Here is a 62375-nt window from a genome sequence, read left to right as displayed (position 1 = left end):
CTACAAAGCAGGATCGCCCAATTTCATGGCTCTTACAAGAGCCGGATTTTCGTCGAGGTCAGCCTCTCACTAGAGAGGGGTGAGAGGCTGAATAATTTATTTTAATGTATTGTAACGTTGATTTGCATGGTATTAGCGAGTCTGGACCTGCTTGCCTTTATGGCCTCGCTGGGAGAGGTTCTCTCTGGCGAGGAAAATATCTGCTCCCCATGAATGGGTAACAGTCGTGTTGGCTTCGCCAGTAGAATCAGAGCCCATTGAGGCCCCCCCGGGGCAGCTGAGGGCAAGGTGCCTGACACCTTGGTAATGCCGACTGGGCAGTGCCATGGGGCGGGGCCAATGGGGGCAGGGCTTAGAGAGGGTGGGGCCTATGGAGGGAGGGCCTGATTCCGGTCCAATCAGGGAGGGACGGGCCACTGTGCAATCTGCCTGCAATTGGATTGGAGGAGGGGGGGGGGGGGTGCTGCCACTCTGCAGGCTATCGGTGGGAGAAGGGGGGCCCACACTGCATCGCGATCACTGGGGAAGTGCGTGATTGATTTGGGCAGCGGGGGGGGGGGGGGGGGGTGGGCTCATGATCGGCTGGGGGCACCCGCGATTGCGGGGGGGGGGGGGAGGGGGGGGATTTTGTTGAGGCTGCCTGCAGTAGCAGGGGTCTAGCAGCTCTCTCTCAGACCTCTGCTGCTGCTATTGCACATGTGCAGAATCAGAGATCCGCACATGTGCAATAGCTCCCTCTGCAGTTGCTGTTGAGCATGTGCAGACAGAGGTCTGTGCATGCACTATTGCTCCCTCTGCAAGCTGGCTGAATTAAGCCCAGCCCACTGTCTACAGCAGCTAGAAACAGTCTAGACCATCTTTCAATGCACTATGTGCACAAGATTGGGCGTGAAAACTCGCCTCAAAAAACGGATCTGCAACACTCCCATTTTCACACGAGCTGGACACTTACAATCATTCTCCTAAAATTCCACCCATTGTCTCCATTGTGAAGAACCAAGTTGCCCTTTATACAGCAACTGTTGAGGGGATTTTCCCCAAATGGCTCAGTGAGAAAATGCAAAATCTGAACCCAGCAGATCAGAGTTAACTGTTCTCTGCGATGGTGTGGTGTTGGTGAAAGACTTGGCATTCATTTCTCAAGTGAGTAACAATCAAAACCAGTCAGGATTCCTGTTCCTACCTGCTGACTGGTCTATATATAATGCCAGGAGGTAAGCTGCAGCTTAATGCTGCAAAGAACTTGGGGATTCAATTATATGTGTATCTGTGTGATTGTTTTGTCCTATCTTCACACTCCTTGCTTAGGGAATATACAAGCTAGTGAAAAGGTTCAAAGGGTGATTGCAGTTTGTTTCATTGCTAATGTGAACATTCCGGTGTTGGTTGATAATGTAGTTAGTCCTGTACAACGAAGGGATTTTATGGCTCCCTCAATGCTTCCTTAACTCGTAGAATAGGATAGGGGCATCCCACTCACCAAACATGGATATCTCCAAAAAAATTGAACCAGAGCTCCAGGCGAACTTGTCATAAGAACACAAAAAATAGGAGCAGGAGTAGGCCACCAGGCCCGTCAAACCTGCCCCGCCATTCAATACAATCATGGCTAATCTATGCTGGTTTCAACTCCTTTTCCGTGCCATTTCCCCAGAGCTCTCTATTCCTTGATCTATCAAATATTTATCCATCCCCACTTAGAAGAAGTATTCAAATAATCCAGCCGCCTTCACTCTTTTTGGGGCAGAGAATTCCAGAGATTCACCACCCTCTGCGAGAAGAGATTTCTATACACCTCCAGTTTTAAATGACTGGCCCTTTATCTTGTAGCTCTGTCCCCTTGTTTGAAACTCTCCCACTAGTGAAAACATTTCACCATCTACCATCTCAAACCCCCTCAGGATTTTGTATGTTTGAATAAGGTCACCCCTCTACTAAACTCCAAGGAATACAGACATAGACTATATAATCTCTCTTGGTAGGCATGTGGAACAATTTGAAGTAAACACAGCAAGAAGTCTCACAACACCAAGTTAAAGTCCAACAGGTTTATTTGGTAGCAAAAGCCACTGGCTTTCGGAGCACTGCTCCTTCATCAGGTAAGTGGGAATTCTGTTCACAAACAGTTCCCACTCACCTGACAAAGGAGCAGCACTCCGAAAGCTAGTGGCTTTTGCTACCAAATGAACCTGTTGGACTTTAACCTGGTGTTGTGAGACTTCTTACTGTGTTTACCCCAGTCCAACGCCGGCATCTCCACATCAGAACAATTTGAATCCAGCATCTTCTGACTCGGGTAGGAATGCTCCCACTAAGCCCATTCCAGGCTTCTGTTTTGAATATTCTTTGCTAATGTAAAGTATTTGAGAGTTATGACAAAGGCATACAAATTGAACCTCCATCAACTCTTACAAAATCTTCAGATTATAACAGGAAGGCCAGTCAATCCATCTTAGTTGGGCTTGTGTAATTCTGAATGGGTGAACTAATTACTGACAATCCCTCAGAGTTAGAAGGACACTTACCATGGAGTCCTAGAATAAAAAGAGGGAGAGAGGAAACAAAAGGCAGAGAGAGGCTATGAGTGATGGGGTGAAGTCAGTGTGAAGTAAATGGGATGGAAAGTGAAAGGGGAAAAACATTTTTTTAAATCCATCCTATAGTTTGAGGTTCCTCTTCTGACTCCACATTTTTAGTACCTGCAAAATTGTCATTCATCTTGACTTTGAATCTGCATCATTGATGTTTAATTAGTTTATTAGTGTCACAATTGGCTTACATTAACACTACAATGAAGTTACTGTGAAAATTCCCTAGTCGCCACACTGTGGTGCCTGTTCAGGTACACTGAGGGAGAATTTAGCATGGCCAATGCACCTAACCAGCATGTCTTTCGGACTGTAGGAGGAAACCGGAGCACCCAGAGGAAACCCACGCAGACACAGGGAAGAATGTGCAGACTCCACACAGACAGTGACCCGAGCCAGAATTGAACCCAGGTCCCTGGCGCTGTGGGGCAGCAGCGCTTGCCACTGTGCTGTCCGTAATGCAAGTTAGAAACTGGTGTTCCAATATCAATCACGAGGTCACTCTGTTCAAGACTGCTCTGCCGCAACACCACCCCCACAACCACTTCAATTGATATTTTGTTTTCCCTCCTTCGACTAATTTCCTTTTCATACCCAAGATTTGCCCCACACTAGCACAGCTTTGAGTTGATCTAAGCACCTTTCCTGTGAAACAGTGCTTACCCATGTCCAAGTTGGAGTGTCACTTTCTCATAGGAACTGAGGAATTTTCTACGTGAAATTGGCAGCCTCAAATTAGATGTTTTATTCTGAACATCATGCTCTTCAGTTAGATTGCGATTCTGCAATGTCATTTCACACACACTGCTGAATGGAGGAGCGAGGCCTGTTCCAAGAAGGCTACACGATATCCAAAACAAGATCAGAGGCAAGTGGCAGCAAAAATACCCAATGTGCTGTCAAAGCTCCCACGGTGGCTTCATTACATGAAGGACACATGCACAAGACATCCACATGGCTTATGACCCAACTTGAAGGAATAAATTGACTTTGAAATTAGGAATCTTGAGTTGATTATACAGAATAAAGCGTTTGCTGTATTTCATGATTGGATACAGTGTGGTTGTCATAATACACACAAAAATAAATACATTCTGGACCTTTTATTCGAGAGAAACCGTACTTTTAACAAAAAAAAAGTCAGTTCTGATGAGAGACACCTTTAACCCAGAATTGCAACCTGCTTTCAATTTATTTTAATAGGGGTTCTGTCTGGCATGGTTTAAAATTTCCATCAAACCCACGTAGGTTTCCTCAGCTGTTGGAATAATCTGATTGGCTGGTAGAATGAAGCCATAGCGACCAGTATCACGCAGTTCAAAGCAGAAAGCATACTTGATGCCTTGGTCATAAGCCCAGTCAATAGATGAACCGCTGCTTTGATCTAATGGTGGAAAGAAATAAATATAGACAATTAAATATTGTACAATTGTCCACTGTTCCAACACAACTCGCTTTTTACATTGTGATTTGCCATGCCTTTGGCTGTTGGGATTTGGATTTGAACCTTGAATACTCAATACTGAATTGGCAATCATATATGTACGGACAGTATTGGCATAGTGGTTAGCATAGTCCCTCGCAGTGCCAGGGACCCGGGTTCGGTTCCTGGCTTGGGTAATTGTGCAGAGTCTGCACGTTCTCCCTGTGTCTGCATGGGTTTCCTCTGGGTGCTCCGGTTTCCTCCCACAGTCCGAAAGACATGCTGGTTCAGTGCATTGGCCGTGCTAAATTCTCCCTCAGAATACCCAAACAGGCGCTGGAGTGTGGCGACTAGGGGATTTTCACAGTCACTTCATTGCAGTGTTAATGTAAGCCTACTTGTGACACTAATAAATAAACTTTAAATAAATAAACTGGCCCAATGCTTCCCCAAAGCTAAGTGGTGGTGGGTGGGGGAGATCTGGGAGGAGGGGGAAAGAGCAGGTTTGGATGGAGCAGGGTGGGGACTGTGGAATCGGAGGGAGAGTGCAGCCCTAGCTGGTATTGTGTTCTTCCCTTTGTTAAATAAAAAAAAGCACTGGATGCAGGTGACTAAACACCTGCCCTTGGCTGATAACAAAGCCATAAGAAAGACTTTGGAAAGGAGAGGGACTGTCTTACAATCCTTTCCCTCTATGGACTAATGTCTATAATTTGGCCCAACTGCTTGCCATGATGTGGAGATGCCGGTGTTGGACTCGGGTAGGCACAGTAAGTAATCTCACAACACCAGATTAAAGTCCTGGTGTTGTGAGACTACAACACCAGGACCTTAACCTAACTAGTTGCCAGGAGAACATTATTGCCTTAGAAAAGGTCTCGAGGTCAGCAACATAAATGATTGAGTATCTGGAACTTTAATTGTGAGACGGTTGACTTATTTTAGTAATGAAGATGCTGTATCTGCTTCTTTCAATTTTATTGAAAGAATAAAAAAGGATTCTTCCAGTCAAATTGATGAAAGTGTTAAGTTTACTGATGGTCTATTTCTGTCCACCTGCCTAATGTTTAAAGTTTATTTATTAGTGTCACAAGTAGGCTTACATTAACACTGCAATGAAGTTACTGTGAAAGTCCCCGAGTCATCACACTCCGGCGCTTGTTCAGGTACACCGAGAGAGAATTTAGCATGACCAATGCACCTAACCAGCACATCTTTTGGACTGTGGGAGGAAACCGGAGCACCCGGAGGAAGCCCATGCAGATATGGGGAGAATGTGCAGACTCCACACAGACAGTGACCCAAGCCAGGAATCGAACCCGGGTGCCTGGCGCTGTGAGGCAGCAGTGCTAACCACTGTGCCGCCCCACTAATGAACTAAAGTTGTTAGTTCATTAGTATCAAAAACTATTCATTCAGACCTGGGCATTTAGAAGTTTTCTCCCACCCTCAGTGTAGGATCGATCAGTGCCAATCGCTTTTATTGATTCCTTTGCCAGATTTATTCCAATTTCTCAGTGGGAAGTACTATTGCCTCTTTGTTTAGCCTGACGATAATCCATTCCAGTTATAATGCAGCCTTATCTGGGAGAATATTGTCTACCTACCCTTTGGGCTATGCAAAGCTGATGGTCCTGCAGGACTTGTATGTGATAATTGAGAGGAAAAATATAGAGGATTTTGTTGGCCTCAAAGAAAAGCAATACAAACAACTATCACTCAATGACTGTCTTTAATTCAAGTTTCAGATGACACTTGTACCTGCCTGGAATTATAAAAAGAATCACAAATTATATACCGCCCTCAAGAGTTGTATTTTGTAAGTCTAAAAAGCAGAAATGGTCAAATGGATTGTGATATTTTAACATCTGCGTTGGTAAAACATGAGGATACTGACTTGATGGTTGACACAATGGTGACATTACATCTCGAGACTGTGGGAGGAAACCGGAGCACCTGGAGGAAACCCACGCAGACATGGGGAGAACATGCAAACTCCACGCAGACAGTGACCCAAGCTAGGAATCGAACCTGCGTCCCTGGCGTTGTGAGGCAGCAGGGCTAACCTCTGTGCCAAAATGCCGCCCTTATAGGAATAGGGACAGGAGAGAGTTTTGGCAACTTTCTTCATGACTGAGCAGCTTTCTTTTGGATCCATTCTGTTCATCCCGCATGGGGAAAGGACGAAAAGGTGCCCTAAAAATAGTCTCTTCTGTCTGCAACTTGGTTGGAAAACTGCATCCAGAGGGCTCATCTACCCGTGGTCAGAAAAGCAAAGTGAAACTCCATTTCAGAATGGAATGTACGAACCCTCGTGGATAATGAGCAAAACAATCGACCAGAATGGAGAACCGCCCTTGTTGCCCGTGAACTCAGGCACTGACGTTGCTGCCTTGTGAGAGACTCAAAGAACAGGTAAAGGACAGCTGAGGAAGAAGGCAGTGGTTACACCTTCTTCTGGCAAGGACAACCTGAGGATCAGCCCAGGACACATGGAATTCAACTCACCACCAAGAATGAACTCAACAACTGACTCCTGGAGTTCTTTGCTGGCATCAACGAGCACCTCATGACCTTCCCTCCACAACTTGCCAAGAACCAGCAGGCAACATTCATGAGTGCCTATGCCCCAACCCTTGATGCTAATGACGACTCCAAAGAAGGTGTCCACATTCCACCATGGATACCACACTCTCCAATATTCCGAAGGAAGTTAAGATCATCCTCCTTGGGGACATCAATGCCAGGGTTGGAAAGGACTCCCAACTCTAGAAAGGAAGCATTGGAAAGGAAAGAGTTGGGAATTGCAACTTCAATGGGATTCTCCTGTTCCCAAATGGAACACCAGCATCACTAACAGTGTTCTACTAAAAAGGCTTCCTGGAAACATCACGATCAAAGCACTGATACATGATCGACTACATCATCATCCGATCCCGAGACTAAAAGGATTCCCTCATCACCAATGTGATGACCAATGCAGACCATCGGCTCATCCATTCCTCCATAGCCATCAAATTCCACCAGAAGCAGCGGAAAATGAAAAAACAGCTCAGAACAAAGATCAACGTTGAGCAGTTCCAAGAGCCAAGCATGCTAGCAAACTTCTAACAATGTCTTCATCAAAATCTCCAAAGCGTTCATTCTAATAGAGTGGAGGAAAACTGGAAAGAGCTGAAGACAGCCACCATCTCAAGCTGTGCAGAAACCATCTGCTACAGGACCAGGAAACACCAAGACTGGTTTGATGAGAATTACTCTTACTGTGTGCCATAAATGCTATTTATAACAGCAATCATGTCCCACTGAACTATATGATAAGCTATTTGGGACCGTAAGACAATATCTTATTTCGAAAGTTATTTTGGAGCAGTGTGAAGGAGCAGAAAGGACCACGGTGACTGACCCCCAGCATCAAAGAAATATTATTCTCTATATCTCCTAAGTATATCTAACTTTTCACCAGGTACTTAGCCAAGCCTTGAGATTCATAGCCATGTACACGATCAGAATCAAACATTAATAAGAAATGCAGTGCAAGGTTTATAATGGGTTCAAAATCTCTTTGAATGTAATTGCGTTGTTCTACACTGTGAGTAAAGACTTACAGATGGTGGTGAGGATAGGTCCATATCTGTACTTGGTTCCATGTATTGATGCCAGAGAAGTAATGGATTTCTTGCTGATTTCCATCTGCAAGAAAAGGGCAGTAAAACCAGATAAAAACATAAGGACATGATCATTTTTAAGAACAGGGAAAGTCAGTAAGCATATTCCTTTTCGAGGCCAATTGCAGTTAGCCACCTTCTCACTGCGTCTATTCCACTTGGGTGGGAAAGGCTTCATCTAACCAACTCTTAATTTGTGTCCCCTGATTCCATCACCATAGCTTACACAGATGAAAATTTAATATAACTTTGAAATCTCTTTTCTGAAGAAAATAAACCAAACATTCTCAACCTCTCCTCAAACTTGAAACTTTTGTTGATTGTCTCTGTATCCCTTCAATGGCAATAATATCCCTCTGGTTAGTGCGACCACTCCTGGTCTCTGTACATTAAAGGATTGTCCATTTAAAATGGAGATGTGACAAAATAAATTCTCAAGATTGTTGAGAGTCTTTGGAATTCTTTTCCTGTAAAGGCAGTGGAAGCAAAGTCTTTGAAAATTTTCGGGAGGAGGTGGGTAGATTCTTGGTAAGCTAGGCGGTGATGAAGCTTTAGACAAGATGTAGATCGGTGGGGTGGGGTGGGGGGGGGTGCAATCTGAGGTTACTATCAGATTGGCCATGATCTCATTAAATCCCAGAGCAGACTCAAGAGGCCGAATGGCCCACTCCTGCTCCTTGTCCATAGGTTTGTATTGTAAAATTAGCTGGAAGTTATATTTTGATCACAATTTTTAAGAAAATTCCAATTATAAATGTAACAACGACCACTGAATCTCTTTCCCTGACCAACATTCAATTACACATTACTTCTTTTGTTAGTTTCTCCTCACTTACCCACATTGAAATCTGCCACCTGTTGGTCCAATGCTTGTTTTTTTAAATCTGATTACTTTAATTCTCATTATTTACCCTTATATTTGTACCACTTGCAAACTTGAAGAATTTGCTAACAATTATTTTCTAAAGCATCATCGTAAGAAAGATGACCACCCATGTTTCCTTATTTTAAGCCGATTATGCAGCACAATATTTATTTCCTAATCTCCGCTCCTGTACATTCCTCATTAATTTATATTGTGCAACTTTGTCAAAAGCTTTCTGAATGCAGTCCCCATGTGTGTCCCTCTTCGCTTTAGTAATATATTCAAAATAAATCTTTGAGTATGTTAACCACTCTAAATTCATGTTATCGTTCTTTTACAATTAATCTTGTCTGTCTAGTTCTGTGAATTGCTCTAATAGAACTTCTCACTTGTTTTACGGGAATGAGGATAACTCTACCATCCATCTTGTCTTTAGTTAGAAAGTGAGAAAGGGACCAAATATCAACATCCCACAGCCCGGCCCAGAGGCAGATGGAGCAGCAAGTTGATGGAGGACTTGAGATCAATGGGTAGTTGACCAACCAAAAAGAGAAAAGCAGGTAAAATTGGAAAATTGGTCAATCTGGTCTTGTAAACCTTACTGGCACATCAGTAAAAGTGGGATATAAGAATGCTGGTCCGAACTGGTCTTGCATACCTTAAAATGGAACGCCAATAAAACTAGGTTATAAGAATACTGGTCTGAACTGGTCTTGTATACTTTAAAATGGCACACGAGTAAAACTGGGATATAAGAATGCTGATCCAAACTGTTTTCTGCTGTTGGGAACAGTTGCTCCTGAGTCCTGCTACACCTGATGCTGCTGCAGACCAAACCAAGACTTACCAGCTCGTCATAATCCTTTGGTTTAGTTGCAGTGTAACCGTAAGGAAACATTAAGAGTTGGGAATAGCTGTGAACATCAATGAAGACTTTAAAATTTCCATGATTTTTGACAAAGTCAACTATGGCTTTGACTTCCTTCTCAGAATTGACGTAAGGTCCATAGTAAGTTGATGAACAAGGATTGCGACTGGCACCGGGTCCTGTTAATCAAAAACAACAAATAGGATGTGATGATTGATGGCTTAATGTCAGAATACATACCTCTGCAAAGGAACCATCACATTTCCTCCATATGAGTGAATGAAATCCAAGTGGGATCTTTTACAGACATGCTTCCCACTTGCCTGATTTCCCAATATTCACTGCACCATGCAATCCAGCACCTCGACAGAGAGAATGAGGAACAACTTCCTCAAAAAGTCTTCCATCGTTATTGACTTTGGCCTTTTGCCATTTTATTTTCTTTAAAAATGGTTGGAATTAGAATGTATGTGATTAAAAGTGAAGCCAATCTTCATTTTCACACCTGTGCCCTTTAAGGGGAGTTGGTGGCGTTGTGGAATTGTGTTCTGACCTGGCTGGCTTTTCATACTGCCTGCACTTAGGTAGTCCAGTACACCTGGAATCAAATCCAGAAATTCCTCCTTCTAAAGTGTTGTGTTCAGTTTTTAGCCTCAGGAAGGATATATTGGCCTTGGCGAGGAGGAAGAGGATGCTATGCTAGATTTGCAACAATGAACAGGGGCTTAAAGAGTTAAATTATCAGGGCAGATTTGGACAAACCTGTCTTGTGTTCCCTTGAGTTTAACAGATTAAGGAGCAAATAGAAATCTTTAACACGATGAAGGAATTTAATAAGGTGGATAGAGAGGTACTGGTAAATGGTAATATCACTGAATTCATAATCCAGAGGCCCAGGCTAATGCTCTGGGGACACAGGTTCAAACCCCACCACAGGAGATGGTGGAATTTAAACTCAATTAATAAAATCTGGAATTGAAAGCAAGTCTCAGTAATGGTGACCATGAAACTATCATTGATTATCACAAAAATCTATCTGGCTCATACTAATATCCTTTAAGGAAGGAAATAGGAGCAGAGTATACCACATGGTCCTTTGAACCATAGCTAATCTTGGACATCAACTCCATTTTCCCCATAATCCCTTAATTCCCCGAGAGGCCAAATATCTGTCTATCCCAGCCTTAAACTTATTCAACGATGGAACATCCACAACCCTCTGGCATAGAGGCACAACACACTGGGTTACAGAAATCTGCCATCCTTATCCATAAGAACATAAGAACATAAGAAATAGGAGCAGGGGTAGGCCATCTAGCCCCTCGAGCCTGCCCCGCCATTCAATAAGATCATGGCTGATCTGACGTGGATCAGTACCACTTACCCGCCTGATCCCCATAACCCTTAATTCCCTTACCGATCAGGAATCCATCCATCCGCGCTTTAAACATATTCAGCGAGGTAGCCTCCACCACCTCAGTGGGCAGAGAATTCCAGAGATTCACCACCCTCTGGGAGAAGAAGTTCCTCCTCAACTCTGTCTTAAACCGACCCCCCTTTATTTTGAGGCTGTGTCCTCTAGTTTTAACTTCCTTACTAAGTGGAAAGAATCTCTCCGCCTCCACCCTATCCAGCCCCCGCATTATCTTATAAGTCTCCATAAGATCCCCCCTCATCCTTCTAAACTCCAACGAGTACAAACCCAATCTCCTCAGCCTCTCCTCATAATCCAAACCCCTCATCTCCGGTATCAACCTGGTGAACCTTCTCTGCACTCCCTCCAATGCCAATATATCCTTCCTCATATAAGGGGACCAATACTGCACACAGTATTCCAGCTGCGGCCTCACCAATGCCCTGTACAGGTGCATCAAGACATCCCTGCTTTTATATTCTATCCCCCTCGCAATATGGGCCAACATCCCATTTGCCTTCTTGATCACCTGTTGTACCTGCAGACTGGGCTTTTGCGTCTCATGCACAAGGACCCCCAGGTCCCTTTGCACGGTAGCATGTTTTAATTTGTTTCCATTGAGATAGTAATCCCATTTGTTATTATTTCCTCCAAAGTGTATAACCTCGCATTTATCAACGTTATACTCCATTTGCCATATCCTCGCCCACTCACTCAGCCTGTCCAAATCTCTCTGCAGATCTTCTCCGTCCACCACACGATTCACTTTTCCACTTATCTTTGTGTCGTCTGCAAACTTCGTTACCCTACACTCCGTCCCCTCCTCCAGATCATCTATATAAATGGTAAACAGTTGCGGCCCGAGTACTGATCCCTGCGGCACGCCACTAGTTACCTTCCTCCAACCGGAAAAACACCCATTTATTCCGACTCTTTGCTTCCTGTCGGATAGCCAGTCCCCAATCCACTTTAACACACTCCCCCGCAACTCCGTGTGCCCTAATCTTCTTCAGCCTGACTTATATGTGACTCCTTGACTCTTATCCGCCCTCCTGCTGTTGTATTCATGGGGCACTCTTTGCTGCTGCTCTATATTGTATTATGGGTTCTCTTAAATGTTTTTCACTGACAAGGTCTTGAGACTTGTATATTTAAACATAAACCATTAAGTGCTAGTCTGCAACTATTCACAGATCCAGGGTATGGTCAGGCATGGAGGTGTTTCACTGCGGGTAGGCTGCTTTCTTACAAAGTTCTGTTTCTCGACTGTTCTCTCAGAGTCTCTTACCATGCGATTCTATACATCAGGGGCGGCATGGTAGCACAGTGGTTAGCACTGCTGCTTCACAGCTCCAGGGACCTGGGTTCGCTTCCCGGCTTGGGTCACTGTCTGTGTGGAGTTTGCACATTCTCCTCGTGTCTGCGTGGGTTTCCTCCGGGTGCTCCGGTTTCCTCCCACAGTCCAAAGATGTGCGGGTTAGGTTGATTGGCCAGGTTAAAAATTGCCCCTTAGAGTCCTGAGATGCGTAGGTTAGAGGGATTAGCGGGTAAATATGTGGGGGTGGGGCCTGGGTGGGATTGTGGTCGGTGCAGACTCGATGGGCCGAATGGCCTCCTTCTGCACTGTAGGGTTTCTATGATTTCTATTCTATGATTTCTATGATCATTCTATGGGTGGTGCTATTCTCCAGTCCTATATTAACCCTTGCTCTGCCTAGCACCTTTACATTACAATGGCATGCAAGCATATATCACAACACCTGAAAGCCATTCAGTTCAAGGGCACTTAATGATGGGCAGCATATGCTGGCCTGCCAGCAATGCCCACATCCCATGAAAGAATATATTTTAAATATTATTTCCTCTGATGTGGGAGTCCAGAACGAGCAGCATAACCTTTAAATTAGAGATTGGCCTTTCAGGAGTGAAATCAGGAAGCACTTTTTCACACAACGGGTAATGGGAGTTTCTTCTTAATTACTTTTCTGAAGAACCTGTGGGTAGGACTGCTCCACCAGGCCATGCAAGGAGTCCATTGGCTTACCTAAGCCCTTGGCTTACCTCTCCCACCCAGTCTTGGCTTCGGCTGCCAAAGCCCCTGCACAGCACGAACTCTCTATATTCTGATGATATCTGCCTTTAAGAAATAGATTCATGTCATGTTTCTTGTGTGGGGTGTGTTTAAAATTCAGCTCTGCTTTACATGGTGCCGATTTGTCTGGGCACCAGGCAGCTCACATGCTGAGAATGCAGGCTGGTTAATTTTAGCTAAGGATGTGTTTGTTTTAATCTGAGGAAAACTGTCTCTCTCTCTCTCCAGAGATGTTCTGGACACTCAAGGACTGGCAACCCAAGCACAAGCACATAAGCCTGTGTGGTGCTAACTAATTTTGAAGAGGGGTTTAAGTCCAGAAGAGGAATATAGTTTGAATTGGAACTAATAGAGATAGATTAGTAGTTAAGAATCTTGTCATGTTTAAGTATTTCAGCTGGTAAAAATTAAGCTAATCCATTCATTATGGTTAAACTGTATTGTTAAATAAAATTTTGATAACAGTTTCCTAGTGTGAGACTAGAATCATCTTGGTGGGATTTTCCAGCCGCGCTCACCCCAAACCAGAAAATCCCGCCCAAGGTCAATAGACCTTTGCATGGTCCGCCCCTCATCCATTACAATTCCCGTGGCAGGCGGGACTGGAAAATTCCCCCCTTATCCTCACTCTAATACAAAAATAGATAAACTGTTGGGGTCTAGTTGGGCTTCATAACATACTTTGGGATTTCTGATCCATATCTTAACAATACCTAGGACTGTTTTGTTGGGTCATTGACAGAGAGTATGCCAACACAATTTTTGCTCCTTTTTCCCTGACTCTTGCTTTGATTTGGGGTGAGGGACTGTCTTGGATCATTTAAGTGAAGATGGGTAGTGACTTGGTGGAAACCATAGAAACCCTACAGTGCAGAAGGAGGGCATTCGGCCCATCGAATCTGCACCAAGAACAATCCCACCCAGACCCTATCCCCCTAACCTGACACATCCACCCTGCCAATCCCTCTAACCTATGTATCCCGGGACACTAAGGGGCAATTTACATAGCTAACGCACCTAACCCGCACATCTTTGGACTATGGGAAGAAACCGGAGCACCGGAGGAAACCCACGAGACATGGGGAGAACGTGCAGACTCCACACAGACAGTCACCCAAGCCGGGAATCGAACCTATGTCCCTGGAGCTGTGAGGCAGCAGTGCTAACCACTGTGTCACCTGGTGCCAGACATCTGCTCTCTACCTCATGGCCTGGTGTTGTGCTGGCTTCATGTATTGATAATAAGCCATGAGTCAGCTCTGCTTTCAGTTCCTCCTCATACTTCATCGTTCTACTAAAGTTCTCAAATATTTCCAAGTCTGTAAATCCTGGGTATTCCTTAATGAACTCCTTGATTAGATTCCAGCATGTAATTCACTCCCAGGTATTGATTCATTTACATTTATGCTCACCAGCCTCTCCTGTTAGTTAATGGAATAATGATTCCAGCCAGTAAATCACCTTGCTGAATTTGGCTAAGGACAATAACCCTTAGCGAGGATGGCCTTATATATACCACCATTTGTCTTCCTGCAATTTGGGGATTGCATTGTGACTGGATGCTCACAGTCCTGGTCCTGGATTTCTGCAGCATGAGTTAATTTATAATGAGATATAGCAGGTTGAGCATGACTCATTTTGTATCCCTGGTGGAACTGTAAGGATGGTGAGTGGTTGGCACTAACCACCCAGAGAGTTGGCCCTGACTTTCAAACACCCACTGCCATTTAACACTTACCTCAGTGTTGACTGGCAGTGGGCAGGACTTCCATCGCCCTTAAGGAAGCCCTACCCGTGAGAGCTGTCGGCCAATCAGATTGGCTGATAGCTTGCCAGCTCGGCCAGGCACAGCGCTGCAGTGGCCAGAGGCGGTATTGCAACACTGTGTCTGGAAATAGGCCCCAGGACTATTGGAAAGGTTAGTCCCAGGGGTGGGAGGCTTGCAGACACCCACAGGAATCATGAGGTAGGCCTCCATGGCCTACCCCGCCCCGATCGTGGTGTCGGGGTGGGGTAGGCCATGGAGGAGGAGATCCCGGAGCTCCAACGTCCCAGAGGAGAGGCTGCCGCAACTGTGAGGGGCCTTCAGAGAGAGGCCACCCTGCCCTAGATGGGGAAAAGTTTCTTTGTCACTTTCCCATCCTACCCACACATACCAGCCTAGAAACTGAGGCTGGGTGGGAAAAGACGTTAATTGGCCATTAAGTCTATACTTAAGGACCTTAATAAGTGAAAGGGCGTGATTGTGTCTGGGTTTGGGCAGGTGAGTTCCCGGGGGAAATCCCATCCATTCAGTTTTCAATTTTACACTCCCCCCACCTCAGGAGGAGTGTAAAATTCTACCCCACGTTACTCTCCCAACTACCTCTTAAAACTAAAATACACTAAAAACCTGCAAAAGTAGTAAGGATGTGATGAAGTATTAAACTTCACACCTGGATTTAACTGGACTTGCAATTTGATAATACACATTGACTTCAGCGTGCGGCGTATTCCTACCTCCAAAATTGGCATCAAAATTCCTGTTTGGGTCAACACCTGTACATGATGTCCCAGCATGTCTAGACCTGGTCTTACGCCACATGCGGTTCTGAAAAAGAAAGAACCAGAATCACTCTAGGGGCTGAGGAAAGTCCTCATCAAATGGACCTCAAAGTCCTCATCAAATCTGCCCCAGAAACAATTAATTCTCCCTCTCATTTTGTTTGTTCTTCTTTTGACTGTCTGGAAATACAGTTAATCAACTTTAAAAACTACTCGCCACTTTCAGTCTTTATCCCTGCTTCAATCTGCAGGCTTCAAGTGCCAAAATGGACTGTTAGATTTAATTTATTTCCCCTACTCCATTCACCCTTGTTAGTGTCCCACGATATAGACTTTGGAACTTCACCTTGGTTGGTCAATCCACAAAATAAAAAATTATCTTTTGTTTCAGTCACTTCCCTGCTCAGTTATTTCACCTTTCTGTTACCTTTGGGTTGCAAAAGCCCTGCCACTTCCCCCTCTGACTCTTTCTTTCCGCCTTTTTAGGTTGTTTCTCTGGCTTTTTTGTGCTCTATAAATCCTGTGTCAGCGCTCAGATAAAGCAAAATAAAAGGTTTGAATCTATATGAGACTTTGCAAACCTCAGGATGCCCAGAGGAGCCTTTTTGGAATGTGATCACTGCAATGCAGTAAATATGATGGCTCAATTCACACATGGCAAACTCCCACACACAGCAATGTGACAATGACCAGAATGTTACTTCAGTGAATAGTTGGTTTTCTTTCAGTTTATATAGTTTCTTATAGTCTTGAAAATGTTCTTTAAATCATTGCTTCCTCCCTTACAAGAATAACAAGCCCATCTTTTTCAAACTTCCACTTAATGGAAGCTCTTAATAAAATCATCCTTGTTGTAGCTCCCATCTCCATTGCCTAGCTCTGTGACCATCCTGCCCCTAGTCCCTGGCCATAACATCCTTTGCATGTACATAGAGTTCCAACTGATGTGTGAACAATACTTTATATCACAACAGAGCAACCACTTGAGGTTTTTACTCATTTCCTCCTAATGCAATTCAAGAACTTTTTTTGCTGTGCATCTATAATTGAACATCTTCCAACAATCTATTAGCTGACAGTGTAGTGCAGTCCTGAGGGAGTTGCTATCTTTTGGGTAAGGTGTTTAAATTGAGGTCCAGTCTGCTCTTTCAAGATAAACATAGAATATCCTATGGTGCTATTTTAAGGATGATGTCATTGCTGATTCCTCAACCAACATTGTTAAACCAGGTCATTACCACAGTGCTGATAGTGGGAGATTCCTGGGTGCAGATTTGCTGTCATGTTTCTTGTATTATAACACTGACTAAACGCCTAGAAGTAAAATGCTTGGGACACTAATGGAGTCGGTGGTAGCCATGATATGGAGTTGCCGGCGTTGGACTGGGGTCCAACACAGTAAGAAGTCTCACAACACCGGGTTAAAGTCCAACAGGTTTATTTGGTAGCACGAGCTTTCGGAGCGTTGCCCCTTCATCAGGTGAGGGAACTACCAAATAAACCTGTTGGATTTTAACCTGGTGTTGTGAGACTACTTACCGACACTAATGGAAGGCACGATAGAAATGTAAGTTCTTCCTTTTTCTTTCGGTACCATCAGGGGATTCTCCTGATTTCTGGGAGCCTGGATTGATCCCCCCCTCCCCGGTACCCGAAATGTGTGTATATGTGGAGAATTGTACAGGGAGGCTCCAGGGAGATCTGCACTTTGACTGAAATTTGATGGAGAATCCTTCAGGCACAACAAGTAACTGGATCCCAAGAAGAGAGAGTACAAAGTGGCAAATAAGCTGCTGATCTAACCAACAGCTAACAAGAACACACGAGCTGGGCTTTGCCTATTGACTGCCTGTCGGGGTTCTCCACAAGAAGAGTCCAGGACAACTTCAGTACAGTTCATAATGAGGGGGAAACCCCAGGCCCAAAACTGCCCTAATTTTGCTAAAATGGCATCAGATCAGTATTCTCTCAAAGGGGTCCTAGAATAGCTGGCATGGGAAGCGGAACTACGCACGTTGGTGCCATTCTGAGATTAGACAAAACAAAGGAAACCTTTCTCCACAGTTGTCTGTGCCATACCTGCCTTGGAAATCTTTGTACTGACACAGCAAGAAATTACATTTATTTAATGCCTTTATTGTAGAAAATAGTTCCAAGGTGATTGACAGGTTATAGAGATAGGAAGGGAAAGGCCATGAAGGAATTTCAACATAAGGATGAGAATTTTAAACATTAGGTGTTGGGTGACAGAGCGAATGCAGGCCTGTAGAGTTTTGGATGAGCAGTGGCTTATGTAAGATGGAGGGTGGGAGGCTAGCCTGGAGGGTTTTGCAGCAGTCCTGTCTAGAGGTAACAAGGACTGAGGGACAGTCAAAGATGAAAGATGCTACAGAGATGGTTGAAGATGCTCTTGATGTTGGGAGGGAAAATGGGGTTGAAAATAAGGAATGCATCAAATTGAACACCCAGATTGCAAATTCTCTTATGCAGTCTGAGGCAGAGGCAAGGCAGGAAGATAGAACATAACAAGAGTTAAAGAAGTGTTCCACTATCTAACCCTGAGATTGTTGCCATCAGAGCATGTTGGGTGGCAATCCCAAGGTCTTTTTGTTGAGAAAATAAGATTGACCTGATCTGAAATATCAACTCTGTTTTTCTCTCCACAGGTGCTGTCTGACTTGATGAGCTTTTCCAGCATTTTCTGTTTTTATTTCCGGTTTTTGACATCCTCAGTTTTTGCTATTGTATTTGTTGTACTTACATTTGTGTGGGTAAAACTGAAACCATCGGGGTTTGTAACAATCTCTAGGTAGACATCCATCGTGTTCAGCAGTGAAGTCACAGAGGAATCCTTGCCATATTCATTGATAAGCTAGGTAAGAGGCAAAAGAATCCATTGTATTGAGTGTTAGATGATTTCCTTATGTTCCATTCCTTCCTCATTTGACTTACCCTTCCTTTTCTACCCTCTCCTCCTGAAACCATTCTTCCTGTACCTTTCCAAATTGCCATTCTTCATGTGTGAGTATCAGCAAGCTATCCAGCTATGAGGATATTAAACCCAAGTCTAATCATGCCCTTACCCGATAATATACATCAACATTTCCCAGCAGAGTGCCACTGGCTTATAATCGAAAGCAGGCACCATGACTGTGGCTGGGATTCACCGATTTCACCCATGGCTGGGATTCTTCAATCCCACTGCTGTGAACGGAGATTTGGCTGAGCACCAAATTCTCCATTCTCATTGGTAGCGGTGGCAGAGCGTACAGCAACAGAGAATTCCGGCCTGATTTACTTCCCCACGGTGCCCAACATGAACATGACACCCAAAACAGAAATGCCAATCAGTATAGCCAAGGTTCACACCTTTTCAGTTGGGATGTTCTTCTGAGGTTAGGCTAATGGTGGTTTAGCTTGCCAACTCTGGTTAAATGTATTCCTGGAGCTTGCATTTGTTTCAATAAATCAAATTTCTCCTATATTTTTATAACTAATAAATAAAAATCTTCAAAGGAAATGAAAGCTTATTTTTATTGCTCCTGGGTTTGCTGCCAGCAATGTGCAGGAGATTAATCTTTATTTGCATGAGAATCCAGGACTAGCCTGGAATGTTTTCTTTAATATTTGATTATTCGATTATGGGCCAGTATTTGTTGCCCATCCCTAACTCCCCGTGAACTGAGCTAGGCGAAGCCATTTAAGCTATGGATCTGGAGTTGCATGTAGGCCATTTCCTTCCCTAAAGGGCACCAGTGAACCTTCAGGGTTCATCAGGGCTGTTTATGTCAATCGGCAACCGTTTCATGGTCTCACCATGGTTTCACCGCCTCCCCTAGGAATTCCTAATTATGTGGCCGAGTAAAGGAGGTGTGAAAGAAATGTGGCCTCCAGGGCTTGATTCTGACATTAGGTGTCACTCTTATCAACAAGAACATAGTGGTTGTTGAGGAGGGGGGATTTAAGAATACATGATAATGCACTGCAGCTGGTACGATGGTCACCTTGACCGGGAAGTGACTTTAAGGAGATACCAATATGTGGTGCTCCCATCTCAGGAATGATGAGATACTGTTGGAGTCAGAGGAGTAATGAGAGCATAGGTGAGCTCAAAATCCCATTTTCCCACTAATGATGGACTGGATTTTGCAGTCACTGGTGAAGGAATAGTGCCATTAGATTTACAAGTACTGAACCCTCACCGTTATTCCCACAAACACATTCAGCTAACCCTTACCTTATTCGCAAACCAGAGGGAAGTAGCGGGACTAATCCATTCACGTGCATGGATACCAAAATTAATCCAGATGGCAGGTCGGTTAATCCCACCAGTGCTGAACTGTAGGAGGACAGGTTTGGAAAATGATCAGAAATAGTTGGCTAAGGATAAAGTGTGTTACTGCAAACGAACCAGCATGACTAAATATTAATACAGCATCAGATCACCATGCAATAGCATTACACAGTTAAATCAATAGATCAGAATAGAAATAGTTTATGGCCATTGACAAATGTGTGGAGGCTGAAACTGAATGCAATGCTCTTACAGGGTCTGATCAAGTCTTTGTCCAACTGAAGTATAATAAATGTACTTGGAGAGAAGAGTGAGTTATTGTGATCTGGAATACACTACCTGAACGGGTGGTGGAAACGGATTGAATAGTAACTTTCAAAAGGGAATTGGATAAATATTTGAAAAGGAGACATTTGTAAGGTTATCATGAAAGAGTGCGGGGCTGAGTGGATAGTTCTATCGAAGAGCCGGCACAGTCACAATGGAACAAATGGCCTCCTTCTGTACAGCACAATTCTATAATAGTCACAATGTTAAGCCTCTTAGTTGCAGTCCAGTAATAAAAGATGATGCCAATCCAGCTTCTTCACAAACTCACTTTATTCTACTCTACATACACACACCCAACATGCAGTGCCACCTGTAGCCCCTTTATATATCTCAGTGAGTACTTTAAACTATTAACATACAAATTAGGGTCTAAGGTGGAAGGTTGCAATTAACCCATTCCTAACACACTGGGATCTGACTAATAGTCATAGAAATCATAGAAACCCTACAGTGCAGAAGGAGGCCATTCGGCCCATCGAGTCTGCACCGACCACAATCCCACCCAGGCTCGACCCCCACATATTTACCCACTAATCCCTCTAACCTACACATCCCAGGACTCTAAGGGGCAATTTTTAACCTGGCCAATCAACCTAACCCGCACATCTTTGGACTGTGGGAGGAAACCGGAGCACCCGGAGGAAACCCACGCAGACATGAGGAGAATGTGCAAACTCCACACAGACAGTGACCCGAGCCGGGAATCGAACCCGGGACCCTGGAGCTGTGAAGCAGCAGTGCTAACCACTGTGCTACCATGCCGCCTGTCTGTGAGTCTGTGTGACTCACAGAAAATTAGGCAATGGGAGTGAGTCACAGGCTGGAAAGTTTTTGGGGTGCTCAGGTCATTTATATTTTAAAAATAATGGATGCTTAAGCGCATGTTACCTGCGGAACCTAATTGACTGATTCACATAATTTCTACACCGCATAAGGGACACTCGGGAATAAGAGTTTTTCTTGAAAGTTATACCATTTTAAACACAGTGGCCCAATGGTAATTGTGTACATAATCTCCCTTTACAATGTCTCGGGGTGTGTGTTAATTCTAATACCTTTCCACTTTAAGATAAAAATGTCAATAGTTTCTTGCTGATCGCTCAGCTATAACTGAACTGCAATATCTCCTCTCTTACTGTCACATCATCACACATCCCAGATAAATAAGAATTTCAGGAGTGGGTATTTCTTTTACCCCATTTGCAGGCCTGAAATGGACCCCCATAAACAGACAAAGTTCAAGGTGAGCCTTTGACTGGGGGTAGGTCTTCATTGCCCTTATTCAGGCAGGTGTTTGTGATGGGGCAACACTTTACCTCACTGACAGTAACTCCTCGGTAATCCCCGGGACAGAGTTCTGGGGAGTGCAGGGTTAGTGAGTACTCTGGAGTTGGATGAACGCTGCTGTTCTTATGGCAATGATGTTTGCTCTATTAATACTTACATTCTGCTGCCAGCTATGGTCTCCACTGAAGAAATCTGAGCGGAACAGGCCCCCATGTCTGCACTCATCACACTCCAGTTTTGGTAAAGAGACCAAAATCAGACATGAGGCTCCTAAATTATGTGGTCACCAGAGATGGCTAAAGAATGGCCCAACCCACTGTCAGGTTGGCTGTTCCTGAGGCACTTTGGGCGAATTGTGTTGGTTCCCAAAATAATTCCTTATTGACCCCATTTTACAATGGAAAACAGGTGTAGCTAGGTCCAGGTTTTACCCCTCAGTCCATCAGTGGATGCAGATCAAGTTGCGCAGGGGATCTCCCTGCCAATCTCTATTTTATGATGTGGAGATGCCGGCGTTGGACTGGGGTAAACACAGTAAGAAGTCTCACAACAAAGATGCAAGAAAGCAGACAAGATACCGAAAGGACTACAGATCAAGAACCCACTCAGGTCAACCTGAGAGAGAGACTACGCTGAGAGACTTTGCCGTCGCACTTCTCTCACATTCCTCAACCACCTCATACACCAGCTCTACAGCAAACACCACGTCCTGGAAACCAAGATAGAGTCCATACTTTAACCTGGTGTTGTGAGACTTCTTACAATCTCTATTTTAATCAGGGCAGCATGTTCTCACCAGAGCTAATCACATTTATATTTCATAGAATCATCGAATCCTACAGTGCAGAAGGAGGCCATTTGGCCCATCGAGTCTGCACCGACCACAATCCCACCCAGTCCCTATCCACATAACGCCATGCATTTATCATAGCCAGTCCTCCTGACACTAAGGAGCAATTTAGCTTGGCCAATCCACCTAACTCGCACATCTTTGGACTGTGGGAGGAAACCGGAGCACCCGGAGGAAACCCACGCAGACACACGGAGAATGTGCAAACTCCACACAGACAGTGACCCAAGCCAGGAATCGAACCCGGGTCCCTGGTGCTGAGAGGCAGCAGTGCTAACCACTGTGCCATCGTGCCCATCCAGATGATGTCAGATGGTGCTACTCCTTGGAACAGCCTCTTACAGTTTGGAAGTTGCTTAGCTGAACAACGTGGAGATACTCCAGCTCCTAGTTTATACCCACCCTGAGGACGTAGATCGGACGATTCTCAGAAGTGGTACCAATCTGCAACTTGCTGACCAGACCTGAGCTTGAAGCTACGGACGTATCCATCCAAGTGTAGATCTGGAGAAGAAAGTGGAAATTCCAGTCAGTTTACTTTGTGCTTGGACAATGCAATTCCCTTGTGTTATCGTCCTGGGAGGTGGAGGGAGATGAAATTGTGCATCATTGATTGAAATGGAAAGTAACACCAGACACTACTGATTGTCTCTGAATCAATTTCACTCTACTGCTGCCAATTTCACCCCCATTGGCAATCAAGCCTGGTACCGTGGGAACATGGGAACAGGAGAAGGCCATTCGGCCTGTACTAGCAAATAATAATCTGAAAATTCCAGAGTTCCACCATCCTTGGTGAGCTTTAATTTTAAAATCGTGTCCCTTTCTTCTTGTCTTCCCCACCTGAGGAAATAGTTTCTCCTTTATCGACACAACAACATTTTAAATGCCCTGACCAGAACATGCTTCAGTCTTCCATACACAAGAGACTGTAAGCCAAGTTTATGGAACCTGTCATCCTAACTGAACCCTATAAGCCTCAATATCATCCTGGTGAATATGTACTTAACCCTGTCCAAGACCTTTCGAATGTGTGGAGCCCAAAACTGAATGCAGTACTCCACATCGGGTCTGATCAAGTCTTAGTCCAACTGAAGTGTAACACTTGGAGTTTAGGAGGAAAAAGGAAAGAAATATCAGAGCAGCACAGTTTAAATAGTTGTTTAAAAGCGAGAAATAGGAAATATTGAGAACGCTGGGCTGAGAAAAGGATCATCTGTCACTTAGAGTCTTTTCTTTTGTATCCTGTTCAGGAGTGAGATGTGAATCCCTCAGAATGATCACTTCCCTAAAGCCAATGTTTGCCATTTTTACCTGTGACTGTTCTATTTGCTTTCAGAATATTTATTCATAACTTGACCTTACCTCTTCCAATGTGTGGTAAGAAGCATAGTTGAATGTTTGGCTGTTGCGTCCCTTGTGTCGAGAAAGTATCATTTCCTTCTTCTCTTCGTCCAACAGTGCCTGAAAGGTTAACATCCAGTCATTAGCGGTTTGGCTGTAATGTTAACTGGCAGTGGTGAAGACTCCAGAGCCACTGCCCCAGCTTGGGGCAATGCAATATAAAGTATAAATCACTAAGAGGTCAGCGGAAGGAAAGTACCTGCAGATCTTCAATCAAGATGGAGTAACCAACACCACTGTATTCCAGGAAGGCTTTTACTGACTGAACATGTTCTCTGGGGACCTGGACATCAATGGGCAGTGAGGGCTTACTTGGTTCTAACCAGAAGTCAACCTAATGATAAGAAATATACAATTAATGGTTAGGATAGGGATTTGTGGCAAAAACAGAAAGCACCAATAAAAAGCAACTGAATGTTTCTGTGGTTTTGTACCTGGAGCAGAGAATATAAAAGCAAAGTGTAATGTTGAACTTGCACAAGACATTGCACAATCCAGGCTGACATACCCAGTACGGTACCGAGGGACTGCCACACTGCCGTATGTGCAACTTTCGCATGAGATGTTGAACCAAAACCCCATCTGTCCTCTCAGATGGACACAAAAGTTTGTTTGCCTGCAATTATCCCCCAACCAACATCACTAAAACATTATTTTCTGTCTCTTATCGCTGTGCCTTTCATGGGAGCTTTCTGTGCTCAAATTAGGTGCCTCATTTCTAACTTTCCACAGTGCTTCATTGGCGACAGCCCAAGGTTGCGAAGGGTGATAAATAAATGCAAGCTTTTTTCTCTGCTTAGGTTGCAATTCAATATTGGTTGGACAGCTGGTTAGTGATGCAAAGCGATGCCAGCAGCATAGGTTCAATTGTCGTACCGGCTGAGATTATTGATGAAGGCCCCCCCGCCTTCTGGACCTATCCCCCCACCTGAGGTGTGATGACCCTCGGGTTAAATCACCACCAGTCTGCTCTCCGCCTCAAAGGGGCGAGCAGCCTATGATCATCTGAGACTATGGTGACTTCACCTTCAGTTCCATATAGTGCAGGTATGGGCTACCTACAGGAAGACCATAAAAGGTAATGGGAAAGATGCTGTGTAAATTCACTCAGATGTCATCAGGCCGAAGGGTCAGAGCTATGAGGAGAAACTAGAGAAGTTGAGGTATTTTTTATTGGAGCTGAGATGGTGGCAGGGTGAACAGAAGAACATCTCCAAGATTATTAGGAATTAAGATATGACAAACAATGACAGATCGTTTCCAATGGTTGGAGGGACAGTAAAAGAAGGTGACAAATTTAAAATAATCACAAAGAATCTGTCAATATGTATGAGGGAGCAAGTAGAAGAGTGAAACTAAACTAGGTGACTCAAGGAGAGATGGCCTATCGCTGTCAATGTATCAGCAATTGCATCATTTGACTACTATATTGTTCAGACAATTGCATTGGTAAAAACAGGTGATAAGCATTCTCGCTGGCACAATGGTTAGCACTGCTGCCTCATAGCGCCAGGGGCCCGGGTTCGATTCCCAGCTTGGGTCACTGTCTGTGTGGAGTCTGCACGTTCTCTCTGTGTCTGCCTGGGTTTCCCCCGGATGCTCCGGTTTCCTCCCACAGTCTGAAAGATGTGCTGGTTAGGTGCATTGGCCATGCTAAATTCTCCCTCAGTGTACCCGAACAGGCGTGGTGACTAGGGGATTTTCACAGTAACTTCATTGCAGTGTTAATGTAAGCCTACTTGTGAAACGAATAAATAAAGTTTAAACTTATGTGTAAGATGCTGTGAAGAAGGAATGAGCGTGATGATCTTGCCCTGATTTCTTTAGTCTGTGTGTTTGAGGGATTTGCTATGACATGTTAATTAATGATTTCTGTTCAGTAATTACTTGTAATAAAAGATTGCCTGATATGGAAAGCATCTTTAATTTAGTGAGAAATCTACAGCTAGCATCAAATACCACAGTACAGACCACAACAATGATTGCTGAAGTTAATGTGACTCCAACTGCTCTTTTAAAATAAAAAAAATGTTTTTTCTTCTGCAAGCCTAGCTCCTCCCATTAACCTAATATCACATGACACTGTCAATCTAGTCTGAAATCCCAGGAGAACTAAAGTAAACAAAAGTGCATTAACTCTATAAAATAACATATTCCTAGCTAAAATGAGTTATTATCCTGCTTTTTCAACATCTGCTGCCGTCCCTCCAAACAAGCTGACTTCTTGTAAAAAAACACTGAATCTTAAATCAGTCCCCCTCAAACGTAAGATATATCAATAGCACAGAATCATCATACCACCTTCCCCTATCTCTAATCCGGTGCATTTACCCAGTGCAATCCACCTAACCTGCACATCTTTGGGCACTAAGGGGCAATTTATCATGGCCAATCCACCTAACCTGTACATCTATAGACAGTGGGAGGAAACCGGAGCACCCGAAGGAGACCATGCAAACTCCACACAGTCACCCAAGGCAAGATTAAACCCAGATCCCTGGTGCTGTGAGGCAGCAGTGCTAAGCACTCTTGAATTTACTTTCATTTAATTCCATTTATTTATATTCAAGTATACTAACTTACATTCAGATGCTCTTGTTCTTGGAGAGTCCTCACCAGGGCAAGCTGCTCTTCATTGCTGACAGTGATACGTAGAACTTGGTCACTATGGGATGTGGAAATGAAAGAAAGGGAATTGAAACTCTTCATGCAATATCTAAAAATCACAGGGCGTGAGACATATCAAACTGATAGATGTGATAGATCCTGATAGCTGTGTATCAAACATTACAAGATGAAGTTCTCCATCAATGACCTGCAGCCTGAGATTTGTCTTGCGTCACACACAGTGAAGGGACCTCCTTATTCAATCCCTTCTTGTTACAGAACCATACAATTTAACTTGATGTTTAAACAATCTCTGCCATCAGTTCAAAATGCTTGTTTTCCCTTATGTATTTTTATAGCAGAGGATGTTGAAAAGGAATTCTCCTCTCTTGAATCAGGTTAAGTATGGGCTCAATGCAAAGTTCTTATCCTTTTTACTCCATCAATGTGTCTTAATCGTAGAAGGTCACCCAACATGACACATCTCAATTTCAATCAATCTTCAGTGTCTCTGAGTGAGAAGGACTGAGGGGCAGTTTTAAACAAGAGTTTCGTATGATGGTTGAATTTCAGGTGGGGGTGGTGTACCCACATCTGTCTCACACTGGGAGTGTTTATTATCAGACTGTCAGCCCCCAACTTTCCATCCATTAAAGTTAATGAATGAACACCATAGCACAGAGTTATGGAGGATTGTGACTTTGACTAAAGACTGCCTTAAGCCACCACATTTTGTCAGTGTGTTTTTAATGGTGTCACAGAAAGCTGAGACCTTAATCCTGTCCACCCGGATTGAAAAGCTGGTATTGCGAACCCACACACACCGGCACTTTCCAAATTCATAGATCTCCAATATAAGCTGCATTAGGGATCAGAAACTATTCATTGGAGAATTAAACTCAATTCAATTTACTCAAGTAATTGCACAACAGAATTGCCAAAAAAAAAATTGTTTTTGACGTCAATACTGCATCTGCCAGGGGTTGGAGGATGGGGAAAGCGGCAGGCAGCAAACTTCATCCCTTGTAAGCAATGTTTCTGCGACCCAGTGTTTTAAACTTTCTTTTGTGTAATGCCCGTTACTCCCAGTCTATACATCCAGCTGGGTTTCCTCCCTCAATTGCCAAACGATTGGGTTCAATCACAGGCCATCATCACTTTCAATCAACCAGCAGGAAGCTGATGATGTGGGAGGGCTGCCTCCCAGTACCGCCCTAACTATTACCCCTCAGCACTGCCCACAGCAGTCAGAATGGCATGTGCCTCCATTGCTATACATTGGGGGTGGGGGGGAGGTTGAAATTGATGTCTCTAGCACAAAGGGAACCTTTGGCGAATTGTCAGCCTGTTTTACACCGCGCTCCATTCTCTGGAATAGAAAATGGTGGATGCTATCACTCGGGGACTGCACCCTCTGTGTAATGCCCCTCCGACTGTTTTTGTTTTTGAATTTGCAGAGTTCCTTTGCTTTCAGTTCAGCCTCTCTGCGTCCCCAAGTCGTCTGACCATGATTGAGAAACAAGCCGGGTAGGAATAAGAGGCAAAGCTGGTCAATTGTTGATCGCTCTTTCTCTCCGCTTTAGGCTCCAACCACCCTTGTTTCATTCTCTGTTTGCTAATACTATTTTCAGTTTAGCCCATTGCTTGTTCGCCCATTGCTTGTTCACCCACTCAAGCCCTATTCACCAGGCAGGTCACTGTGCAGTGATCAGGCCCCAGATGCTCAGTTCAGGGGTCAAAGAGAGAAAGAGGTTGATTGTAGGGTTGCCAACTCTCCATGATTACCCTGGAGTCTGCAGGAATTAAAGACCAGTGCATTGCAAGCAAAACCCAGGAGAAAAACCTAAAGGGAAATACAAAAGTTGTGCTTTTCAATTTTATTTAGAACCGTTTTTGTTTACTATATTGGAGAAGTCAGATAGCTTTCTGACTGATCTTGGGAAGGTCGTACAAAACACGTGGGACATGTCAAGTAGCCATTGGCAGCTTTGTGGGTGTGGGGAGGGTTGAAGGTGGGAGATCATGTGTTGAAACCTCCAGGAATAGGTCTAACCAGAGTTGGCAACAGTCAGGATGGGTGTGCGATGATTACCCTTTCTCCATTAGTTTCCATTTTGATGTTGTGTGGCATGGTGGCACAGTGGTTGGCACTGCTGCCACACAACACCAAGGACCTGGGTTCAATTCCTGGCTTGGGTGACTGTCTGTGTGGAGTCTGTACATCCTCCCTGTGTCTGCGTGGGTTTCCTCAGGATGCTCCGGTTTCTTCCCACAGTCTGAAAGACGTGCTGGTTAGGTGCATTGGCCATGCTAAATTCTCCCTCAGTGTACCCGAACAGGCGCTGAGTATGGCGACTAGGGGATTTTCACAGTAACTTCATTGCAGTATTAATGTAAGCCTACAATAAATAAAGTTAAACTTAAAACATGAACCTGCCTTAGCTTGAAACCTCATGGGGACTGGAGAGAGTTACTGAGGCACCTTAAGAAGAGCAATTATAATTCAGAATCTGTTATTGGTGTAGCTCCATAAAAGTCCTAGCTACGATCACACTACAGCTATCGCTATGTGTCCACAGTGTGCAGCGTTCCTGGTTCCAAATCCAGCTCTCAGGGTCGGGGGGACCACCCACTATAGCAACAGGTGCAGAAAGAGAAATCAGCGTAAGTTTGTAAATTAGCTCCAGGTTCCCTTTCCCTGGTTTGACTGTTCAATGGAACAATGGACATTGTGGATTCAAAACAGGTGATGTGGGAAGGCTGCCTCCCAGCGCCGCTCTAACTATTGCCCCTCAGCGCTGCTCACAGCAGTCAGGACAGCATGTGCTTCCATTGCTATACATTGAGATGGTGGGGTGGGTTAAAATTGGTCGATGTCTCTAGCACAAAGGGAACTTTTGGCGAATTGTCAGCCTGTTTTACATCGCGCTCCATTCTCTGGAATAGAAAATGGTGGATGCTAAAACTGACTTCCAATGCGCTAAGATCCCCTATCTCACTTTCGACATCAATCAAACTCAAACAACGTGCCTGTGGTAAACCACTGTTAGCTTATTACCTGTATGTGTGACATGCCTGGACACATCCCTGCCGGCCCTACCCGAGACTCCACCCCCCCTGGTCCAGGTATAAAGGCGACTGCTCCCCATCCCCCTGCCTCAGTCTGGACCAGTTCATCGGCATGGGTGTGCTCCAAGTCTTTTGCTAATAAAAGTCTATTTGTTCTTGCATACAAACTAGTCTTTGCTCGATTGATGGTGCATCAGTGCCTTCCCTATCCCCCCAGTTAATCTGCGGAGTGGGTGATACAGAAAATCCTCATACGTCCCCAACTGAGAATCCTAGGCTTGGATTTTACCAGCCCTCTGGAGATGGGGAAGCTGCCCCAGTGTATTATGGGATATTACCAGTGGTGCCATACTGCCTGCTGCCCAGAGGTGAAGTCCAATTAAACCAATTAATTTGGCCAATTATTGGCCACTTCTTCACCTCTCTCAGCATGAAGGGGCTATCTTCTCCTTGCACCTCGGAGGTGACCACCTCTACTGAGGGGCGCTGCTGAGCTGCCGCATTACAGGCCTTCTGATTGGCCAGCACTTCTGACAGGCGGATCATTGACCTCAGCAGGACAGAGGTCCTGGCAATGCCAGCTTAATCAGCTGCCACCAGTAGCGTGCCACGTAGCATCCCACTGCCTGCCACATGGGGTCAGCTCCCACATTCAGTCCCAATGATGGGATTACTTACCTTTGTGAAAAATTTACAGTCTCAGTTTTAATGAGCATGGCATCACAGAGGGCACCACCCCAACCTTCTTTGTGGCTCCACCGTGTGACATTCCCATGTTGCCATTTCGACCGGACTGCTGCATCTTTTGATTGGATTCTCACAGTCTGCACAAACGGGAAAAGGACATTTACTCACCCAATAAATGTCTCCTGGCTGTTAACAGCCACTAGAAAGGCACAGAAGACTAGTAGCACCCTCATTTTCAACAGGAAACGCGTTAGCTGAAAGAGCTGCCTTTCACTGACCATTTTATAAAGCTTTCTTATCCACTACAATCTTAGTCCAAGTGCCTTTATTAATTATTGGCTAAAGTAAATTAACGTGTTTTCCTTATTTGTTGTTTTGTCTCCCTGCTGCCTCATTCCCACAGTATAATAAATACAATCCAATCACCTCCAGGTTCTGCCAATCACACATGGGAGTTGTACAGCCTCAGCACCTGGTCAGATGAAGCATTATCCCAGATGAATTCCCTCGGCACCCTTAAGATTCACAGGCCTTCAGGCTGATGACACATTTTTACAGGGATGTGTCATATTTCATTTTGTTTTGAGGATGTGAAACCTTTTCATTCGTTTTGGTCTCTCTAGTCACTGAAGGCCCTGCACTGACCATGACTGAGGCTAGCTCAGTGACAATCGCCCCTCCCACTCAAACTCTGGCCACAAACCAAGATGCAGGTCTCAACCTTGTCACTCAAGAGTCCTTTCATCTCCACTCCCAGCCTCTGCCCCTCTCAAACTTCCTCTCACCTTTATTCCAGGTTTCTGGCTGTGAGATTGAGCATCGATTTGCTGCCAGCAATGGCTCGACGAAAGCTCCAAAAAGGGAAAGCGGTGGCCCCAACTCACCTGGCCACCCGGTACATCCTGACTGACAGATAATTAGTGGGGCATGTGCTGGAAAAACGCAGAGTGGATGGATCGCAAAGTCAATCAGCATTTTCAGCAGATTTGATGCATGTTCATGAATTTAGATGAAGTTTGTCTAGTAAACGCCATATCTTATAAAATAATTCAAAAGAGAAAATGCTGGAAGATCTCAGCAGGTCTGGCAGCATCTGTAAGGAGAAAAAAGAGCTGATGTTTCGAGTCCAGATGACTCTTTGTCAAAGCTAAAAGGCATAGAAAGTGGGAGATATTTATACTGCAGGGTGAGGGAATGAAAGATGAGTCATAGCCACAAAAACAAGGGGAAAGGCTGCTAAAGGCAGTCCATAGAGAGAATAGAAGCCATGAATGACCAAACAATGGCCAAAATAGGTTGATTGGCCATGCTAAAATTGCCCTTAGTGTCCTGAATCCGTTAGGGGGATTAGTGGGTAAAAAAATGTAGGGGTATGGGGGTAGGGCCTGGGTGGGTTTGTGGTCAGTGCAGACACGATGGGCCGAATGGCCTCTTTCTGTACTGTAGGGTTTCTATGATTTCTATGAAACGGCAGAGAAGCTGAAATCAGAGGGTAAGTTTTGACAGTGAAGATGGGGGAGGGGGGAGATGGGTGGGAGAGAGATAAAATTGAGAAAAAAGGGGAAGGGGAGCAAAGAGGGAGAGAGGTAAGGAAAAGGGGGATAAAATAGGGGAAAAGAGTGGTGGGGGTGGGGAAAGTAAAATAAAGAAAGACATCACTCAGCTGCAGAAAGGACCCACCTCACAACATGCATCACCTAAAGGGCTTGACATCCAACTTTATTTATTAGTGTCACAAGCAGGCTTACATTCAGACTATAATGAAGTTACTGTGAAAGTCCCGCAGTTGCCACACTCCAGTGCCTGTTCGGGTACACTGAGGGAGAATTTAGCACAGCCAATTCACCTAACCTGCACGTCTTTTGGACTGTGGGAGAAAACCAGAGCACCCGGAGGAAATCCATGCAGACACGGGGAGAACGTACAAACTCCGCACAGACAGTGACCCAAGCTGGTAATCGAACCCTGACGCTGTGAGGCAGCAGTGCTAACCACTGTGCCACCGTGTGACTTGATTTTGACTTTCTTTGGAAGGACTGTGGTGTGAGTTTGGAAGAGTTTTGCTGACTTATGGATTGGAAGTGGTGGGAGCACGAATAGTGTCACCCTGAGAAAGGGCCAGCGGGTTCCTGTTCCATGGAGCCACTGCCATTCCCCAAGGATAGCGCATCAAAAATACTAATCATCTGCTGAAGGACAGGTTGCTGTGCTGCCGTGAGAGTTTGCAAACCCCTCTGAATGCAGAGGCCACTCTGCAGAGCAGCAATCTGAGCTCCCACAGAATGAACATCGATCTCAGCCTGAGCTTCCACTAACACAATAAGATTTTGGCAGGTTTTCCATCTGCGCTGCTATGGAAACTAAGATCTCTGACACTGGATATTGCATCACGAGATGGTCTGTAAGTGTTGTCAGGGAGTTGACCATCATTGCTGTGCTGAAAGGATGGGCTCCAAGCCCTGGGCAAAGCCCTTTGACAAGTTGGATCTGGACACATTCATGCTCATTGGCAGGGACAACAGGCTGTTTGGCAGACCTGCTAATGTACCAAGCATCAGCATCCATATTCTCCTGTATGCCACCCCATGAAAGTCCTCATCTGAGTTCCCTGCAATCAAATTCGTCTGTGACCTGCCCCTCCAGGGAGTGGGCATACAAACTTAAACACAAATGAGCCCGTAAATTTTTATCAACAGCCCTACTATCTTGTCCTGCCACCATGCAAAATTGGGTTAGGGTTTCCAGACAAATATACATTGGAAGCACAAAAGCCACACAGAAACTAACTGCCATCTCATGCGGAGATAATGGGAGCTGATTATCATCTCAGCAGAAATTATTTCCTGTGAACAATTTCCCGGACCAGTTTGTTGTCCCCCAACCCAATGCATCCCACCCCCAGGGTCTCTCCTTTTAAAAACAAAATTTCACTTAAGGATCTAGTTAGTACTCGTTGGCTATGAGTGTTGTGGAGGTGGAGATGATAAATGATTTCCAAATGAAACTGGATGGACACTTGAGAGAAATAAACTTGTGGGACAACAGGAATACAGCAGGGGCAGGAAATTGACTGAATTGCCCCACAGAGAGCCAGTCTGGGCTCAATGGGCAGAATGGATTCCTTCTCGAATAACTCTATGATTCTATGAACTCTCCTTGCCCCCAGGTCTGGTTGCAGCCCACCAGTGCCAGGAGACTCACTTTGTGCAGATTCCCACTCTATCCTATGAACAGTACCAATATCTGAGCTCGTGGCTGGGATTTTCAGATCAATTGATTGTGCTTCTTCCTTAGAATCTCGCCCTTTCTCATGAGGCTACAGTGACTGGTTATAGACAGGAGTCTTGGGTATCTGAAAGCAAGGGAATCCTTAGAGTGAGGAAAGGGAGTGGGGTCTAAAACAGGGGTCCATGTTCACATCATGCCAGAAAACACAATGAGGGTGAGTCGGTAGGAATTGTAAAGGGGCATTATGCAGAAATATGCTATTGTTCTGAAAGCTCCCTGGGATGTTAGATGCAATGACCTCTGTCACAGCCATCTTCATTGTTACGACTGGTCCCCAGGCGAGATTCTACAAAATTTGTTATGCCCCGGGTGAGGAGAGATGAACTGGTTCCTTTCTTTATTCAGTCCCCTCGGTTGGTTGTAACCAGGTTAATTTAAGAAGAATCCTTTCCCTCACAGATAACTTTATCCTGCCCAATCTTTTGGTTTTAAAAGGTACCAATTTAAACAGGCTTGCTTGAGTTAAATAAAGAGTGAGCTTATTAGCTACTAAATGTGAGAATGTGCCGAAAGATTTCTTCTCTTCCCTTTTGCGTCTTCTGTATTATTGCCTCCTGCAGCAGATGGAGAATCCTCTTTTGTCTACTGCACCATTTGATGAACCTCTCCTCAAAGGCACTTTCTCCACAGCCAATCAGTAAGTGCAGTACCTCTTACAGATGTTTAAGTTAGCTGCAATATGTGCTCGCCACACACACTGCTGGAGATCCCCATTCATTGTACAGCCACTAAGTAGCCCATTTGGCACTGGGCTTTTCACTGAAGTCATCCAAGCGAGGAAGCAGCATATTTTCTGATCCTAGCCCAGGCCCCAGCTCACCGTTTGTCTTGGCCACTTTGAAGATGGTTAGCTCTGCTGCCTCACAGCGCCAGGAACTTCAGCCAAGCAAGAGATAGACGGAAGATCTGATTACATTCCTCTGAAAGAAGCTTTTCTTCCTCACCCCAGTTGGTTTATCCAGCAAGCTGCTCAAGTTTGTCACCATTATCTTTCATTGGACTTGGTGGATTTTCCTCTTACATCTCTCCCTTTCTCTCTCTACGGCACTCAATTACAGCAATTAGTTGCTCACTTTTTGCCAGGATATTTTTACTTTGACTTCTTCACTTTTCAGTGACCTGCCAAAAAACATCTGATTGTTATTCACACTCCTTGCTGCAAATTGTGCTGATGATCACAAGGTTGGCAACGAAGCCTCCTAACTCCGAATATGTTGTCCCTCACCCCCTCCACACACACACCCACCACACTCACCCAGAAACTTCTCATTTTCTGCTCACCTGCTCTTTGCCCTTGTCCAATTCCACAGGTGCCAGCTCCCCCCCCACCCCCCCCCCCCCCCTCCCCACCCCCGGCACCTTGCCAGGTAGTACCCTGATTGGATCTGTGGGATACGGTCCCACAGATATTTGTACGATTGGCTCAAGTCCTCCTGGGAGAAGTGGAGGGAGTAAGAGAAATAAAACTGGCCGGGTTTCCTGATCCTGATCGACATCCAGTGATTTTTGGCAGAAAGGTTTGTATGTCGAATGAGAAATTGGCTGGGAGGCTCTGACTGTCCAAACAGCCTGACTGCACTCACTTCCTGATAACACACCTTAAAAGAGGGCAAGATATCATGGGATACTGAAATGAGATGAAAGAAGAAAGCTGGAGAAAAGGAATGAACACCTTCCATTTAGCACATTATGATCCCTGTATATTCTTTTATATTCGTTCATGGAATAGCATTTTTTGGAAAGCATTTTTTGCCCATCCCTGAGGGCGTTTAAGAGTCAACCACATTGCTGTGGGTCTGGAGTCACATGTAGGCCAGACCTGGTAAGAACGGCAGATTTCCTTCTCTAAAGGACATTGGTGAACCAGATGAGTCTTTCTGACAATCGATAATGGTCTCATGGTCATCAGTAGACTTTTCATTCCAGATTTTTATTGAATTCAAATTTCACCATCTGCTGTGGTGGGATTTGAAACCAGACCTAGACCATTACCCTAGGTCTCTGGATTACAATACGCCACTGGTGAGTTAGACAGCGTTTACCTCTCCCTCCACCCACTAAGGTATCTTTTACAATCCAAAATGATCAGAGCCAGAGTAATTCAAGGAGGCCCATCTGTCTATTGGAGCCTGTCCATTAACCCCATTGGGTGCTGATTCAAGTCAATACCACTGGTGAAACTATCCTCCCCACAAACTTTACATTCTGCAATTCATTCCCTCTGCCAACAACATTACAGAGGTGTCTGAACTGCACTAGACAAGGTAAGAAATCACTTCAGGTCAACCTTGTCATTGGATACGAGGGAAGTACCCACACAGTAACCCCTTTGCTTCTGTGTAATTGCTTCATGAAATGCTGCCCACCAGGAATTAGCAGCATATTCTTAAAAGTAGAGTTGGGGCTGTGGTATCAGGGACGACTGCTTCAAATAGCCGGGCAGTGGGAGTCTCTGTCCTCAAAAACCTGTTAATTCTGGGGACCAATTGAAAATTTCCAAACTGCATTTTTTTCTGAAAGGGTATCAAGGTTCGTGGAACCAAGGCAGGTAGGCAGAGCTAAGATACAGATAAGTTTTAACTTTAAGTTTATTCATTAGTTTATTTATTTTCAGCACAAGCTTGGAGGGCCGAAGGGTCTGTTCCTGCACTGTACTTTTCTCTGTTCTAGTCTCACAAGTAGGCTGACATTAACACTATAATGAAGTTACTGTGAAAATCCCCGAGTCGCCACACTCCGGCACACTGGGGGAGAATTTAGCACGGCCAATGCACCTAACCAGCTGAGATTTTCCAGCATTTTCTGTTTTTGTTTCAGATTCCAGCATCTGCAGTATTTCACTTTTATCTTCGTGTTGAACTCACTGCCACTTCTCTTCCAGGAATGCCTTCCCTGAAGAAGTCCAGCTCTTCTCTCCGACAGAGTTTTGTTTGTCTTTCTTTGCTCTTAGCTCTGAAGAAGGGTCCATCCAGGCTCAAAAATTTGGTTCTATTCTCTCTCCACAGATGCTGTCAGACCTGCTGAGGTCTTCCAGCATTTTCTATTTTTGCACCTAACCAGCACATCTTTCGGACTGTGGGAGGAAACCGGAGCACCCAGAGGAAACCCATGCTGACGCAGGGAGAACGTGCAGACTCTGCACAGACAGTGACCCAACCACGAATCAAACCCAGGTCCCTGGCGCTGTGAGGCAGCAGTGCTAACCACTGTGCCATCGTTATTGAACAGTGGCAGGACCGGCTCAAAGGACTGAATGACCTCCTTCTATTCCTATGTTTCTAGAGAAGATTTGATCAAATATCATGGGATGGTTGCACTCACTGGGCAATGAGATCTGAATTGATTAGTCAAGAAATTGGCAGCAGTCAAGGCAATCCTTGTTCAAACAGACTAACTGTCGGCCCGATCATAGAACCATTGGGTTTTATAGAGCCACCGAATGATGCTCAGGATATAAACTATAGTTATCAGGATTCACTTGGGATGCTGGAGCTATGATCGCTGTAGCAGTCTGTGTAGGTTGGGGGGTCGGGTGGGACAGAATCCGGGGGGTGCGGGGGGGGGGGTGGGGGGGTGAGTACTGGTGGGGAAAGTTGGACTCCCAAAAACATTTACTGGGAAGCGAGGAAGGTACTTAGTCAAATAGCTTCTCAGTGATATTAAAATATGTGAATGGGTTAAAAAAACATGTCTCAGAGCTTGTGATTGATGATCGAGGTTGCAGCTCACTAACTCCTCCTGGACACTTGTTTGAATTGTTTGAGGGTAGCCGCTGAGCCATTTTACCAGGGAATGGGGAGAGTACAAATGTACTCCGAGCAGAGGCAGCAAAAACCCTGGAAACGTCTGAAAAGTGCAGCACTGCAAATGAGCCCTTTGAGGGACTTCAGCCCGATTTTCACTGCTTGGCAAGATCAAGGAAACTTATGTTTAGCACAATGATGTATGTTCCTTCAATCTTTAACCAGCACTGATAATGATATAACAATTAAAAATAATAATCCATTCTGTGACGATATTGTAACTTGAAGAAATATATTTGTGTCATGTTTCCTGTGCAGGGTTGCTGTTAGCAGTTCTATTTATCAGCGCTACTTTGTCTATAACCAGCAGCCTACATGTTGATACTGCAGAATCATAATTGGTCCTAATTACTGGAATGTTTGTTTTAATCTGGCCTAATGCAGTGTTGTTATTTTAGTGTTTTCCCCTGGGGTTTTCCAGGTTTTTCTGTCCAGAGGGGTTAAAAAGCTGGAAACATATCACCCACAGGAACATTTCTGCTCTTTGTGATAACTGATTCTGAAGAAGGCCGTACGTTTGTGGGGATATTGCTTACATTGGAACAATAAATATAGCTAACTGCTAAGAACTATATCTTGTCATGTTTAAGCATTTCAATTGGTAAAAAGCTATGCTAATTCTTTTTGTTATATTTTAACAGTGTTGTTAAATAAAATTTGTTTTAATAAAAGCTTCCTAGTGGGTCAATTGAATCATACCTGGAGTGAAACACCTTATATTCACACTAATGCCAAAATCAAAAAAGTTGGGGTCCAGGCTAACTTCATAATATATGTTGAAGTTTCTGATCTGATCCCTAACAATTCTTAAAGTTACAAAGCCAATGAGCAGAGTTGACAGGGCAAACTCTTAATCCATCTCCTTGCTTGCCTCAAAAGCCAATTTAAAGTGAATCCAATTCATGGTCCCCATAAGAGAGACAAACAGGATCCAAGAAAAAGCATTGCATCTTGGGTTTGATCTGATGCTTCACCTTAGCCAAAAGGCCGAGAATCGATTTTTAAAAATTCATTCGTGGGACATGGGCGTCGCTGGCGGGCCAGCATTTATTGCCCATCCCTAGTTGCCCTTGAGAAGGTGGTGGTGAGCTGCCTTCCTGAATCACTGCAGTCCATGTTCTGTGGGTTGACCCACAATGCCGTTAGGGAGGGAATTCCAGGATCTTGACCCAGCGACTGCAAAGGAACAGCAATATATTTCCAAGTCGGGACGGTGAATGATTTGGAGGGGAACTTGCAGGTGGTGGTGTTCCCATCTATCTGCTGCCCTTGTCCTTCTAGATGGAAGTGGTCGTGGGTTTGGAAGGTGCTGTCTAAGGATCTTTGGTGAATTGCTGCAGTGCATTTTGTAGATAGTACACAGTGCATCTTTTAGTAACAATGGTTAAGTACCGATGGTGATGAGGCTGGTGTGATGATTGTCTCTGTAAGGACAACACAGCAGAAGAGGGTCATCTGGTTTGCGGGGGGGGGGGGGGGGGGGGTGGTGGAGGGAAGTAATTGGGATGCAGAGTGGGTAATCACCCCAGAGGGTGAAGCCCTCTCTTAGTCAGAAGAGATGTAGAGACCGAGAGCAGCCAGGCGGCTTCTATATTGCTGTAGTTTTCTTATTAATAAATAACTTTGTGTTTTGAATGAATCTGCATCATTACAGCCAGCATGCAAGAAACATCCATCTACTCTTACCTTGATGGGTCACACGGATTTTGCTGCCTTCAAATAAATCATCAATGCACGACTGCACCTATTCCAATCACCCCCTGCTACGGTCACTGCACCCCACTGCTCACAAAATAAATATGTTCATGGGAACAACAGCAAGGAATTGTCAGAGCACAGTTGTGACTAATGTCACGGTTCTTCTGAGAACAGGATATACTTCAGTCCCAGCACAGAAACGTTGCTGGGCCATAGCAATCCTGGAGACGGCAGCTGTTTTTTCTCTGAGGCAAGAACTCTTTTCTGATTTTCTTTCTTTAGTCCCTCTTTATGTTCTGTTTCTTTTGGTGCGCAGACGGGAATCCGAAGCAAATGTACCCAGTTGGGTACGAAAGTCTCGATTCGATTGTCATCTTAAAGGGGCCTCTGTTTTAGCGGCTCAGGGGCAGAGAAAGCTGTCCAGTGTCATCCTGAAACAGGTGCAGCACGAAGGAGCCAGACTCCGACCCCAGTCACTGTTAACGGAGCTGATCACAGCCAAAATCTGAGGGCAACATATTTATGAAGGTTGAGGAGGTGATCTGATTGAGGTATTTAAAACAACAATGGGATTCGATAGGGTAGAAACAGAGCAACTATTTCATTTGGGCGGCACAGTGGCACAGTGGTTAGCACTGCTGCCTCACAGCGCCAGGGATCCGGATTCAATTCCCGGCTTGGGTCACTGCCTGTGTGGAGTTTGCACATTCTCCCCGTGTCTGCGTGGGTTTCCTCCGGGAGTTCCGGTTTCCTCCCACAGTCCAAAGATGTGCGGGTTAAAATTCCACCGCCTGCTGTAACAGTGGCTAAATTATCTGACCACCAAATCAGGCCCACTTAGGCAACCAATCTTTTGATTGACGTGGTAAACGTGTAAACAATATTTAACCATTTCCCCGTTTAAACTGCACCAACAGCTCAATATCCTGTTCAATCGTCACAATCTGCAAGGACTGTCCACATATTACCCCAATAGTTAAATGAACTGTGGCTGCATGTTGTGTATGGGGTGGGGGGGAATAACCTCCATGTTGTGAGGAGGGGGAGGCATTAATCTTCAGAAAGCGTTTGTGCTGGCCAGTTACATTGGCTACTTAGTCCTGTCGGCAAACCGAAGGCCTCAGGCCTCTGTAACCTGATAAAATAAAGAGCAATTCGGGCTCTTGCCATTGAATTATTGGCCCTCAGAAGTTCAGCATGGATATGAAGAGTGTTGTTTAAATGTTATGTAACAGAACATTTATCACCAGACAGCTGCAGTATAAAGTGGAGGGGTTTTGCGACAGATGTACAAAGTCCTGGTTACACCACACCTGGAATACTGTGCACAATCCTGGCACTGCACTATACTGACCTTTGATCGGGAGATGGCAATGCAGATTCTTTGAGAAGCTCTGAGGGTTAGACTGTGTATACCCTGGGATATATATGGTTCAGGGATGATTTGATTGAGACTTTAGGCTTTTGAAAGGAATTGATCCGGTAGATAGCAATATTTTCTGCTGGTGCAGGTGTCCAGGACCCAGGGGCACAACCTGATGACCAAGTTATTGAGGAGAGAAGTTAGGAAATACTGTTTTCATGCAAAAATGAATGGAGTTAAGATACAGATCAACCGTGATCTCACTGAATGGTGGAACAGGTTCACATTATTGAATATTCCGAAATCCAGAACTGAGGTCAAGCTGGCTATAGTGGGAATCGGAGTGAGACTCCCTCCCCCAAGGATAATCCTCCTTTCCCCAAAATCCAGTCGCAGTGGAAAGTGTACCACCAGCAGGAAACCTACATCTTGATTTTCACCTAAGTTTAGTGGAAAAGGGCAAGTTCTGACCTGATACCCATTTTGCCCCCATTGGGAACACAGAGCTGTAATCTTAGGATCGCCCCAGTTAAATTCAGGTTGGTGTAAAGTGAAATCACTTCATACCAAACATACAGTTGCACTGTGAGAGCACTCTGATGTTTAACATTGCAGATATTGTGGGCGGCACGGTGGCACAGTGGTTAGCACTGCTGCCTCACATCACCAAGGACCCAGATTCCATTCCGACCTTGGGTGACTGTCTGTGTGGAGTTTGCACATTCTCCCCGTGTCTGCGTGGGTTTCCTCCGGGTGCTCCGGTTTCCTCCCACAGTCCAAAGATGTGTAGATTAGGTTGATTGGCCATGCTAAATTGCCCTTTAGTGTCCCAAGGTGTGTAGGTTAAGGGGATTGGCAGGGTAAATACATGGGTTTACTGGGATAAGGTGGAGTGTGGACCTGGGTAAGGTGCAGTGTCGGAGAGCCGGTGCAGGCTCAATGGGCTTAATGGCCTCCTTCTGCATTGTCGGGATCCTATGATTCTCTCGCTTAATGGCTGCTGACATTCTCTCCTAGCCTGTGAGTGGGAAACCAGCCTCTCAAGTACCGGGAATGCTGTCTGCAGGCCCTGGATATATGGACTGCTCATCTACTTGAACATGACTGTTCAACAGTAACGGTGCTCCAGAACTGGCCTCACATTGTGTTGCATTTCATAAGTTCTTTGCTTGTATCTTTTTAGGAATTTGATGAATGTCTCGCCTGAGTTTGCAGACACAGCAGAAGATCATTTCAAAGAACTCTGTGAAGATGACCAACCTGCCAGGTTGTTGCACTGTTCCATTGAGTGGGAAGCACTCATTCTTTCTAATATTGCTTCTCCTTTCAACCTTTTCATTGATCATTATATTTGGTTACATGTTTTATTATCAAGAAAATTATAAGTTAACATTGTTTGGACAGAATACTTCCAAACATTTGGCAAACAGCACCAGCAAGGAGACCGCCATTAATGTTTCAGAATGTCTCTGGGATGAAGACTACGAGTCTTTCAAAGCCATCAGGTCTTCCAAAGGCATGTGGACTATCTCCCCAATAGGGAGGTTTGGTAATCTGATGGGACAATATGCGACATTATTTGCTTTGGCCAGATTAAACAGGAAACAAGCCTACATTTTCCCAGGAATGGCTGACAACCTGTCTCCGCTCTTCAAGCTTACCCTTCCCACCCTTAATAAAGACATTAAGGACAAGATTCCTTGGAAAAACTATCACCTTTCTGACTGGATGGATGAAAAGTATAAAAACATCTTAGGCGACCACATTAGGTTCTCTGGATATCCATGTTCCTGGACGTTTTATCATCACATTCGAAAAGAAATCCTTCGTGAATTCTCTTTCCACGAATTTATCACAGAGGAGGTCAACTCGTGTTTAAGAAATATAACATCACCACTTCAAAATATTACTTACGTTGGCATTCATGTTCGAAGAGGGGATTACGTACATGTCATGCCAAAGGTATGGAAAGGTGTCATTGCAGATAGAAACTACTTGGAGCAAGCCATGTTCTACTTTAGGAATAAGTACAAGGATGTTGTCTTCATAGTGATGAGTAATGGATTAGATTGGTGTCGGAAGAATATTGATGCATCCAAGGGGGATATCTACTTCTTAGGAGATGGCAATGAATCCAAGCCACAGAGAGACTTTGCCATTCTTGCTCACTGCAACCACACCATAATGACCATTGGCACCTTTGGATTCTGGGCTGCCTACCTTGCCGGCGGGGAGGTGATCTACCTCACAAACTTCACTTTGCCTGGCTCACCTTTCCTAAGAGTGTTTAAGTATGAGGCAGCCTACCTGCCGGAGTGGGTCGGGATTGCCGCTGATCTCTCACCTCTTCTGAACAAGAACCCGTAGCACTTAAGCAATGGAGTTATGGATGGTCTCTTTGATTACATCCATCAATCAGTCAAGTAGAATGAAAACAAAGAACATTCAATGCAGCTCATGCCTATCCCACATTACAGCATCCAAATGGATTCTGAACAATTTTCTTGGTTATACGAGCTGGGGTGACAAGTTATTCTAAATATTTACCATGATCACTCTATTTTTAAATTTGCATTTTTACTCATTTTTATGCTAGCCATCTGCTCTTGTTTCCCACCTTAGCTTGAAGCAATCATTTATAGAAACCCTACAGTGCAGAAGGAGGCCATTCAGCCCATCAACTCTGCACCAACAACAATCCCACCCAATCCCACCCAGGTCCTATTCTCAAAGCCCCACGTATTTACCCTGCTAATCCCTCTAACATACACATCCCGGGATAATAGGGGGCAATTTAGCATGGCCAATCAATCTAACCAGCACATCTTTGGACTGTGGGAGGAAACTGGAGCACCCGGAGGAAACCCACGCAGACACGGGGAGAACGTGCAGACTCCGCACAGACAGTGACCCAAGCCAGGAATCAAACCCGGGTCCCTGGAGCAGTGAGGCAGCAGTGCTAACCACTGTGCCACCATGCCAACATCCATGCCAATTAATAACATTTCTGCTTTGATGATATCCTGATGTAACCATATCTTGTATAAAGCTGAAAGTTAGAATCATAGAACTGTACCATAAAGATGGAGGCCATTCAGCCATTGTGCCTGTGCCAGCCCTTTAAGAGTTATCCAATTAGTCCCAATCACCTGCTGTTTCCTGACAATCTTGTTTTTTTTTTCTTTTTAACTATATAACCAATTCCCTTTTGAAAGTTTTTATTGAATCTGTTTCTATCAGCCTTTCAGGCAATGCATTCCAGATCACAACAACACACTGAGTTAAACAACTTCTCTTCCGCTGCCTCCTGATTCACATTCCAGTTAAATTATATTTCAACAAGGGGACTCTCAGCCAAGTCTCATTATGTACTCCCACACTGGCACTCCCACACAGACACTTCCACACTGGCACTCCCACACAGGCACTCCCACACTGGCACTCCCACACTGGCACTCCCACACAGACACTTCCACACTGGCACCCCCACACTGGAACTCCCACACTGGAACTCCCACACAGACACTTCCACACTGGAACTCCCACACAGGCACTCCCACACTGGCACTCCCACACTGGCACTCCCACACAGACACTTCCACACTGGCACCCCCACACTGGAACTCCCACACTGGAACTCCCACACAGACACTTCCACACTGGCACTCCCACACTGGCACTCCCACACTGGCACTCCCACACTGGCACTCCCACACTGGCACTCCCACACAGACACTCCCACACAGACACTCCCACACTGGAACTCCCACACAGGAACTCCCACACAGACACTCCCACACTGGCACTCCCACACTGGCACTCCCACACTGGCACACTCACACTGGAACTCCCACACAGGCACTCCCACACTGGCACTCCCACACAGGCACACTCACACTGGCACACCCACACTGGAACTCCCACACTGTAACTCCCACACTGGCACACTCACACTGGCACTCCCACTCTGGCACACTCACACTGGAACTCCCACACTGGCACTCCCACACAGGCACACTCACACTGGCACTCCCACACAGGAACTCCCACACAGACACTCCCACACTGGCACTCCCACACTGGCACTCCCACATTGGCACCCCCAAACTGGCACACTCACACCGAAACTCCCACACAGGCACTCCCACACAGGCACTCCCACACTGGCACTCCCACACTGGCACACTCACACTGGCACACCCACACTGGAACTCCCACACTGGCACTCCCACACTGGCACACTCACACTGGAACTCCCACACTGGCACTCCCACATTGGCACCCCCAAACTGGCACACTCACACCGAAACTCCCACACTGGCACTCCCACACTGGCACACTCACACTGGCACACCCACACTGGAACTCCCACACTGGCACTCCCACACTGGCACACTCACACTGGAACTCCCACACAGGCACTCCCACACTGGCACTCCCACACAGGCACACTCACACTGGTACACCCACACTGGAACTCCCACACTGGCACTCCCACACTGGCACACTCACACTGGCACTCCCACTCTGGCACACTCACACTGGAACTCCCACACTGGCACTCCCACACTGGCACACTCACACTGGCACTCCCACTCTGGCACATTTACACTGGAACTCCCACACTGGCACTCCCACACAGGCACACTCACACTGGCACACTCACACTGGAATTCCCACACTGGCACTCCCACACAGGCACACTCACACTGGCACACTCACACTGGAATTCCCACACTGGCACTCTCACACTGGCACTTCATTGCTAGTGCTCCAGCACTGACAGTTTAGAACAGACAATCCAGCACTGGCATTTCAGCGCTGGTAGTCTAGCAGTGGTATTCCAGCACTAGCAGACTTTCACTGGCACTCCAACATGGATTTTATGACTGTCGGCGGTCACACTTCTGACTCTCACGCTCCGCTGAATGAAATACCGTGCGAGGATGCGATGGCATCAGGACACACACTCAATTTCATCCTCAATTTTACAAGCATCTGGGTCGGGCATGAGCCTGAACATTCTACATAAAACTCTGGCCATGATGTTAGAGCGCAAGTGCAGGGTGCCTGTGCAGTAATGCAAGCTCTGGAGTGGCAGTGCTGCAGTGCCAGTGCTGGAGTTCCAGTAATGGTCAAGTACAATGTTGGAATCCCACTGTTGGAGTGCCAGTGAAAGTGTGCTAGTGCTGGAATACCAGTGCTGTCGTGCCAGTGTTGGGGTACAAGTGAAAGAAAGCCAGTATTGGATTGGCTGCTCTGTAATGCCAGTGCTGGAGTGCTAGCAATGGACTGCCAGTGTGGGAGTGTCAGTGTGAGTGTGCCAATGTGGGAGTGCCAGTGTGGGAGTGCCAGTGCGAGTGTGCCAGTGTGGGACTAACAGTGCAGGAGTGCCAGTGTGAGTGTGTCAATGTAGGAGTGCCAGTGTGGGAGTGCCAGTGTGAGTGTGCCAGTGTGGGACTAACAGTGCAGGAGTGCCAGTGTGAGTGCGTCAATGTAGGAGTGCCAGTGTGGGAGTGTCTGTGTTTTTCTCAATTCATTCATGGGATGTGGTTGTTGCTGGATCGGCTAACATTTATTGCTCATTCCTAATTGCCCTTGACAGGTGGTGGTGAGCTGCCTTCTTGAACCACCGCAGTCCATGTATTGTATCTATGGTGCTGTTGACAGGAGAGAGTTCCAGGATTTTGACCCAGTGACAGTGAAGGAACAACAATATATTTCCAAGTCAGGGTGGTGAGTGACTTAAAAGGGAACTTGCAGATGGTGGTGTTCCCAGGTATCTGCTGCCCTTGTCCTTCTAAATGGTAGTGGTCATGGATTTGGAAGGTGCTGCCTAAGGAACCTTGCTGAGTTCCTAGATGGTGCTTTAGTGGCGGAGGGAGTGAATGTTTATGGATGAGGTGCCAATAAAGTGGGCTGCTTCGTCCTAGATGACGTTGAGTGTCATAAAATTAGGGTGATTGTAGTAGCGGACTCCATATTAGATATAATATGGTACACTCTGTACTTTTGTGGGGTCACCTGACTTGGAGGTCGAAGGTCAGATAGCATGTGTAAATATAAATTGTGACCAGGCTGCAGCAGCCGTCCAATGTGTGTTCATATTCTGATATTAACGAACTTAGTTTACGGTCATAATATTGGTCATCCTGCAACATAAGAACGGACATGGTGTCAGAAGTAAATAAAGTGCAAAAATGGAGGTTCTGAAAGCATCTGCAGAGCTCAGTTTGGAGGGAAGTCTCGCAGGAAACTGGAGGTGATTCCAGCAGAGCTTTGATCTTTACATCACAGCAATGGACAGTGATAAGAAAGATCCACAGCTTCCATCTTTCTTTATGTAGCAGGGGAAGGTGCCCTAAAAGCTCATAACACATTCATACTTGACAGAAATGGTGGAAAAATTCTAAACTTATTGCTGCCCAAAGAAAAGCATCACACATGAAAGATACTAATTTTTAACGGCAGTGACATTAGTCTATACATAACTGAGCGGAGAAAAAGAGATACAATTTGGAGAGCTAAAAGAATTACTCATCCCAGAGGAAGAAATGCTAGCAGTTTTGTTTGGCCAAGAACACTTCCCCCAGTTTGTCTACGGTTAACATGTGGAAGTAGAGTTTGATCATTAGCCTTTGGAAGCTTTACTTTAAAAGCCTCTGAATTGTGAACCACCAAGAATCCAAAGCTTCTTACTGTATCTGCAGAGGTACCAGGTCAGAGTTCAATACAAACCAGGCAAAGACCTATGCATCGCAGACACTGTGTCACATGCATACCTACCTATCACGGGAGAAGAGGACAAGGAAACAGAAACACAGGTTCTCATGTTGACAAAGAACTTACCTGTGACTGTAACAAACTGGGTGAGATCAAAAAAGCGACCAAGAATGATGCCACCCTGAGAAACTGCAATAAATTGTATAAAATGGCTGACACACAAGTCAGAGCGGAGACCCTTCCGCTGTACAAGGGCACTGGAATTTTTGTGAGAAACTTGATGTAGCAGAGGGAATACTTTTCAAGGGAGATGAGATAACCACTGGGCTGCACATTGGCCCAGCTGTAAGCACTGCTGCCTCATAACGTCAAGGACCCAGGTTCAATTCCAGCCTCGGGTCACAGTCTGTGTGGAGTTTGCACATTCTCCCCGTGTCTGCATGGGTTTCCTCCGGGTGCTCCGGTTTCCTCCCACACTCCAAAGATGTGTGGGTTAGGTTGATTGGCCATGCTAAATTCAGCCTAGTGCCAGGGGGATTAGCAGGGTAAATATGTGGGGTTATGGAAATAGGCCCTGGGTGGGATTGTTGTCGGTGCAGACTCGATGGGCTGAATTGCCTCCTTCTGAGCTGTAGGGATTCTATGATTCTATTCTATGAATAATTCCTGTAACACTGAGGAAGGAAATGCTACAACGCATACATGAAAGTCACATCGGTATAGAAACATGAAGGAGAAGAGTTTGAGATGTAATGTAATGTCCTGGAATGGGAACAATAATCAGGAAAATGGGAGTGCGTGTGCATTGTGCCAAACATACAGTAAATCACAACAAAACGAACCACTTCAAACAAAATAGTGCTCCAGAGAGGCCCTGGCAGAAAACTAGCGTGGACTTGTTCACATTTGACAACAGATTATTACTCAAAGTTTTTGAGTCTGTACTGATGTGAAAGGAGACGATAAGCACAGAAACAAAGAAACTAGAAGTAGGAGTAGGCCATTCAGCCCTTCGAGCCTGCTCTGCCATTCACTGTGTTCATGGCTTATCATTGCATTCAATATCCTGATCCCCGCTTGCTCCCATATCCCTTGATCCCTTTAGCACCTCGAGCTATATCTAATTCCTTCTTAAAATCAGACAATATTGTGGCCTCAACTACATTCTGTGATAGTGAATTTCACACATTCACCACCCTTTGGATGAAGAAATTTCTCCTCACCTCAGTTCTAAAAGATTTACCTTTTTTGTCAAACTATGACCCCTAGTGTGGACTCTCCCACCATCGGGCACATTCTTTCTGAATCGACCCTGTCTAACTGTTAAAGTTTTATAAGTTTCTATGAGATCCCCTCTCACTCTTCTAAATTCCAGTGAATATAATCCTAACTGATTTAGTCTCTCCTCATATGGCAGACCTGCCATCCCAGGAATCAGCCTGGTAATCCTTTGCTGTACTCCCTCTATAGCAAGGACATCCTTCCTCAGATAAGGACACCAAAACTGCACAGAATACTCCAGGTGTGACCTCATCAACGCCCTATACAAATGCAGCAAAACATCCCTAACCCTATACTCAAATCCTCTCGCTATGAAGGCCAACATACCATTTGCCTTCTTTACTGCCTGCTGTACCTGTGCGCTTACTTACAGCGACTGATGCACGAGGACTCCAAGGTCTCTCTGAGTAGCCACCTCTCTCAATTTACACCCATTCAAGTAATAATCTGTCTTCCTATTATTGCTACCAAAATGGATAACCTCACTTTTATCCACATTATACTGCCTCTGCACGCAGATGCCCACACACTCAGCCTGTCCAAATCACACTGAAACATCACGACTGCATCACTAAAGCGCATTACTGTAATAAATCATTGGAAATCAGTTCTTTCTCACCATAGCATACCTGACGCTTTCGTCTCCGACAATGTTCTGTAAATCTCAGGCACTCAGTTTTACAAATTTTTACAGAACTGCGGGTTTTGCCACACTAAGTCAAGACCCAAATATCCACAATCCAACGGGATGGTGGAATGTACCGTGCAGACATTAAAATCTCTGCTGAGTCAGGCAAGCACGGTAAGAAGTTTAACAACACCAGGTTAAAGTCCAACAGGTTTATTTGGTAGCAAAAGCCACACAAGCTTTCGGAGCCTTAAGCCCCTTCTTCAGGTGAGTGGGAATTCTGTTCACAAACAGGGCATAAACATGCCCTGTTTGGACTTTAACTTGGTGTTGTTAAACTTCTTACTGTGTTTACTCCAGTCCAACGCCGGCATCTCCACATCAAGTCAGGCAAAGGCAGATGTAAGAGATCCCTCCAGGCCCTGTTGCATTTCAGGAATACACGATGTGGAGATGTCGGCGTTGGACTGGGGTAAGCACAGTAAGAAGTCTCACAACACCAGGTTAAAGTCCAACAGGTTTATTTGGCAGCACTAGCTTTCGGAGTGCTGCTCCTTCATCAGGTGAGTGGGAGTCATGTTCACAAACAGGGCATATACAGACACAAACTCAATTTACAAGATAATGGTTGGAATGCGAGTCTTTACAGGTAATCAAGTCTTAAAGGTACAGACAATGTGAGTGGAGAGAGGGCCAAGCACAGGTTAAAGAGATGTGTATTGTCTCCAGCCAGGACAGTTAGTGAGATTTTGCAAGCCCAGGCAAGTCGTGGGACTTACAGATAGTGTGACATGAACCCAAGATCTCAGGAATACTCCATTAGAGGCGATTGGATCATCTCCAGCACTGCTTCTGATGGGGAGAAGACGAAGAACTAAGCTTCCAACTTCACCCCAACTGCTATTTCCACAGTCAGTGAGCTACAGAGTGCAGGTCCTGCTCAAACAGAGACTGCAGAAACCATACTTTGACCGAGGAACCCGATCTCTGTCTGAACGGAACATGGGAGAGACGGTGAGAATTCAGCAGGAAGGGATCGGGAATCCTGCAATCACAAAGGAACCAAGATCTTGCACAGTGCAGACTCCAAATGGACAACAGTAAAAGTTTTAAAGTTTAAAGTTTATTTACTAGTGTCACAAGTAGGCTTACATTAACACTGCAGTGAAGTTACTGTGAAAATCCCCTAATCGCCACACTCTGGCCCTGTTCGGATTACACTGAGGGAGAGTACAGGAGAAACCAGACATTCCAATAGAAAACAAATGAAATATGATCCTGCTCTGAACCAGGAAGTATAGCTGAAGATCAAAAACCAGAATCCCCCTGTGAAGTGATAGGTAACCAGTCAAGGTCTGGAGGTCCTGAAAACTATCTAAGGGATGAAAGAGACACAGAACTGGAGAAGGCACCTTGTTATTCAAAATCACTTCTGCCACCATTCAAAACCGGCATCTCCACATCATGACCATTCAAAACATCCAGGGAAAGAATTGTTAAAAAAATCAGGGGAACAGAGATAAGTAAAAGACAAACCAGACTGATCAAACAGAGCGTGTCCTGAAGTAGGCAATACTCACAGGCTATTTTGTTCAAACAGAAACTAAGTGAAGTGTTTCTGTTTGTTTTAGAAAGGGAAATGTCATGTTATTAGGATGATTGTGGTAGTGGACGCTAGTATCAGATATAATATGGTACACTCTGTACTTTGTGGGGTCACCTGGCCTGAGGGATGAATTCAGATAATGCAGGTAAATGTCAGATGTAACCAGGTTGCAGTGGCTTTGCAATGAGCTTTCATGTTCTGTTCTTAATAAAGTTAGTTTGCAGTGATGATATTGGTCATCCTGCAACATAAAAACAAGACATTGAGTTTCTCAAGTGTTGTTGGAGCTGTAGGCATGTGGATAGTCAGTGGTTAGCACTGATGCCTCACAGCGCCAGGGACCCGGGTTTGATTCCTGCCTTTGGTGACTGTCTGTGCAGAGTCTGCACATTCTCTCTGTGTCTGCGTGGGTTTCCTCCGGGTGCTCCGGTTTCCTCCCACAGTCCGAAAGTCATGCTGGTTAGGTGCATTGGCCCTGCTAAATTCTCCCTCAGTGTACCCGAACAGGCACCGGAGTGTGGTGACTAGGGGATTTTCACAGTAACTTCATTGCAATGCTAATGTAAGCCTACTTGTGACACTGATAATTAAACTTTAAGATTCCATCGCACTCCAGACTTGCGCCTTGTAGATGGTGGACAGGCTTTGGGCAGTCAGGAAGTGAGTTACTCTCTGTGAGATTCTTGCCTCTGACCTGCTCTCGTAGCCACAGTATTAAAATGGCTAGTCCAATTCAATTTCTGATCAAACCCCAGAACATTGACAGTGAGGGGTTCAGTGATGGTCATGCCACTGAATGTCAATGGGAGATGGTTAGATTCTCTCTTGTTGGAGAAGGTCATTGCCTGGAACTTGGGTGGCACAATGGTTAGCAATGCTGCCTCACAGCACCAGGGACCTGGGTTCAATTCCAGCCTTGGGTGAGTGTGTGAAGTTTGCACATTCTCTCCGTGTCTGCGTGGGTTTCCTCCAGGTTCTCCGGTTTCCTCCTACACTCCAAAGATATGCAGATAAGGTTGCTTGGTCATGCTAAATTACTCCTTAGTGTCAGGGAATTATCAGGGTAAATATGTGGGTTTTACAGGGATATGACTTGGCTGGGATTGTTGTCGGTGCAGGGTTGATAGGCTGAATGGCCTCCTTGAGCACTGTAGGATTTCTATGATTCTATGAATGTGGGAGTGTCAGTGCTGGAGCACCAGGTCCATAAAGCTTCTGTTCCACTTTCTCCAGAAAAGCTTTGTTTTTCTTGTAAGGTTAACCTATCGAATGATTCTGCCTATTCACAAGTCCCAGGAGTTTGTTGAAGTTTAAAGGGCCAACCTTGTTCAGTGCCCGAAGGAATGTTTACCTGAGGAAGCTAGACGCTGTGAATAATTTCCTCCCCAATACCCTGACAGTCAGGACAAACTTTTGGCTGAAATAATTTCTCTGGGAGTTGGCCATAGTCTGACATTTTGCTGCGAAAATCTGACAATGTTGGCAAAGAGATCGATCTGACCTGCCAGCATCACCTGGATCCAGCTCAACTGTCTGATTCATACACATCAATGTTACTGATTGCACTTTGCTCTGGCTCTTATTAATTAAACAGCAGAAAGAAAGAAATGTACCTCCCTTGCCTTATCAACACGACTCCTTTTTACTCTTGAAGGAGACATTGAGGAAATAAAACTTGATCTGGGAACCTGTCGAGCTGCCAAAATGCGTGTGGCTTTTTCTGGCTTTCCAGTGACAACCCCCTCCTCCCCCCGCCTCCCCTCCCCAACCACAGCCCCCCCACTCCCCCAATCGAATGGATGACTGATCCAAATAACAGATCCCTTAACTTCAAGGGATCTTTCAGGCCTCTCCCCTTCACCACCCACACCCCACTACCCCGTCGACCTGCACCCTGGCCCGATATTGAGTTAGCCTGGAGCTAATTTCTAAATTCAGGCCTAATGCTAAGGGGTTCAGGCTGTCTAAAAATGGACCAGGGGCCTACCTGAGGCATTATCAACAGACCTGGGCTCTCTTTGCCGAGTAGTTGAAATCTACCCCAGTGTCTCTAGAATCAGAAGGTAAAGACAAACAGCAACTTGCATTTATGTAAGAGTGGGAAATAAAAAGCGCACCCACTCGTGTTATGCAGAAAACATGTGGGTTTTGAGAAGATATTAAGAGACTGGAAGGATAAAGCGGAGCAGGGACTGGGGTCAAAGTACAAGTTATATCTAATAGTTTGGTGTCACTCTCTGAGATTAAGAACAGGGTGTGGCACGGTGGCACAGTGGTTAGCACTGCTGCCTCACAGCGTCAGGGACACGGGTTCGATTCCAAGCTTAAAGTAAAGTTAAAGTTTATTTATTAGTCACAAGTAGGTTTTCATTAACACTGCAATGAAGTTACTGTGAAAATCTCCTAATCGCCACACTCCAGCGCTTGTTCGGGTACACTGAGGGAGAATTTAGCATGGCCAATTCACCTAACCAGCACGTCTTTCGGACTGTGGGAGGAAACCGGAGCACCCGGAGGAAATCCACGCAGACACGGGGAGAACGTACAAACTCCGCACAGACAGTGACGCAAGCCAGGAATTCAACCCGGGTCCCTGGCACTGTGAGGCAGCAGTGCTAACCACTGTGCCACTGTGCCGCCCCAGCTTGGATCACTGTCTGTGCGGAGTCTGCACCTTCTCCCAGTGTCTGCGTGGGTTCCCTCCTGGTGCTCCAGTTTCCTCCCACAGTCTGAAAGACATGCTGGTTAGGTGAAATGGCCATGCTAAATTCTCCCTCAGTGTACCCGAACAGGCGCTGGAGTGTGGCGACTAGGGGATTTTCACAGTAACTTCATTGCAGTGTTAATGTAAGCCTACTTGTGACACAAATAAAAAAAAGTATGGACCTCCTTATAAAGCTGTCTTGAGGCACCACTTTGGATTTGATGGAATAAGTTAAAACTGAACAGAACTCACCCTGAAATCAACACTGAAATGCCTCTCAACACCAAGATTATTTTTGGAATGCTGTGATTGATGTTATTTGGGCGAATGTAGCCATTTGGCTCCTTGAGTCGATGCTGGCTTTCCAAAAGTGCTATCAATTAATCCCGCTCCCTTTCTGCACTGTTATCCATCTAAATCCAATTAGTCATCTAGATACAAAAAACAGAATGATGGAAAAACTTAGCAGGTCTGGCAACTCCTGTACGGAGAGCAAACTGCGTTGAAGTTTCGAGTCCGTTTAGCTCTTTATCAGAACTAAAGAGAGGGAGGATGTGTTAGATATTAAATTGTGTCATCTAGAGAGTATGTTGAGGGAGGAATGTTGGCCAGGAAAACAGGAGAATTCGACTTTCCTTCAAGTAAAAGCACAGGATCTTTAACTTCCACCTGAGCCACTAAGAACAGCAGACAAGCCATCAGCAGAGCAAAGGAGAGGAACCATGGGCTCTGGTACTTGCCCTGTTTCTGGGGCTGTCATCCTTCCCTGACTCCCTTTAATTCCAGCCTCCACCCCATCCCCCCTCCCCACCCCATCCCCACTCAGTCATGCAGTGAGTTGTGAGGCAGGAGAAAAAGGAAGTTGGCACCAACTGAGATGCATATTCCTGAAGATCCTCAGCACTTGAGTAGTGTATGGCCTACTCTGGGTGATGGGGGTTTGAGGGTGTGTTATTAACAGCAGTGTAGCAGCTTATGGTACAGGTTACTCCAAGTGCCCTTCCTCGTGAGTGCAGAGGGGAATGAGTTTAATGTTACCTTCCCAGTTGGAAGCCTTAGCCACCTGAACATCACATTGAAAGTCCAGGCGCATGATGTGAGTGGCTCCAGTGATTAAACTAAGAGTCGAACATTCTGAGGACGTTTTTGCACCCCAGCTTTTCACACAATATTCCACCAAACGAGTCTCCGCTCCCCTCCAGCAATCTGAGATCAGGAAACGTTCCCTTCCACACCATCTGCAGAGAAAATCCAGAGGTGAAACATAGGAACAAATTGTAATGTAATCCTCTTATGACACAGTTAGTGAAAGTACTGACCTACATCCAACTGAGCTGGACAAGCCAGGAAGATCATATCATATCACATCATGTATCATATCATTTCATATCATATCCCACTGCTGAATTAACTGACCATCATTGGATAGGCAGTTGGTGCTCTACCAATGGCCTTGCATCCTCCTCTCTCTCTGCCACACATACATGGATCAGGGAGAGCAGATACCCTCAGCTCACAGCTATCCAATGACAGACACATGATGTAATGTAGTACTGGCCAGCAACAGAGCAGCTGAAACATTTCGTCAGGAAACTGCGAGGCAGGATGTGGGGGGAAGGTCATGTGATGCCTCAGCACAATCCTGGTATTTATCCCCACAACTTTCTAAAGGCCTTGGTCGCCATTTTATGAATTACTTGCTTTTTAAAGTGGTCAATTTCTCTGGCCAGCAACAACGCAAAGGCAGGTCTAAATAAAGCAACTGCTGCAACCCGCCCCCCCCCCCCCCCCCCGTCTCTACAACAAATCCTGCCACACCCAACAACACAACTCCCCTCCTCACAGTGGTTAGCACTACTGCCTCACAGCGCCAGGGACCCGGGTTCAATTCCCGGCTTGGGTCACTGTCTGTGTGGAGACTGCACGTTCTCCCCGTGTCTGCATGGGTTTCCTCCGGGTGTTCCAGTTTCCTCCCACAGTCCGAAAGACGTGCTGGTTAGGTGCATTGGCCGTGCTAAATTCTCTCTCATTGTACCCGAACAGGCGCCGGAGTGTGGCGACCAGGGGATTTTCACAGTAACTTCATTGCAGTGTTAATTTTAGCCTACTCGTGACACTAATAAATAAACTTTAAAAACTTAACACACCAGGCAGGCAAGAATGGAAGGGCTAATCTGGCCAGTCCTCTCAGTCATTGATTGTTGTTTTTCTGGGAGTGTGTGTCATGAGCCCATGGAGGCTCCCCTAGGGTATAGGCCCTGGCTGCACCTTGTGCACTCCCTTCTCCTGGGCCCCTGGCCCTCAGTTAAGTCTTTCATCCACCCAGCAAATCTTCAGGCGTTCAGTGAAAAGCACATTGAGGAAAAGTTTTTCATTGCATTTTGGTGGGTCGCTTAATCATTAAAGAACAAAATGTAATCAAGTAACATCCATATCAAAATTCTGGCCTAGCTATCATGTGTTCCACACTTTACCGCTGTGGGCAGATTCTGATTGGCAGCTCCAAACTAAACACTGGAAATTGCCTTTAGAATGTCATCTACCTATTTTTGGAATGCCTTATGTAGAGGAGAATTTTTACTACATCTTTTTAAAATTCATTTACCGGATGTGGGCATTGCTGGCAGGATCAGCATTTATTGTCCAGCCCTAACTGCCCTCCATTTCAGGATCACATGTAGGGCAGACCAGGCAGATTTCCTTCCCTAAAGGACATTAGTGAACCAGATGGGATTTTATAATTGACAATGGTTTCTTGGTCATCATTAGACTTTTTAATTCCATATTTTTATTGAATTCAAATTTCACCATCTGTCATGGTGGGATTTGAACCCGGGTTACCTGGATGTCTCTGGATTGTTAGTCCACTGACAACACTGCACTGGATCTTACCATTGCTGGGATTTCTGACTGGGACAACGTAATAGGAATTCTATTCTGTACCTTGGGAGATTTTATTATTTAAACGCATCATATATATGCAAAGATCTTGTGGTATTTAATCCCAGCTACTACATCAGTTTGTCTAACTTCCATTCAGCCAATCTAGAGACTTGGGAAAGAATCAGCAACTTTAAGAAAGAAAGACTTTCATTTATGTAGCACCTATCATGACATTAGAGCAACCCAAAGTGCTTCAGAACCAATGGGGTATTTTTGAGATGTAGTCAGTATTGTAGAAAACACAGTACGCGACAACTCTCCGGAACAGCAATGTGACAGTGACCTGTATGTGTGATGTTGATTGAAGGATAAATATTGACTAGGATACCCAGGGAAAACTTCCCTGATCTTCTTCAGAATGGTGCCATGGGACCTTTTACTTTCACGTAAGGACTTCAGTTTAGTGCCTGATCTGAGTGACGGCACCTCTGACAGTGCAGCACTCTCTCAGTACGGCACTGGGGTGAGAACCAAGACTTCTGTGCCAAACTCTAGAGTGGGCCTTCAACCCACAACTTAATTAGTGAGTGACGATGGTCCCGTTAGCACATTGAATTGAAGAGTAGATGTTCTAACGGGAACTAGTTACCTCCAGCTGCCCAATTAGAATCCGTAGGGGAAAACAGCAAATGCCTGAAGAGACAAGCGGAGTGAGAATGAATACAATGCTTTGGATGGCAGAGTGAGCTTTGGTCGAGATAGCCACAGTGCTGGCACTCGGGAGATCAGCGAGCCTTTGTTGTAACCACACTGCAATGAAAGATCACTTATTGCCACATTCCAATCCAATATGACCGTGACTGCAGCTTTTGTGTACGTGCTTTCTAGCGGTAAGCTCAGCGAAGGCCTCGTCACCGCTCGCTGCTTCAATATATCTTGCCGGTGAAGACAAATCTAAACCAGCAGTCAGCAAATTAAAAAGAAAAGCTTCCACTTCATCAACACGCTATTTTAATACAATGATTAAACCATTTTGCCTGCTAAATGTGCATACACAAAAGCTAAAATTAATACTTTCAGGATTCGTTAGGATGATGGGGTGGCTGGGCGAGAGAGGGGGGGGGGGGGGGGGCGGTGCAGGGTTACATGATCATACATCCCTGAATGATAAGGACCTTGAAGATCAGGAATGTGCAAGAGGCCAGAATTAGAGGAGTGAGGAGATGATCCATGTTTGCATTGGCTATAGACTGATGTATGGACATTTAATTGCTCTGATCAGTTAATGTAGTGCGGCATGGTGGCACAGTGGTTAGCACTGCTGCCTCACCGCACCAGGGACCCGGGTTTGATTCCCGGCTTGGGTCACTGTCTGTGCGGAGTCTGCACGTTCTCCACGTGTCTGCGTGGGTTTCCTCTGGGTGCTCCGGTTTCCTCCCACAGTCCAAAGATGTGCGGGTTAGGTGGATTGGCCATGCTAAATTGCCCTTTAGTGTTAGGGGGGACTAGCTAGGGTAAATGCATGGGGTTACGGGGATAGAGCTTGGGTGGGATTGTGGTCGGTGCAGACTCAATGGGCCAAATGGCCTCCTTCTGCACTGTAGGATTCTATGAATATCAGAAAAATATTGTAGGGCTGCAGGCAAAAGTTAGCAGAGTGGAACTAGACAAATTGCTCTTGCATTGGCTCGACGGGCCGGATAGCTTCCTATTGTGCTGTAACCATTCTATGGTTCTGTGACCTCTATTATTGTTGTGTCATGTGACTATCAGGATGCTGAAAGGTGAATTCGATGGACCTTAGTCTTTCATTGTCAGTTAATACATATATTTCTATAACAATGCAGCTTTTAAATTAAGATGGGTTCATAAAGGGTTAAAATTCGCTTTGCAACTAGAGGTTGCGATGCGGGAGGTTGGTCAATGGGGAGATAGGGTGGTGGGAGGTGAGTGAGAGGGTGGATGAGGAGGGGAATTGTATATTCGAGGCAAACTGGATGGACAGGTCTGCAGAATGCTGTGTGAGAACTGGAGGCATTGGGATCCATTGGGTCAAAATGACTTTATTCCCGTTCAAAAACTCCAGAGTGTAGTTCCGTGAGAATTCTGGTCACGGGGGGTGAGCTAATCAGTTTAACTGACAGTTATACAAGCCAACCTCAGACAAAAAAAAGGTCACTGCCCCTTATCCTGTTACCAGGTGAAAGATCAGGAGAACTCATTTGCGGGTCATTGGGTAGAATATAATGAGATCGACAGGTAAGCACGCAGGTAAAATATTGTGAATGCAGGAAGTCTGAAATAAAAACAAAAACTGTTTGAAATACTCGGAAGATTTGACAGCCCCCGTGGAGAGAGAGTTAATGTTCCTGGCTTCTGACTTTTCAGTACAACACTAGTTCCGAAACATTGGGCAGAATGATGATGTTCTCGTCCACCAGCTGCAGAGCCAGTGAGAGCTCCACATCCCCTCTGCTGTTTTAAGTGTTTATTCGGTACTTAAGTGGCCACCATTGGGCCTTCCCCTGGATTAAGGACTCTGGGGGAAATCCTGCACCCCATCCCAACAATCCCAAGGGATGCTGACTGATCAGAGGCTGGAACTCTCCATTGCAGGTCGTGCCAGCGGGAATATTGGCAGCTATCGGTTATCGACCCACCAGATGCCCAGGAGCATTGAGGGGCATGAGGCCAAAGGTGAGTGAGGGTGGGATGGGGTCATAGGAAGGGGGTTACGGGAGCAGGAATGGGGTCAGCAGCAAGGGCAGGGGGTGGTTTTTAATGCCTCCCCCCCATCCCCCCTTCCTTTCCTGATACCAGGTCCCTCAATCAGAGTGCCTTTGAATGAGGGACACCTTCACCTCCCCTAGGAGCCCGCAAGCAAACCTGACAAGGTTTGCTCTTTGAGCTGCCAACATGGCAACACCCCTCCCCTCCAGCCACTGGTTGAAGACTTTGCAATTTATTCTTGTTGAAATTGACATCCACTTCTCCGATTCTGTGAAATAAATTCCCAGATTATCTGTTAAATTCCTTTTGAAAGTCTGGGATTGTTCACCACCTTCAGATGCCATCTTAACTTGGTGTGAATTGTAGCTGTTCAGTCGGAAGCAATGGAGGTGTTAATTTGGACCAGATGCCTTCCTATGTATGTGCTTGTTGTCTAGTGATTGCTAATGGGATTGGAACAAGAAACAGATTCAACACCGACACAATGTGGGGGAAGGATTTGGAGGAGCAGTTGTTGCCCATTAAACTCCAAGCCCCTTGAGGAGTACCAAGATTTGCACACAAGCAGCCTGTACAGAATGAATTCTCATAATTATTTTGGCCTGAGATAGAATCCTACAGTGCAGAAGGAGGCCATTCGACCCATCAAGTCTGCACTGACCACAATCCCACCCAGAACCCATCCCCACAACTCCATGTATTTACCCTAGCTAGACCCCCTGGCACAAAGGGGCAATTTAGCACGGCCAATCCACCTAACCCGCACATCTTTGGACTGTAGGAGGAAACCGGAGCACCCAGAGGAAACCCACGCAGACACAGGGAGAATGTGCAAACCCCTCACAGACAGTGACCCAAGCCGGGAATTGAACCCGGGTCCCTGGTGCTATGAGGTAGCAGTGCTAACCACTGGGCCACCATGCCGCCCAATAAATAACTTAAATCTAGCAAAATGAATCAGCTTGCCAGCTTGTACATGTTCATGCCCTTCAGGCCTCTTTACCACATCAATCTGCTCTTCAGACTTGGAACAAAGAATGTGATCACTGGTGAAGCGAGATGGTTGGACTTTTTCATTCATGGAGGAACATTTTGATATTTGTAAACAAAATTGTAAATATTTAACTGAAATAAAATCCTTCACCAACTTTTGCCATGAAATATCAGGTTATTGAGTCACAAAGATTTGGTTGCAATCTTCGTCAGCAACTTGGAGCTAGCCAACCCTTGGAGACCATGTTTATCTTGTGGTAGATAGTCATCAGACATGCACAGATTCGACCCCTCACTGGGTGGTCTGCACATACTAGAAGGAGATGTCAGATGAAGGAGGGTGGGAGGAGGCTCATAGCGAGTATGGACCAGTGGAGCGAATGGCCTGTTTCTGGCCTGTATGTTCTATGTAATTTTATATACCGGAACACGAACAGTTGGCTGACAACTCACCATAATCCACGTGGAGGTTAGGAAGTGAGCTTGGGGATTTTGACGGACTGCAATAATCTGAAGAAAAAGTCCACGTCAATTCTTTGCTTGGTTTGGAGCTGTTACAAATCCACTGATCCCCAGGGAGAAATAGACAGGTGCAAATTACATAAGGATTATCTCATGGCCAGAGTAATGTGTTTGGCACCGATTTTATCTGTCATCTGCAGCAACCTTCAACACGGTTTGAGGTAGAACCTTTTAGAAAAAGAACGCTTTGTAAAGGACTTATCAGTAACATGTGTTAACTATAAGAAAAGTTCCCATAAAAACATCAAATCCGTAACACTTAAAGGGCGTGAGTCACTGAGCAACTGATTGTTTGGCCTATGGAATAACCAACTGCAAAAGCTCAGTACATCTGAACGGCATGGTAGCACAGTGGTTAGCACAGCTGTCTCACAGCGCCAAGGACCTGGGTTCGATTCCCAGCTTGGGACACTGTCTGCGCAGAGTCTGCACATTGTCTACGTGGGTTTCCTCCGGGTGCTCCAGTTTCCTCCCACAGTCCAAAAGACGTGCTGGTTAGGTGCATTGGCCATGCTAAATTCTCCCTCAGTGTACCCGAACAGGCGCCAGAGTGTGGCGACTAGGGGATTTTCACAGTAACTTAATTGCAGCCTACTTGTGACTAATAAATAATCTTTAAACTTAAAAGACTCACTGAATCTGACATGCTAGAGGCTTGTTGGAATGAATGAACGTCTTCTTAATTTCGAATTTACTGATCGAGCAAGAGCTATGTTTGCTTTCTCTAAAGCCATTTCACATTCATTCTGAAACCTTAGTGGCTGCTTCCAGTGAAAGGAAATTCTCCTTGATCATCCTATAATCAAACAAAGACACTGAAGGACTATTCTAACATTACAATCTACATTAAATATGCCAACTCAGGGTTAAAATAACTTGCTTTGAATTATAATCAAATGCCCTTGAAATATTTCCAGAATAGTTAATCTTGTTGATAACAGATTCTTTTGTGTGCTTTGAGAAGTTCCAAAGAGTGTGTCCAGTGCATTGATAATGTTTTAAAGATATCCATGCATTATTACACCATCTGGCTTACGTGCGGCTCCAGCAATGTGGGTGAGTCTTACCTGCCCCTTAAGGGCAAGTAGAGATGGGCAACAAATACTGGCCCGGCCAGCGATGCGCACATCCCATGGACAAATTTTTAAAAGTCTTAGGTTGGTTCTTTATGTGTCTTTAAGTCATTCAGTTTCGCTGTATTTCCAGGTGACTACAATAAGATTGTGAAGGAACTCCAGAACTGAGCTAAAAACTCAAGAGAAACTGGTTGATTTTCCTGCTTCCCTTTCATGTACTGCTGGGACCCCAGTGAAGCCCCAAAAGGAGAGGGAAGGAGAGATACATGCTGGAGAAGCAGTAGGACCCCACTGATGACAATGTCTGGTCCCTCTCCCTCCCTGCTGGGTCCATGATTCAAAAGACAGACTCAACAAAAATCTGCTTTCCCTTTTGAGCTGTCCTGCTCCAAATGGGGCTTCCAGATGTCCCTTCTCACTCATTCTGGTGGATTCTGTCTGGACACAGCTCCCTCATGAGAATCAGGCCCAACCCAGAATATGGCCTGGAATCAGAGTGGACAACGTAGGTCCTGTCACACCCATTCCAGAGGATGAAGTCATCCCAGAGAGAAATAGTGGCATTAGAAACATAGAAACTAGGAGGAGGAGTAAGCCAATCAGCCCTTCGAGCCTGCTCCACCATTCAATATGATCATGGCTGATCCTCAGTCTCAATGATACATTCTCGCTCTCTCCCCATACCCCTCGATGCATTAAAATCTAAAACAATTCTCTATCTCTTTCTTGAATATATACATTGGCCTCCACAACCTTCTGTGACAGATAATTCCACAGATTAACTACACTTTGAATGAAGAAATGTTCCCTTATCTCATAGAATCATACAATGCAGAAGAGGCCCTTTGGCCCATCGAGTCTGCACTGACACATTAGAAACACCTGAACTCGCCCATCTAATCCTATCTGCCAGCACTTGGCCCGTAGCCCTAAATGTTATGATGTGCCAAGTGCTCATCCAGGTACTTCTTAAAGGGTGTGAGACAACCCGCCTCCACCACCCTCCCAGGCAGCACATTCCAGATTGTCACCACTTCTGGATAAAAAAGTTTCTGTCCGAAATGGTCTCCCCAGTGTTCTGAAACTG

General features: G+C 45.3%; 2 protein-coding genes across 2 annotated transcripts; one reads left to right on the top strand and one right to left on the bottom strand.

Annotated features, from left to right (window-relative positions):
* Positions 1-3784: 3784 nt before the first annotated feature.
* On the bottom strand, positions 3785-30223 carry LOC144507587 (carboxypeptidase A1-like). The gene is made up of 11 exons (XM_078234743.1): positions 30159-30223; positions 26211-26292; positions 23827-23961; positions 23589-23687; positions 22626-22727; positions 19700-19801; positions 18224-18334; positions 15418-15508; positions 9392-9591; positions 7620-7704; positions 3785-3972 (listed from the first exon to the last, which is right to left on the bottom strand). Exons 1-11 carry the CDS (start codon positions 30221-30223, stop codon positions 3785-3787), a joined length of 1260 nt encoding a protein of 419 aa, XP_078090869.1.
* An 11278-nt stretch (positions 30224-41501) lies between these two features.
* Positions 41502-42509, top strand: LOC144507509 (galactoside alpha-(1,2)-fucosyltransferase 2-like). The gene has a single exon (XM_078234635.1). It carries the CDS (start codon positions 41502-41504, stop codon positions 42507-42509), a length of 1008 nt encoding a protein of 335 aa, XP_078090761.1.
* The last annotated feature ends 19866 nt before the right edge of the window (positions 42510-62375 follow it).

Source organism: Mustelus asterias, chromosome 19 (assembly GCF_964213995.1).
Source record: "Mustelus asterias chromosome 19, sMusAst1.hap1.1, whole genome shotgun sequence".
Taxonomy (NCBI): domain Eukaryota; kingdom Metazoa; phylum Chordata; class Chondrichthyes; order Carcharhiniformes; family Triakidae; genus Mustelus; species Mustelus asterias.
The sequence above is the reverse complement of the archived record's forward strand: the minus strand, read 5'-3'. Positions and strand labels throughout refer to the sequence as shown.

What these genes read in the sequence shown, in the direction of transcription:
- LOC144507509 (XM_078234635.1), top strand. Translation starts at nt 41,502, where the DNA reads ATGTTTTATTATCAAGAAAATTATAAGTTAACATTGTTTGGACAGAAT.
- LOC144507587 (XM_078234743.1), bottom strand. Translation starts at nt 30,223, where the DNA reads ATGAGGGTGCTACTAGTCTTCTGTGCCTTTCTAGTGGCTGTTAACAGC. An exon ending in TCTTGATTGAAGATCTGCAG is followed by an intron (nt 23,688 to 23,826) that starts GTACTTTCCTTC and finishes TTAACCTTTCAG; the next exon opens with GCACTGTTGGACGAAGAGAA. An exon ending in CTTACCACACATTGGAAGAG is followed by an intron (nt 22,728 to 23,588) that starts GTAAGGTCAAGT and finishes TTTCTTCTCCAG; the next exon opens with ATCTACACTTGGATGGATAC.